The following is a 60,948-nucleotide window of genomic DNA, read 5'->3' on the forward strand; positions in this document are numbered from 1 at the left end:
GTGGTATTACAACTTGACCTTTACACAGGATGTATTTGCACGTTTCAGGTTTTTTGCTGGTGCTCTACAAGCTTGCAATGCTAGTTTTATTGCTTGCTAGTTTTATTGCTAGCCAATATAGGTATTTATTCTACAATACTTTTGTATTTGTTTGTTTTTTTTATTCATCTTAAATCAGCTGCTGCTGACATAGCTAAATTGGTTTGCAGAATAGATTCTCAAACCTACTTTTAGGCTTTACTAGCGCAGCATGTAAGTGGATAACTAAACAGCAACAGAGGTGAGTCTGTTAGACATACATTGGTTTATTTGATTTATATGTGCTTCTGTGTGGACATAAAGCAAAGAGGGCTGAAAAAGTGAAAATTAAAAAATCAGGATTTTGATCAATATAAAGGAAAGTGTTGGCCTATGAGTTTAGATGTGCGGAGGGGCACATTTCACAGATGGAAAACATGACGAAGACATAGCAGGGTTATAGCGTGTGTGTTCATTTTTTTAATACCTCAGATGATATGCGACATATTAATTTATATTGTTAATTAATATTGTTAATTAATTGTTAATTTTTCTTCTGACTCTTTCCAGCTTTCAAATGGGGGTCACCGACCCCATCTAAAAACAAATGCTTATAAGGCTATAAAATGTATGGTTTTTGCTACTTTTTATTACTCAGCTTTCTATTCAGGCCCTCTCCTATTCATATTCCAGTCTCTTATTTAAATCAATGCATGGTTGCTAGGATAAGTTGAACCCTAGTAACCCGATTGCTGAAACTGCAAACTGGAGAGCTGCTGAATGAAAAGCTAAACAATTCAAAAACCACAAATAATAAAATGTGAAAACCAATTGAAAATGGTCCCAGAATATCACTCTCTACATCATACTAAATGTTAATTCAAAGGTGAACAAACCCCTTTATCAGGCTGGCAGAATAAGAAAAAGATCCTTGGGTGGCTGTTTATCAGAGGTACAGATTCCAGCCAATCAGAAGGCAGGCTTTCAGTCCACAACACTGCCCTTGGTAAATCTATGTCATAATATGGCATCTACTCTCAGTGATACAATTGTCATCCCATCAAGACCTGGTACCACTACTACAGCACTGCCGTATGTCACACTGCCCTGACCATCACCCTCTCCCATTATGTGAGGCCTCTTTTAGTGACGATTCTACTTCGCCCAACCAACCCAGTTACTCACCTGCCTACTAGCAAGGTAGGCCTCCCATGTGTATACGATCCATGAAAACAATAGCACCGAGTAGAAAATCTGACTTTCTACGGACATCTCGGCCAGCATTTGTATCATGATGGCAGCAGGAAAATGACCAAGCACCGGCTTGACACAGAGACACCGAAAGCTTACCGCTCATAGGACAGCGACAAGTCCCGCCTGTGAAGGCCATGTTGATTGGCTAAAGCACGCGTCTGTCCTATTAATTGGCCAGTACTTCGGACCGCCTCCCTTTAGCGGAGTCTCTTTGAGCAGGATCGTAAGAAAGGGGCGGGTTGTTCAGTGAGCGAGTCTGTGGCTGGTGATTGGCTGGTTAGCTGCATTGGTCGTAATGACAATTATATTTACTGCAGAAAGCTCTTGGAATTGCTAAGGATTTGCCAGAATTTTACACCCGAGGCCGCATATGTTAGTGCTCTTGCGTCGCAGTATAAAGGGTGCATCAGCCATGTTTTTGGCAGAATAAGAATAATGGCGAGGATCCATGAAATATCCAGCTGAAAACGAACTGGCCATGTTACATGTATATTTTATGGGTGTCTAGTAACAGTAAAATAAGAAAAGCACAGCAAGTAGGTCATTTGTATCTTTAGTCTTAAAGGAGACATTTTGTGTAAAAAGATAAGATTGTACCAGTGGATTATACTCAATTGTGATTTAAAAAGTAGTGTTTCAAGCTGATTTATTGAATATTTCTGCAAATACTCTATTAATCCCTCCCTGAATTCACAGGCTGTGCAGCAGATCTGCTCTCAGCTCACTGCACTGTAGGACAGGAACGAATCAGCAGCTAGCAGGACCTGAGAGGGAACTGAAGCCTGTCTGTGCTTGTGTGACTGCAGGGCTGTGATTGGCTGTCCCCTCCTACTGTGCTTCTGGCAGGGACCATTAGGACACCCCACCCCTCCAGGCCCGGATTTGTGGCAAAGCCACAAAGGCCCGGGACTAGGGAGGCAAATTATTAGGGGCGGCATGCCGCCCAGCCACTTGCTGAGGAGCACCAGTGGTCCGGTATGTGCACCCACGGGGGGTGCGGGTAGCGGGCTCTAGAACTGTGCGGGCCTCGGGCGGGCGATAGGACCCCGTGGCCTAGGGGCAATAAAAATCAGGCCCTGCACCCCTCATTTGAAACACAGACAGGGACCAGAGAATATCTATAGGGAGCTCTAATAAAGGGGCAATTTTTAAAGATAATATTAATTTTTAGCACCATGTAAAAGCATCACCATATATTACTCATAATTGCCTACAAAATTAGGGTTTTTCATTTACCCTATATGTCTCCTTTAAATTAATAGAAAGTGTGGATTTTAGAAAGTATTACAGCTGATCAGTGATAAGCACTTTAATGGGTGGGGGAGTTATGCATTTTATTCTTAATAAATAAAGGAAAAACATCAGGTAGTAGTCTATCCTGTTTAACTTGCAGTTCAATTTAAAAACTAAATTGTAAACCTATTTTGGCTTAAGCAAGCTATAACCAACTAGTATGGTAGAGCATTGGTCATTAGACCTGTGAACATGTGAGCATGTTGTTCAACTGCCAAACATTTTAAATAATAAAAAATAGGGTGCCAGGGGTTCTTTTGCAAAAAAAAAATAACAAAAAGGCATTATTCAATATAAAGCACCAGAGGGTTAAGTGCTCACAGCTAGTGATGAGCGAAATTTTTCACCAGGTTTTGCTACAAAAAAGACCCCATAGACTCCAATGGGTGAAAAAATTGTTGTGAGTTAATTTGTTGCCATTTCACAAATTTTCAAAACGAACGCGTCAGATTCGCCCATCACTACTTACAGCACACAAGGTAGTTGAATAAATGTAAATGTAAAGGAACAGTCACAGGTGTTATTAATTATAGCACAGATGCACCATGGTATAAATATCTTTGAGAGTTGAAAGTTTCAACTCTATGTTGTCAATATCTCTGTGGTCTAGATCCCCTGCAATTGACATGGAAAGAATATAGCCTGTTGCCCTTGTCAGTACTGCGGTTCCTTCGCTACAAGCAAGCAGAGCCTGAGAGAGAGCTACTCCCTTACTGTATATCCTCCTTGGTGGAGCACAAAGCTCACTTTCTAACTTAAGCTCACTGACTCAATCTCATACAGAGTGCTATAACAGTTGCTATCATGTACACTAGCTAACCTTGTTTGCAGAATCCCAGCTCCCTGACTTCTGTAGGGGTTGTCCCTTTAGAGCCTAACATTTCTGGGACCACACATATCAACTGATGTAGGCCAAAGAGGAAGGACCACCCCTTGCCAAACACTATATTAAAGTGCAGCAGGAAATGGTCATCAACCTAAGGGCCAATTAAAGGTTTATTTAAAACAATACACAATTGATTTCTATGAAAGTCTTTACATGAAATCTCTTTATAGAGATTCCATGTTAAGATTGTCAGTTGTGCACACATATTAGGAATTATGAATATCCACTATGGTTCACAGCAAGCCATTGGCATCAAATGATTTACATGCTATATAACAAAATTAGAATTTCTCTATTACTTATGAATTTTGTCTATCCTTCCCATTTTTTAGCTTGCCATATTTTGTTTCTGTGCACTGATGATGGTGAAAGATTAACTTTTTTGTCTAGAAGGTAGAGTGGGAGAAGGAAGAATGTGCAATGCAGTTTAAATATAAATACGTTTTATTTAATCAAATATAAACACAATAAAAACTTAAAGGGGTTGTTCACCTTTTCCAGTTCAGTTGGTTTCAGATAGTTCACCAGAAATAATGACCTTTTCTAATTCCTCCCTATTTTCTATAATTTTTCACCATCTATAGCAGCTATGGGAGGGGGCGTTGCAGACGTTTTAACTGTTCTAGATTGATACATTAAGTTGATACATTTGTTATCTTTGGCCCTTGTTGAGCAGAATCCCTGAGTTTCATTAAAGGCAGCTGTTGGAATTGATACAATAGTTGCTAATATTCCACAGATAGGTTTTAGTCAAGGCCCCATAATGTTATGGGACAGCCTAAAATACAAAGTACCAGCATAATGTTCTCAATAGTGCGATAGCTTTGGTGGTAAAAATTTACTATAACTGAATTTTTACATATACTTGATAGAATAATAATTGTCTATAATTTGTGATACTGCAAATATCCTTGAGAAAAAAACTTACACCACTCCTATGTTTACTAAAGAGGGGTGCAACAACTGCGTTATTTCGTTATTTAGGCAAGCACACTGGTTCATTTCACAGTTATTTCTTGCAAAATAAAATAGTGATTTATGAATATATTATTTCATGTAATTTAAGAAATTATTTTCAAATGTATTGAAATTATCATAAATACTCTAATAATACATTTATAATATATAAACCATTTATAAGCTTAATTCTTTCCTCCCACTAAGCTTTTTTTCTGTATCTGACAAGTTTGTGCTGTAATCTGTATTTACACTGACTGCATGTTCTTTATCCACACCTAATACTGTGACATTTGTAGTAGTGACTTCATGAACATCTTTATAAGAACTACGGCAGATCTTACCAAAATGTCCTACTTTTTTGCATTTGCGGCACTGTACAGCTTTTGCAGGACATGTAACATGATTTGCAGTGTGTTGTGTTGAACCACTGCAGAAGCTGTATTTTTTATTTGTATTTGCTGCACGGTTTTGCAGTGAATCCCTTTCCTTAGCACTGTATTTTGCCTGTGACTGTGTATTATTAGGCCACATTGCTGGAATCACAGTCTGTACATTCCCAGCAGTTCCCTGACTGAGAGTTTTAGCCTCTGCCACTGCTGTAATAGCCTTTGCAAGGGTTAAATTCTGCTTTAGGAGCAGTCTCTCTCTAATGCGAGGTGATTTTGTTTTTTCCACTATTTGGTTTCTTAGCATTTCATCTGTTAGATTCCCAAACTCACAGGTAACAACCAGCTCTCTCAAAGCTGCTACAAATTGTTCTGTGGATTCCCCATTACGTTGTCCACTTTGGCGGAATTTATATCTTTCAGCAACCACATTTACTCTTGGCACAAAAAAAGTTCAAAGTGACAGTAACAAAAAAAACAATAAAAAGTGTTTTTAAGTAATTGAACTATGATGTACTGTGATGTACTGCCCTGCACCGGTAACTCAACTGTTTGTTTCAGAAACTCTACTGTAGTTTATATAAATAAGCTGCTGTGTAGCCATGGGGGCAGCCATTAAAGCTGGAAAAAAAGGAGAAAAGGCATAGGTTACAAAGCAGATAGTAGATAACAGAAGCCCTGTAGAATACAATGGTGTTTTATCTGTTATGTGGTATATAACTTGTGCCTTTTATGTATGTAGGCTCATTTTGCCTACATTTTTAAATTCAGTTCACATGTCTCGTAGCCATGGCAGAAGTCTTTGCTTCTATATTTATTTTTTTTAATGATAAAATACACAGTTCTTGGAACAAAGAATATTTTGTTTACCTGGAGGAATTCTGTGATGTTAAATGTGACATATACAATAGCAAGGTCTTGATGCATTGCTTCATTGATAGCAGTTGTCTCCAGGCATAGCACCAGTGTAATCATACTTTAAAGTGGACCTGTCACTCAGACACAAAAAGCTGTATAATTAAAATCCTTTTCAAATTAAACATTATTATTACATTTTTTATTAAAGCATTCATAGCTGTTGTAAGCTCATTTAAAAATCTCAGCTGTCAATCAAATGTCTGCCCCTCCTCTATGCCTTAGGCATAGAGATGGGGCAGACAATTACTTTCACTTTCCATTCAGCACTTCCTAGATGTCACTGCTCTCCCCATATTCCCCCTTTCTCTTCACCATTTAATTGTGTAGCCAGGACATGGGGATGGACATCAGGTCCCTCATTCTGGTGCACAAACAAGATTCTGAGATGATACAAGGTTTGCCTTAATAACAGTGTCCACAAAATGGCTGCTGCCTGCTTGCTATAATTATGAATTCCCAGACTGAAGGAAACAAGATTTAAATAATTTATACAGTGTAATTAAAGTTCATTTGGCTTGACCAATGTGATAAAATAGGATTTTGAATAATTTTTTTGGGTGACTGCAGAAATTCAATCCATACATAGTTACATAGTTACCTACGGTAGTTAAATTGGGTTGAAAAAAGACAAAAACTTGATAACTTTAGATAACTTCTGCCCTTTATTATCAGGCAAGCTGAAATCCCTCTGAGATCAAAAATGGCAAACAAGTAGCACATATTTGAACTAACATAATGAAACATATAATATGTAGTGGTTACTGAGGGATGGGATAGCAACATGTCTAAATTTAAGTTAATACCAACCTTGCAGGTTACAGAAATGGAAGCACTGGTACAGCTATCTTTTTAAATTAGTTATACAATCACTCTTAGCTCACTTTCCTTAAAAAGGCACAGGCTAATGAACTAACATTTTCATCAGTAACTTTAAAGTCTGGGTCAGAGGAGCATGAAAAAACGGTGGTCAGTAACAATAAGTGCATATTTACTCACCCAGGGAATACAGAAAAGTAACCAATTAATAAGCAACAGTGAAATAAAAGGAAAGTATGTTGCCTGAGTTCCGTTTCTCGCATTACCTTGGTTTCACTATGGAAGCCCTGTCCCCTCCTCGGCAGGCTCAGACAGGGAGCGTTTGATACTTTGTTTCAGCTGGGGCTTCTCATACATGTTAAAGATACAATTGGAGCTGGCAGTACTTCGTTCAATGCAAATCAATTTGCTGAAACCTGTTACAGCACTGTTTAATACAGGGGTGTCCAACCCGCGACCCGAGGGCCACATGCACCCCAGGATGGATATGAATGCGGCCCAGCTTGAACTTCCACCAATCCAGGAAACGTCATGTTGCAATGTCCCACACAGAGAGCATATGTATGCGGCTGCTAATTGTGTCTATTCAATTTTACATGGGGTGTGCGGTGTGTGGCTTCCTAGAGCAGAAAAAGCAGTTAACAAGTGAGCATTCGGTTACTTACAAAGGTAAGCATTCTTCAGCGGCATCGCTCGCTATGATAGTGATATTTGCAGCTCCTACATTTTTGAGCAACTTTTTTCAAGAATGAACACACTAAGAGTAAAATTAGAACCAAATTATCTGATGAGCACCTTGAGAATTCACTGAGAATTGCAACTACTTCCATTCAACCAGATATTGATACATTAATTTCTCAAACACAATGTCAAAAATCTCACTAGGTTTATGATACCCTCTTTTCTTTTACTTTTACAATAAAATAAATCAAAAGCTAGTGTTAGTGTTTGTGTGTATTTTCGAATGTGGCCCCAGAAAATGTTTCTTCTTCCAATGTGGCCCAGGGAAGCCAAAAGGATGGACACCCCTGGTTTAATAGATCATTTTCATGACCGAGCCTGCCACCCCCAAAAAAATGTTGCTTCCACCTGTATGCTGTGCTAGCACATGTGCCTTCCGATCCTTACTTGTACTGATTTCTTTGTTGCAGGGGCACCTCCAGAAAGTAATTTACATAATACAGTTCCCAGCGGCCCATTTACATTATAAAGAGAGCAACCCATTGGGCACTTGCCTGAACTCACAGATGGCCAGTCTGGGCCTGACCCTGAGAACATATCAACACAAACCAGGACATATTCATATGTACCAATTTTGGGCAACTGGATGTAGTCTATTTGTAATCACTGGAAGGGATATTCTGTTCTTGGAGAGCGCCATCTTGAAGTTTTGAGTACCTGGCCAGGATTATGATCTAAACAGGTAACACAAGATAAAACATATTGTGCAACAAATGCTGGAAATCCAGGTGCTATCTAGCCTTTTTTAACTGTGGCAGCGTAATTCCATGAGTGCGTAATTCCGTGAGTTAGATGTGCCATCATATCTTAAAATACCTTTGACAGTATAGTAGTCCATTCCACCTTTGCCATCTCTGGTAGCTCCCAGTTTTGGCCACTTACCCATCTCTGTCTGGAGAGCCTGATCCTGCATTGTAGCCAGGACCTTCAAATCTAACGGTCCTTTGTGGTCTTCCTGGTAGCAACTCACTGTCACGAGCAGAGTCGGACTGAGCCGGCAGGACACCAGGAAAAAACCCTGGCAGAATGAGCACACCGCAGTTTTTGCGCATCCGTGTGGTGTTTGCGCATGTCGCACTATTTTTTTTTACGCATGCGTGTGCAGGAATTTAGAGGTTGGGGGCCCCTGGGGGCTTCCAGGAGGGCCCTTTGTTGTGTAGCCCTGGTGGGCCCCCAAGGCTCCAATCCAACCCTGGCATGATAGGCAGGAGGGCAGCAGCTTTGGTACTTTCATCTGCTTTGACATTTCCTTTGGCCTCTGGAAGCTTTGTATGCGCTTGTATTTAAGAATGGCTACCTCAGTTTGAACCTATAATGCTAACAAGAGCTGATTTACTAAATTTGAATTCTTTGTTGGTTTTTCCAAATGGGCATATAATCATGCGCAACCCCATGACATTCTGTCATTCTGACAGGGTACAAGTTGAAATTAGAGCATGTAATTCAACTTCTTGAGCTGATATGTGTTGAGGTGCACTCTGTTGAACTAAAATAGTGATTCCCCAACCAGCAGCTCATGAGCAACATGTTGCTCACCAACACCTTGGTTGTTGCTCCCAGTGGTCTCAAAGCAGGTGCTTATTTTTCAATTCCTGGCTTAGAGGCAAGTGTTGGTTGTATAAAAACCAGATGTACTGCCAAACAAAGACTCCTGTAGGCTACCAGTCCATATAGGGGCTACCAAACAGCCAACCACAGCTCTTATTTGACATCCCCATAGACCTTTTCATGTTTGTGTTGCTCTCCAACCCTTTTTTTACATTTAAATGTGGCTCACGAGTAAAAAAAGGTTGGGGACCCCTGAACTAAAACATCAAATAATACTACTAGTAATAATACTAGTAATAATACTAGTAATAATACTAGTAAAATAATTTACTACAGCAAATCCTGCTTGATAGTTTCCATTAACTCATAGTAGTCATGGGTTTCAATATTGTTTGTGCCCCTTTTTGTGGTATCTTTATGATGGTGGGATTGAGGACATTACATCTTCCTTTAAAGTTCTAGCTCTGGCCTGGAAGTTATTAAAGTGTCATTATATTCCTTCCTTAGTCCAAGTGTGTAGCTCTTAATTGGATTTTATCCTTTTCATTGGTTTCTAGGTAACCAGCTTCAATAAATGCTGTCTTAAGTTTATGGAAGAACTCCACAGACCTCTCCTCACTTGTTTGTCTAAGGCTGGTGTCATGTGCCCAAGTTTTGTTTAATTTGTCCACCAACCAATGTGCTTCTAGGGCTTTAATTAAAGTTTCTCCTTCCTATCCCTTATCTTTGGTGATTCTCCTCCAATGTCTTCCTCTTTTACCATATGGGCTTTACAGTACTCTAAAATAGTGGAAAGGATTGATACCAAGTAATACTATATTTGGGTGTGGTATTATCCCCTTCAAATATAGCTTGTGTGCGTAATGGATAAGCACTTACCACGTCTTGTGGGAGAAGCAGAAATTGGTGTTCCCTCTCCCATGTAAGGTGAAGGGCTTTGAGTTAAAAGGGACATTGTATGTGCTTGTGTTGGACCAGATAGTGGCGAACTTGTTTATTTGCCCTTTGATTGTTTCAAACTCCTTAATCTGTTTCACCCCTTAAACCCCCTATCTGACATTCTTCTCAGGCTTTAACCTTTTAGGGCTAGTCCACACGGGGAGATAGCCACGCGTTTGCGGTCGCGGCGACAAAGCGCCGCGCCAGTCGCCGCGACCGGCGCAGGCGACAGTTTTGTATGGGCGCCTATGTAAAAACGCCTGTGCTAACCACACGAGGCGATGCGCTTTTCAACAGTCGCCTGAAAATGCCTCGCCAGGCTTTTTCAGGCGACTGTTGAAAAGCGCATCGCCTTGTGTGGTTAGCACAGGCGTTTTTACATAGGCGCCCATACAAAACTGTCGCCTGAGCCGGTCGCGGCGACTGGCGCGGCGCTTTGTCGCCGCGACCGCAAACGCGTGGCTATCTCCCCGTGTGGAATAGCCCTTAAGGTAGAGAACAAAGCAGCCCCATTATCAGGATAGTTTTGATGATCTAAAATTCTTCAGTCTGGCCAGGAGGCAGTAAGCTTATCTATATGTGCTGCAATAAAAACATTCTACAATTCTAGCTCGTTTCTTTTTACTCTCAGTTAACCATGTCCTTGCCTGACTTTCAAACCATTTTTCTTTTGCCACTTATCATGGGTGCTGATTAGAGTTTCCCATAGGTCTTTATCTATTTCAGGTAACCTCATTATTTTACATATTTGCTTAAAGGGCACTGTAACTCAACTCCCATGATTTTACTCCATCCACTCTATTACTGTTTGACCAGGGGAATCAGACAACCCTCCTTGGGGTTTTGCTTCAGAAGGAGCAACCTATTGCCCATCTTTTTGCTTGAACATTATCCTGAAGCATTTGTTGATATTGGGTTGAATTCAAATCAGTCCAAAGCATTTTGTTCCAATTATTATTCGACAAATAAGCTTTTGCATACAACAAGGGACTCTGTTTGTGGCGTGAGTGCAGAAAGGGCTTCTTTCTCATCACCCTGCCATACAGATGTTCTTTGTGCTAATTGGGCTGAATTGTAGAACGATGTACAGATACACCATCTGCAGCAAGATGTTCTTGCAGGTCTTTGGAGGTGACCATTGGGTTGTCTGTAACCATTCTCACAATCTTCCATATATGCCGCTCCTGTATTTTTCCTGGACTGCCAGACCTGGGTTTTACAGCAACTGTGCCTGTGGCCTTCCATTTGCTGATTACATTCCTTGCAGTTGAAACTGACAGTTTAAACCTCCGAGATAGCTTTTTGTAGCCTTCCCATAAACCATGATACTAAACACAGTTTGTTTTCAGATCTTTTGAGAGTTGCTTTGAGGATCCCATGCTGTCACTCTTCAGAAGAGAGTCAAACAGAAGCATAACTTGCAATTGGCCACCTTATATACCTTTTCTCATGATTGGACACACCTGCCTATGAAGTTCAAGGCTTAACGAGCTAATCCAACCAATTTGGTGTTGCCAGTAATCAGTATTGAGCAGTTACATGCATTCAAATTAGCAAAATTATAAGCCGGTTTTTCACATTTGATTTAATTTCATACAACTGAATACTGCTTCACTAAAAATCTTTGTTTAGAAAACACTCCAGTACACTGGGAAATGAAAGACATACCACTGTTTTTTTTGACAGTGGAGTAAATTATTGTAACTGTACATCTGCCTTTTTTCACGGCTCATTCCACAAGAGCTTAGTTTGTTTTGGTATTTTTTTTAATGCAGACACTCCTTAACAAAAATGCAAGGGTGCTACCTGGGTCTCGTTATCAAACTCCAGTCATTTTTTAGGCTACAGGTCACCCAAACTGCTCTTGCATCCTTTGGGAAAAAAAACTCCTGCAATCATATATTTATAAGGACATTTTGAATAAAACCCTCTTAATGTCGGGGCAGACTTTGTATGCACCCCTTTGACAGGATGGGGCTGTTAATGTAGGGAGATTCACCCTTCTTTTAAGTTAAGGCAGCAATAAATGGCCCACAGTTTGAACTAATTTGGAGTGCGTAAGGACGATAGGGTTCCTACTATTCTGTTTGTGAAAACTCCACAAATTACCGGAACAGCAGAGATTAAAGATTAGCTGCAGCTTTGTATTTCCCATCTGCTGATGCACCATGAACTGGCTGATTACCAGACCTATATCAATAGTACAGTTGTACATGCATTTCGGGCAGAGACATGGGTGGTATCACATATGTACCAATAGTATGGCCTACTTTAATTTAATAATAATATTGTACAGATATGCAGGTTGAGAGGGGTTCCCAAACTTTATGATATGACTGTATATAAACAAGCTGTTGTGTAGCAATGGTGGCAGTCATTTAAGCACAGGATACAAAGTAGATAACAGATACGTTCTGAATAATCCCAGAGTACTACAGAGCTTATCTGTTATCTGCTGTGTATCCTGTGCCTTTTCTACTTTTTCAGCTTTAAATGGCTGCCCCCATGGCTACACATCAACTTGTTTATATAAACTATAAACATTTCCAACATATGGACATAAGATCTTTTACTAGACAGGATAGGCTCCTTATTGCTTTTAGTTTCTAACTAGTTTGGGATTGTATTTTTAATTAGCAAGTGAACTATCCTACTCTTTCAACAAAATGTCCATTATAAGTGGGAAATGGGATAATTCTGGTGATAGATGTATAAATGTCCACAATATTTAGCCCACCACGGATTTTACCAATCTGAATTTGCTTCACTTCTTTATGCATTGCTCTGAATTCATAGTACATGCCTGGATCTACTGATTGCTTGCAATGAAAAATATAAAAAGGGAAGAAAACTAGACAATTGAAAACTAATTTTAATAAACAATTTTAATATTTAAAATAAAAACTCAATAAGACATTATGCTAATGGACACATGATTTATAAATCACTGTTACCGAAAAATCATATCCAAATACCCAAATAATGTTAACAATAAGGCCATTCGCATCCCCGTCACCCCTTTATATTGAAATACTTTGTATAAGTTCACTGCAAATGTATGCTTGGTAAATATCCACTTTTTGTCTCTTCAATGTTGTGTGTAGCCCAGCACTTTACCTAATGCAACCACTATTACGAGAATTCAGAAGAGGGGTTAAGGAAACAAGTGCAAACTGTGGAGTCCCCTTTTTAGATAATTGACAAAATATCTGTTTGCACAAGGCTTTACCACTGATTTTATTATAAGATAAAAAAAAAATGCTGACTAATACAGTCTAACATGGTTTCCATGTCGTAAGTATCCATTGTTTAAAAAATCAGCAGGGGGAAAAAAACGTAGAAAATAAGAAATCCGTTAATGCTTTTTGATGGTTGGAGAGATGTGTGTCCATATGTAATGAATCCGTCATGTTTTCAAGATCTAGTTGAGCTTTACGATATGGTTGGTGCTGGAACCCCAGGGGTAGCCTGACGAGGTAGGTTATACATGACTCCAAGGAACTGGTCAGCAATACGGCCAGCTTCCCTCAATCCACTCAGCAGAGCCCCGTGGACAGTTGCTGGATAATTTCTAATTGTGTGTTCACCCGCAAAGAAAAGGCGCGGTATAGGCTGATTGATAAGAAAAACAAAAATGTTTTTTTACAGACCAAAATATTAATAAAATAAAGAGCATTCTTATACAGTTGTAAATGTTTACTTATTTAAAAAAAACAAAAAAAACAATGTAAAGACTGACTTTTACTACAAGAACCAGTTTTCCATGTTAACACATTTTACCAATATTACAATTTCTTGTATAGCATTTTATACAGTGCAATAACAGTGCTGTTTACTTAATGGAAATACTGAGGAATACAGTAAGTATTTTCCTTTAGCCTTTTGCTCCTTCTACATCACTGGTTCCCCAACTGTGGGGCTAAAATAGTGCTGTATGAGATATTCCAAAAAAGTCAATTAGGGGTAGAACTGGGGTGAACATTTATTTTCTATCCCAGGTATTCTTGTAAAAGAGAGCTGTCAAACTGGCAGCGTGTGGGGGCTTCCTGCTGTGGCCTAAAACTTTCACTCTCATATAACCTTTTCGCTCAATAAATATTTCACCTGCAGCTAAAGTCTGTTCCCCCTTGCTGCCCTTCCTTCCACCTGCATAATAATGTCAAAAATTAAATATTTTTAAGGCTCATTTACAAGGGTAAAGGGTTAAGGGTAAAACAGGCAACTTTTTTTTTTTTAATTACCCCAAATGCACTATTTTTTTTCCATACAATTCCAATGTAATTGTGGGCATGAGGGGGTGTCTGGTCAAACTGCACGAGTTGAGTCAAGAAAATTTAGACTTTTCAGAGTCATGATGCATCATTTCCTGTGCTTGGCATCAAAAAGACATCTGTGTGCGATTCAGAAGGGTTGTGTCTTTGGTGCAAGTACATTTAACTAATGGTGTCAATGTACCTGCATCTTGCCTGTATGTAGATAAATATGGAAACAAAATCCCTGCTCTGCCTATATTAATATGACGAAGAAGGTAACTACTGTATTTTCAACGTGCCTAAATAAATATGGGGGCTGCTGTGTCTATTCATATATGTATTTATTTAAAAACAACACTGGCTTTAAGAAGTTGTAGGTTCCTTTGTTCTGGTCTGTATTCCAACATTTAAAGGGGTTGTTCGCCTTTAAATTAACTGTATATTGTTGAGAGTGATATTCTGAGAAAATTTGCAATTAGTTTTCATTCTTTATTATTTGTGGTTTTTGAGTTATTTAGCTTTTTATTCATAAGCTCTCCAGTTTGCAATTCTAGCAGTCTGGTTGCTAGGGTCCAAGTTACCCTAGCAACCACACTGATTTGAATAAGAGACTGAAATATGAATAGAAGAGGACCTAAATAGCAGGGATGCACCAAATCCAGGATTCAGTGCGGGATTCGGGCAGGATTCATCCTTTTTCAGCAGGATTCGGATTTATCTGAATTCTTTTGCCAGGCCGAACCGAATCATAATTTGCAAATGCAGATTAGGGGCGGGGAGGGAAATCGCAGGACTTTTTGTCACAAAACAATAAAGTAAAATATTTTTCCCCTTCCCACCACTAATTTGCATATGCAAATTAGGATTAGTTTCGGTATTCGGCCAAATCTTTCCCGACCGATTCCAGGGTTTGGCCGAATCCAAAAGTGGATTCGGTACATCCCTACTAAATAGACAGATGAGTTATAAAAAGTAGCAATAACAAAAATTTTGTAGCCTTACAGACCATTTGTTTTTAGATGGGGGTCAGTGACCCCCATTGTAAAGCTGGAAAGAGTCAGAAGAAAAAGGCAAATCTTTCCAAAATAAAACATGAAGGCCAATTGAAACAAAAATAACATGAAAGACAATTAAAAAAGTTGCTTAGAATCAGCCATTCTATAACATACTAAAAGTTAACTTGACGGTGAACCACCCCTTTAAAGGAGTATGAAAGGAGTATGAACATGACCATATAAAAACACGAGGCTAAAGGTCATGGAACTCCGAGGTAACTTCTAATATCCTCATATTTTGCAAGTGGGGGTACTTTATTTATTATAATACACACGTTTCAGTTAATCATGTGACAGAAATGACATCAGAACTCACCGTTTATAAGGATATAATTTACGATAAGATAAGATATTCATGGCTTTTGTGTATTGTATATAAATATTTGTCAGTACATGCCTAATCTTCTTAGATCCAAAGTCCAGAATTACAGAAAAAGTTATACTCCCATAAAAAAAAATATCTAAAAAAAGGCATGTTTTAATTTAAATGTAGTAAAAAGCAAACGTGCATTTGTTTAAAAGCATCTATTCATAGAAATAACACTAAGGGGCCGATTCACAAAGGGTCGAATATCGAGGGTTAATTAACCCTCGATATTCGACTGGGAATTAAAATCCTTCGACTTCGAATATCAAAGTATTTTAGCGCAAATAGTGCGATCGAACGATAAAATCCAACGATCGAAGGCATATCCTTCGATCAAAAAAACTTAGGAAAGCCTATGGGGACCTTCCCCATAGGCTAACATTGAGTTCAGTAGCTTTTAGATGGCGAACTAGGGGGTCGAAGTTTTTTCTTAAAGAGACAGTACTTCGATTATCGAATGGTCGAACGATTTTTAGTTCGAATAGTTCGATTCGAAGTCGTAGACGAAGGTCAAAGTACCCCAAAAAACACTTCGAAATTCGACGTTTTTTTACTTCGAATCCTTCACTCGAAGTTAGTGAATCAGCCCCTAAATATACTTGAAAATCCACAAGATCAGACAAAATTGCTCCATGCTAATTTGGAATAGTTTGTCTATTGATGAAATTTACTAACCTGTGGTGCACCAGGAATGGCAGGGCCAGGAGTAATTGGCTGAGCCATTAAGTCATAATCATTTCCTGAAGAACCAGCAGCTACGTATGAATAAGAACCTCTGGCCCACGGGTCAGCCCGCCAGCGGCTGACAACAGTTTCTTTTGGCTGCAGGAATAGAGGTTTAAATGTATGAAATAGCTATATAAAAAAAGGACTTTATTTCAATGTAGCAGTCACATCTGTTTCAAACCTAGGTTTTTCGGATGGTTGCAAAAATATTTGACACAACAATATCTCCTACCCTAAAGTAGCACTGTTATGTTTACTTTTTCCAAAACCTCCACGGACCCACAGGAAGATGGCATTGGCAAGATGGGTCGTGGCTTTCTGGTTGGCCCCCAAACTATCTTTACTATAATTATACCAGAGCCAAAACATGCATTACTTTACAGAGGAGATTAGAAGACATCCTGTATGCCCACTCAGAGATATGTGGTACCCTTGGGACACTTGCAAAATTACTACAGACACCCCTATGGACTGAAGTTATGCCAAATGAAATAATCCTACCTAAAATGCCTTTTGTCGATACGATTTAAAGGGGAACTCCACAAAAATATAACTTAAGCTTTTTGAAAAGTAAACATAATTTCAAGCAACTTTGCAATATATATCATTTAAAAAATATGCAGACTTTTCATGATTTTTAATGGTTTCTGACAGTCCCCTAAGACCAACCCCCTGCTCTTCTGCTGATCTTTCAGACTACTTTGTTGAGCTGGCTGACTACTGTTATCTTGTATCAACAGCCAGCTGTCCTTAGCCTGCATCCTCCAAACCCCACAATTCCCTGCACACATGATTTCAATAAGGAACAGAACATCATGGTGCAATGCATTGTGGGTTATGTAGTTCCTGCATGCTGTCTGTAAGCTGTGGAGAAGTTGTTACAATTTGTAACATCTGTGTTTTAGTCCCTCCTTCCCTGCCAGGATTTTAAATGATGCAGAAAGAGAAGAAATGTTAAACAGCTGAATTTCAGCATAGTAAATGGCATTTATTCATACTTTTTGAAACAGGTAACTGTGATGGGTATATTAGGGGTTTCTGTATTATGTGGGCCTCTTTATTAAATTTTGGTTTGGAACCTGGAGTTCCCCTTTAATTATTGCACTAGTACTTTCACATCAACACATTTTGAGGATGTAAAGTCCAAATGTTATTGTTTCTCCGTAACCTTTTTCTTTCCTTTCCTTTAACTCTCTCCATTTTTATTTCCTTTTTCTTTTGGAAAAACGTTAAAACTTGTAAATATATATATATATAAATAAAGAGCTCTAGCAAGGCAATCTTCAAAAACAATGTTATACTGACCTGAGGAACAGCACTGCTTCCAAATATCCCTTTGAGGATGGCCAAACAGCGTCCAACAATAACATCATCACTGATATTTTCCATAATCCCTGCAGCTTCTCCTGCTACCAAAGCCAGCAATATTGGTGCTGTTATCAAAAAATAAATAAATAATTATATATAACATATATAGCTACATCAAAAAAAAATGACATATATAGCTATATCAAAAGACAGATCCCCCTCTAATTGCCAACACGTTGAATAAACATTTGAAAAAAAACTTAAAGCCTTTTATTGGGTGCCAGTTTTATCAGAATGAATTCCTTTTTTTTTTTTTCCCAACTGGTTGAAAAAAAAAAAAAAAGGAATTCATTCTGATAAAACTGGCACCCAATAAAAGGCTTTACGTTCTTTTTTTTACTTTAGACCTAAACAGATGAGTATTTGCCCAAACTTCTTATTAAATGGACTGCAGAGCAGGATTATGCTAAAGTTACTGTAACCAAAAAAAATTAAATAGTTCATTAACCTTTGTAGAGATTCCAGAACAAGAAAAGCTCCCCCCTGCTGGCAGTGGTGCTCCCAACATGACCAAACAAGTTTACAGAGGGATCCCAAAATACTCTGTCAAAGCAAAGAACCACCTGAAAAAGAAACAGAGAAGGTAAATTTTAAATATTAATATTTTAGACTTGTTTACAAGAACATGAAAATCTTGCTGAATTCATCACAACATAAACAAAAAGAACATAGCAGAGGGCCACTATTTGTGGCATATTGAACAATAATGTTTAGCACAGGACTAAAACTATTAGGGGGTTATTAGTCCGAATTTATCTCAATGTTTTCTGCTACAAACTCTGACTATAACCACTCTGGTTTTTATGCTTATTTATTATTACATTTTCCCGAAAATTTGCTTTGTGGGAAAAAATCCAGTTTTCACGATTTTTTTTGGAATTTTCATCCAAAAACTTGAGTATTGCACGAAACCAAGCGCACATCAAAAAATCATTGGGACTTCTCCCATTGACTTATATGCAACCTCAACAGGTCTGAGATCCCGGACTTTCAGATTCAGACTTTTTTATTCTCGGGGGTTTAATAAATTCGGAAAAATGCTTTACATTTAGATTTGCCTATAATGACGTATAGGTATAGAATCTAAACAGCTATGTAGATTGGCCTGCACTCCTTTCAGTTAGCCAGGAGCAAGTCAGACCAGGGATCTCTGCCGAATTTCCTCACGCATATATCCAAAACACAACAATATACAGACGCACTCTGGACTTGTATCAAAAAGTTACACAAGTCTTACTTTATTGCTCTTCCTCAGGACAAAAGCCATAATAATGTAATGTAATTTTTGATACAATAAGTCCAGAATTTGTTAGTATATTGTTGTATTTCAGGCATAGGATTGATTATTCAGAATGCTTAAGACCTGGGGTTTCTGGATAAGTCATATTTCTGTAGTTTGGATCTCCATATGTTTCCTTAAAAAAAATAATTATATAACAATGAAATAAACCCAATTTGATTGTTTTGCCAATACAGGTTTCTGCAGTTTATTTCAGGTCAAGTACAGGCTATGTTTTATTATTATTAAATTAGAATTATTTGCTTAAAATTGACAGGAGATGGCCTTCCCGTAATTCGGGATAATGGGTTTCCAAATAAGGGATCCCCTACCAGTACTGCAAAGCTCGATGACCAACACTTGCATTACAAACTGACTTAAAGCCTGTTACTTACTTGCGTAACCTGTATATGTAAAGCCTACACTGGACAGTTATATTAATATGCACTATACTTAAAAAAAACAAGCTTACCACAGGAACTAAAGTGAAAGTAATGAAATTGTTAGTTTGACAATGAGTCTTGGTTATTCAAGGAGGGTATTTGTCAATGATATAATAGGAATAAAACAGAGAAATATCAGAGCAGTGTATGTTGACGAACACAAAGAGCAGGTATTTTCATTTCAAAGAGGAATGTAGGATACATCAATATGAAATAAAATTGGTAGATCACCTTGTTGAGGTTTCCAAATCCCATTCTTTGAACAGCTGATGTCTTCCACTCTGGGAGTGGGGGTACAAACTGTACCGCTGGTGGTTGTTGTTTAAGTACTCCCAGTGGAAGAGTACAAAGGACAGCATCACATTTATATATGAAAGTCTGGCTTGTAGACCGAGTGTTAACTGCTATAACTTCACACCCTGTAAGGGCAAAATACAGAATATGACTCAGTAAACAACACAAGTCAAAAAATAAATGTTCCAGGGGAAAGAAAAAATTTGAAAAATAGCTATCCCTCCATCTTCAGCCTTTTACTTCAGTTCACAATCTAAAGATTTTTTTTTTTCTTTTTTACATTGTAAGGCTATAGTAAATGGAGCGGCACTTTTACTCAAAACTATCAGCTTTACCAATACATTTGCTCCAGATCAGACCTATTACTCTCAGGTGTGAGCCCTTGCATTGGTGTGGAGGCAGGGTGTAGTTTAACTGTAATCTGTGATATTTCCAAAAAGAATGGGTTCTTATAATATTAACCAGAACTAATTTGGAACAATCCACAAAGTAGATGAAAAAGACAATACATGGCAGTGTACCTGAGTAGTAAATACATACTCACAAGCAGGACTATGAGTAGAGCATCCCATTCTATAGAGCACATAAACTGAATATATCCAGGCCACCCAGAGTTTCTCTTCTTCCTTGGGGGACTCCTCTTTAAGTGGAACCCAAGTGGAAAAATATCTAGTCCCTAAACCCTACACGCTGGTTCTTTACTAGGCAACAATGTCATCTTACAGGCACTTAATCATAGGTTATCCTATGATTAAGTGTCTGTAAGATAAGAAACGCGTAAGGCTGTATCCTTATGTACTTAATAAACTATTAATCATTTTACAAGTCTGTCTGGAAGATTGGTCTTTGAGGTATGACTTCTCGTACACAGACCGTTGCAGACCCAGAGATCAGAAGAAGATAAATACCATCATCACCTGTTATATTAACTGTAAAAAAATTTAAAATCTGTAACATAACGCATATTGAAAAGCTGCTAGGAATTACATTTTCTTTCAATACACAAATTTTTTTTTTAGAGTGGAGGCCCCTTTAAAATGAACATCAACTCATAGCATGTTGCCCCATGACATACAGTATCTGCACAGAAATTGTAACATACCTGATGCTGTGTATCGTACTTGTCGGACTGCAGTATTTAATTTAATGTCCAGCCCTTCTGCTAATGCCACAGGAACACAGGAATAACCATTTCGGACTGTTAGGTGGCTGCCTGTGAATTCAAAGTCATCATCCTGTTTAAAAAAAAAAAAAAAAAATTACAAAAAAGCATTAAACCATGACTAATTCACATAGCACAAAAAAAAAAAAAACTAGATCCTTTGAAGAAAAAGGTTAAAGACGTTGTCTTTACATCAATTAATATAGTGTTGATTTTTTTTTTTTTTACGATTTTGGAGGAGTCTGTACTCCTCCCACCCATATAGAATGGAGATTTTATGGGACCTGATGTATAGTTTGAGAATAACTGCTCGGTATTAGTATAAGCTGCATCAAAGATCACATCCGAATCATTTATTGTACAAGAAAATCTTCCTGTCTGACATTTTTTGCGCAATTATTGGAATAACCACATGTAAAGTATTTTTGTGAAGCTTTGTGGCCCATAGAAAAAATTCCCAGCAGGCGACATATGTCTTGACTCTAATAAAGACTTCTGTGTTATAGCTATACAGGAAGTAGAAACAGTAAGATGAATATCAGGAAAAATACCTAAGTCAAGTTTCCTACAAAAGTAAAACTTTTGTTATTTTTTTAAAACTGAGACTACACAAGTACCACTCTTTATACCTATAAGGAAAACTTGTTTTGTTCCATAACAATAAACCTTTAAAGAAAGACTATACCTCCAAAATGAATAGCTAAGCAACAGATTTATATTATATTAATTGGCATATTAAATAATGTTATCAAACTGGAATATATATTTAAATAAGCATTGCCCTTTTTACATCTTTTCCGTTGAGGGCCTGTTTTATAATATTCTCTGTGCTGCCTCAGAGATCACCTGACCAGAAATACTGCAGCTCTAACTGTAACAGAAAGAAGTGTGGGGGCAAGAGACAGCGCATCGTCCATTAATTGGCTCATGTGACCCTACATGTATGTTTTTACACAATATATTTTTATAGAGACCTACTTTGTTCATGGGGTTAGTTAAGCAATTATCTCATAATAAGGACTACACACAATTTCACTAAGCCATCACCCCTATTTTTGGGTTTATTTAACTATTTATCTCACCAGCCCTCAATCACTCAAGGTGGCGAGGCTTGAGAAAGGGCAGGAGCCCAAACGTTGCCTAGTCTTTGGCACAAAAAAATAGTTTTTTCACTATTTAGAAGTGCTGCAGAGCCATTTCATGGGTCACCTTCCAAAACTCTTTCAGTTGATTTCAGATAGTTTGCCAGAAATAAAGACTCTGGAATATTAGCAACTATTGTATCAATTCTAACATCTGCCTTTAATGAAAACCAGAGATTCTACTCAGCAGGGACAAAGATAAGAAATGTATCAACGAAATGTTTCAATTTAGCACAGTTTACAGGGTCGGCGACCCCCCCCCAGAGCTGCTTTAGTAGGTGAAAAATGAATCTTTAATATTAGAAAAACACCAACACATAGAAAATGATTGGAAATAGTCTTTATTTCTGGTGAACTATCTGAACCCAACTGAACTGGAAAAAGTGTTAGAAGGTGAACAACCCCTTTGAACAATAAAAAATGGAGAGAAACCAGAAAACACTTTTTTCATAGGGGGAAAAAACCTCAAATGTTTCGAGATTTATTAAACCCTGATGCTGCTAAAAGTCAGAGTAAAAAGTACTCCATCTCAAACCTTCCAAGGTCATGTAGAAGTCAATGGCAGATGTCTCTTTTACAAATGGAAAATATTATGATCTGCGCAGGTTTCATACAATAATCCAAAAAATGTGTTTGTGTGTTATTTTTTTAAAATTCGGATTTTTTAATGATTCTATTGACGCATCAGATTTTGAGAGTAAATTTATTGATAAATATGGTAAAAATGTGCATGAGAGTTTGGTCAATGTGGTTTTAAAGCAGAACTAAACTTTAACTAAAGAAATAAGCTAGAAATGTTGTAACATTATGTTTTGGGCTTCTGCACTAGCACAAGGCAACCACAGCCCTTTAGCAGTAAAGATATGTGTCTCCAAAGATGCTCCCCATCTTCCTTTCTGCCGATTCACTGCACATGTTCTGTGCTGCTGTCACTTACTGAGCTTAGGGACCAACTCACAATATACAGTACACATAGAATAGAAATGTCACAATATAAGGCTGATTAGTAATTAATACAAATAATTACTACATGGCAGCACAGAAACCAGTGCATTAGCATCAGAATGTAATATAAGGTGATGCTACAAGGCTAATTATTATAAACAAACCTCATTTTCTGCTTAATAATTTGAGACGACCCCTAAGCTTAGCTTCTAAACAGCTGCTCAGAGCCCACTGATCATGTGATTGTTGAAACTTTAGGCTGGTGCAATAAGTTTAGTATATACAATACAGCTTTTTTTTTTTTAGACATATTCACTTGTAGGGTTTAGTTTTCCTTTAAGAAAATAGGGAGAAATTTTGGGGTTTTAGTAAATAACTCCCTAGGTTTAATATTACCTGGTCCCAGTGCTTCAGAGAGAGGGTTGAGAGAGGGGTTGCGTTAGCAAACTCTAAGTTTGCAAAATGCCAATCCAATATCTGTCTGTCTCGAGATGACAGGTAAACATCACTAGGTAAAGAAAAATAATAAATATAATGTTAAAGGTTTAATAAACAATAAAGATCAATAGATTATAAATATAAAGAGGTTGCTTAACTGTTCAAGTGCAAAACTGCTATACATTTTTTTGTATTTGCCTAAAGAATCATTATAGTGGCCAAGCTTAAAGGAACAGTAACACCAAAAATTTTAAGTAAATGAAAATATAATGCAAAGTTGCCCTGCAGTGGTATAACTGTTGTGTTTGCTTCAGAAACTCTACTATAGTTTATATAAAGAAGCTGCTGTGTAGCCATGGGGGTAGCCGTTCAAAGCTAGAAAAGGCACAGGATACACAGTTACATAGTTAACTCGGGTTGAAAAAAGACGAAGTCCATCAAGTTCAAACCCTCCAAATGATAACCCTGCATCCATATACACACCCCTTCCTACTTTCATTATATATACCCATATTTATACTAACTATAGAGTTTAGTATCACAATAGCTATATCTATGTGGCACTGTATCAAATGCTTTACCAAAGTCTAAGCAAATCTCATCCACTGCTATCCCAGAATCAAGGTCCCTGCTCACCTTCTCATAAAAAGAAATTAAATTAGTCTGGCACAATCTCATAGTATTATGATTTGCTATGAAGTCCAGTATCTTATCCTTTATTAACCCTTAGAAAAGCTTTCCTACCACTGACGTCACCACTGACGTCAGACTAACTGGCCTATATGTTCGAGACTGAAGAATGGGATCCCTTTTTGAATAGTGGCACCACATTAGCAATTCGCCAGTCTCTCGGCACCATTCCAGACCTCAATGAATCCTGAAAAAATTAAGTAAAGAGCTTTGGCAATCACAGAGCTAAGCTCGCTAAGTACCCTGGGATGAATACCATCTGGCCCCAGACCTTTGTTTATCTTAACACGTTCTAGTCTCTTTTGAATTTCCTCATGTGTGAACCATGAATCATTAGTTGTATTACTGGAATTGGGACTATCATTAACTGGTTCCTCATTTGTGTAGGCAATTTGTTTTTTGTTTTCATCAACCAACTGACCCCCCTCTGATATTAAGGGTCCCACCCCTTCCTGCTTAATTTTTTTACTATTAAAATATTTAAAAGATAATTTTGGATTATTTTTACTGTTTGCTGCAATATACTTTTACATATCAATTTTAGCTTGCCTGATAGCTTTTTTGCATGATTTATTGGGGTCCTTGTACCTTAGAAATGATTCAGCTGTCGTAGCTCACTTGAAAGCCTTAAAGGCAAGTCTTTTCTTTCCCACCTCAACACCAACACTTCTACATAGCCGAAAACAGATAAGTTCTATAGTATACAATGTATGTATCTGTTATCTAGTGTGTATCCTCTGCTTGAATGGTTGTCCCCAGGTTTACACAGCAGCTTGTTTATATAAACTATAGTTGTGTTTCTATAGCAAACACACCAGTTCTACCAGTGCAGGCCAACAGTACATTATATTTTCATCCCTTAACACTTAAATTAAAGCACCTGCACCTGTTACACAAACAACTAATTTAATGAACATCATTCAGCCTTAGTCGTAAATTTAATGGAGCTGTCAAAAGTGTCGTTAGTCAGGTTTAACTGCTGCTTAAACCAGAAAATATGATGTTTTTAAAAGGGCATCCCTACTCAGTACAAAAAAAAAAATGGAGAGCAAACTGATGCTCTTGCAAGCTGTCAGAGAAGGAGCTGCCCCCCCCCCTCCCCAGTACAGAGGCTTGTATTTGCCCTACAGTTGTAACCTGTGCATACCTTATGGAGATCAGCATAGAAGCTGTAAAATGACCCTGCAAACTGAATCTCAGCATTTAATCTCTGCTACATTGCTACAGCACCAGAAATGACAGGGGCTTCCTTATCAGATCAGCCCATGTCTGCAAGCCAGAAAAGAAAATATAACACCAGCTGAAAAACAGCAAATATATCAGAAACCACTAATTAAAAAAATAATGTAAACTACAAGTGCTCAGAGGAGGGCTCAAAAATTCCATTCATTATCTAATTAGGTTTAGAACCCATTAACAGAAGAAGTTCAAATGTTAGCACTGGAAAGTGAGGTGATCCCTCTGCCCTTGTCGAAACTTTCAAAGGGAACAGTCTCCAACTATTATATCCCAACCCCCTCATCTCCATTGACTATTAAGATTTCATACATCCAGTTCATGATATATCTAGTACAGGTAATTCTAAAACAACTGGACTTTCTGAGTAATCATTGAAGACATTTCACTACTCATCCAAGCAGCTTCTTTAGTTCAACTGACTGGTATGGAAAGTCCTCGGCATATAAACTCTTCCACTAATCCAATCACAATGACATCTCAGATGCCGACATCAGGGACTCACCCCTTGTAGCTTACGCCTGGGTCCCACCGTAAAAGGTCACAGAGTCAACAAGATTTTACAAAAGGCCCAAAAATATCTACTTAATGAACGGGTCAGACAGATCAACTTCACCATCGAGGCCCTTAAGCCAGTCTGGCAAAACAACTACTTGATGTAATGCTGGAAAGGGTGGTTGTTTTTGTGGAACATGCACAGATGGCCCAATACATTAAGAGTTAGGAGAGACAAATGAGCAAATTTAACACCTTAGGGCTAGTCCACACGGGGAGATAGCGACGCGTTTGCGGTCGCGGCGACAAAGCGCCGCGACAGTCGCCGCGACCGGCGCAGGCGACAGTTTTGTATGGGCGCCTATGTAAAAACGCCTGTGCTAACCACACGAGGCGATGCGCTTTTCAACAGTCGCCTGAAAAAGCCTGGCGAGGCATTTTCAGGCGACTGTTGAAAAGCGCATCGCCTCGTGTGGTTAGCACAGGCGTTTTTACATAGGCGCCCATACAAAACTGTCGCCTGCGCCGGTCGCGGCGACTGTCGCCGCGACCGCAAACGCGTCGCTATCTCCCCGTGTGGAATAGCCCTTAATGTCATGAAGCAGTAGTTGGAAAAGGACAGAAGAACTAACCTGTAAGCAGATGAGACACCAAAGACACGTGGGCTAAGAACCAGACAGACAGAAAAGGATGTGCTAGCCAAGGGGTTAAACTATGTGGTCACACCACAACACATGCCAGCAGCTGTACTCATCACAGCCACCGAATCTGCCATCAATAATAATCACATACAAAAGAAGGAATCGGAACACCTCGGGCAAAAAGTGTCAGCTGCCTTGTCAAGTGCCAGAACACCTTCCTCGAACCTTACTACAGAAGAGAGGAGAGCTCTCAATTTGCTTAGTAAGGACCCAAACATCACTATCCTGTCAGCAGATAAAGGGCAAAGCACAGTTGTGCAAGATAACCATACTACTCGGTGATAGCAATACATATGAACCCTTAAGGAAAGACCCAACGAGTCGTTACAAGAAAAAGGTGATAGGTTGCCTACAACAACTTGAAAAGGAGAAAGACATCGATCAAGCTTTATACCGCCATCTGTACCCCGGGGAAGCCACACCATGCTTATACGGACTGCCCAAGATACACAAAGAAGGAGCCCCAATGAGGCCCATTGGCAGCAGCATCAATTCAGTGAGTTACAGCATCGTAAAAATCTTGGCTAACATCTTAGCCCGTTGGTAGGCAACACAGTGCATCATATCCAGAATGCCAAAGATTTTGTAACCAGGATTCATGGTGTTAAATTAGAGGCAGAAAAATCAATGCAATCATATGATTTTGATGGCTCAGAATAGGAGGGCGAACTCTACAGCTGCCTTTCTACACCTAAAAGACAAGGCACACTCATTTGAAGATAACAAGATGTCCAAATCTTGGATAAAGAAGACCGCTGGTTTGAAAGAGGTGATTTATGTCAAGGTGGAGAAACCAGCCCTGAACAGAGATGGGGGCCTCCGACAACACTACATACAGTGCTGTTCTAACATCTGTACCCCAGCGTTTTCAAAACACTTCACACATCCATTCATACAACTCTTAAGGTGGCCATAGACGTAACAATTACGATCTTTCTTCAAAAAGATCTTTCCAAGAAAGATCGTTCGTTTTAATACACACGTGTAGAGCTGAATCGTCAGATATACAGTTAGATATACGGGAAGAAACAATAGAATTCTACCTGTATCTGACGATTCAGCACTAACAATGGACGATGTTTGGGTCCCTTCAAAGGCACCCGATCAAAATTTTCCGTCCAGCCCGATCGACGAGCCGACCGATATCCAAGTCTTCTGCCGATATCGGTCGGCTCTTTTTCCACCATACACGCAACGAATATCGGACGAAAATTCGTTTCGTACGATATTATCTGTGCGTCTATGGCCACCTTTACAAATAACACCTGTTTCTAGGAGTTGCATGATACTTTGGTAATCCTATCACAGTAACTACAAAGTAATCCCAAACTCTCCAAGTTTTAGATGTCATCTCTCTGAAAAGTTACAATTGCCATTGTGATTGGATTAGTGGAAGAGTTTATATGCTGAGGACTTCCCATACCAGTCAGCTGAACTGAAGAAGCTCCTCATCTCCATTATTTCTGCAGTCTAAATAAGATGCTGCCCCTGTCTAAGTAAAGTGGTCTGTTAAGCCTATACATAGTAGAGACACATGTGACAAGCTACTCTTTGACTGCAGAAATAACAATACTTTACAAAAGACACAGATTCTACTTTGGTTTTGTAGTGTTTTTCCAAATAAGTCAGTAAGCAAGTGTAGAAATAAACACTGTGCCTGGTAGCACATTTCCCCCTCATGTCAGTCCATGAGTGTATTTATATTTTAATTGCACTAGGCTAGATTTTAGCTTATACACTGGGAGAATTTTCAAAGTCTATTGTACGCATGTTTTTACACAGTATGTGTATTACCAGATCTGAATCCAAAAATGTGCATACATAGAGGATACATACCTAGGAGGGTTGGCCTCAAGTTCTTGTAATTTTTCTTCAAGTTTACCCTGGGATTCTGCTAGCTGGTCATATTCCTATTGGAATAAACAAATGTGAATCTCCAATTGTGGTGAATACTTCTTCAGATGTATGAATTTCTACTAAATAACTAAAAACCTTGCAAAGTGCTGTTAGGTCTCGGTGTTTGCTCTTAACCAAGAATTCAGCGGTGATGTCACGTGGAGGCTTCACTTCAGATGCCTCCTTGTATTGCTGATGAAGTTCTTTGATCTTTTCTTTGACATTGACCATCTGTAAAATATATCAAAACTTTAGATACAATAAATTACAGCAGCTTGTTTATATGAACTATAGTAGTGTTTCTGAAGCAAACAGATCAGTTTTACCAGTGCAGGGCAACAGTACATGATATTCTTCTAACTTTAAAACACTTTCATTTTTTGGTGTTATTGTTTCTTTAAATAAAATAAAAGCTCAAACACATCTACACCTTATTGAGAAGTTCCTTCAATTCATCCTGCGTTTTTACAATTTTTTTCCAATGTTCTATTTGTTCATCTTTAACATGCTTTTCTTGCAACCTAAAATCAAATAAAGTAAATAATGTGTGAATGTTTACCTTTATTTATATAGCACTAGTTGTATACATGCTGTACATTTTTACTGCACAAACAAGGGAGAAAATATTGCAATAAATATAATTCTATAATATTAGTACATGCAGACAGGGAAAAATATAAATTTACATTCAACAGATTGTGATGCAATATGCTCTTTTTTTAAGTAAGTAACTTGAATTCCATAACAAGTAAGTTGCATAAACAACTAGAATATTAACCCTTTAAGTGCCATCGAACATGGTGCTGAAATGCCACAGAATGTAGACTTTCTGCAGCACATCCGGGCGGGGGAGCGGCTTTTAAAGCCGCTTGCTCCTTCCCTGATCATTTACAAGCCCTAGGCAAGGAGCAGAGCGGGCTGGAAAGTGGCTCCCGCAATCGCTCAGGGCCCCCAATGGCGCAGCAGACGTGTTTTTTTTTTTTTAAATTGCCCTCCCAGCCATTCACAACTGGGAGGGAACTCCTGGTGTGAGCAGCCATGTCAGTAAGAGCGCATGCGCTTCTGATGTCATGCTCTTGCTTAATAAGCAAGTTGCTGCATTCATTCTATGTGCGTGCGTGTGCCATAACATGGCTGCTCGCACCGGTAGTTCCCTCCCAGTTGTGAATGTCTGGGTGGGGCAATTTAAAAAAAAACACGCTTGCCCCCCACCAGCAGCCTAGTGCTGATGGGGGGGCAAATTTAAAAACAAACACCTTTGGTTGGGGACAACATATTTAGTCAAAAGGTGCCCTTTAAAGGCAGCTGTTACAATTTATACAATAGTTGCTAATATTCCACAGATACTGCGGAGAAATGTATCAACTAGTTTTATCAACTAAATGTAGCAAACTGGATCACTGAGCTGCCAGACAAACTACAGACAGGAACATTAAAATTTAAACTTGAAATTTTGGGAAAACGGGAAAAATAAAAGATGGAAAGCAATTGGAAAAAAGTCTGTTTATAGTGAACAATCTGAAAACAATTGAACGGAAAAAGGTTTTAGAAGGTGAACAACCCCAAGGCATTGGAATGAGTCCATGTGAATTCACCTTAAATAAACAGTAGAAAAAAAATAAATGAATAAATAAATACAAGTGATTTAAAATAACGAAAATAAAATGTCTTGTTGCCCTGCACTGGTAGAACTGGTGTTTTGCTTCGCAAATACTACTATAGCTTATATAAACAAGCTGCTGTGTAGCCATGGGGGCAGCCGTTCAAAACTGATAAAGGAGAAAAGGCACAGGATACACAGTTGATAACAGATAAGCCCTGTAGTATAGAATGGGATTCTTCAGAACATGTCTGTTATCTACTGTGTATGAATGGCTGCCCCATTGCTACACAGCAGCTTGTTTATATAAACTATAACTGTGTTTGAGAAGCAAACACCCATGTTTTACCAGTGCTGAGTAACAATACATTATATTGTCATTCCTGTAAAGCACTTTGATTTTTTTGTGTTACAGTTCCTTTAAAGTAAAAGCAGTGTCCCAAGTAAATAATTTTGGTAATTGCGCTATAAAAACACTTAATTTAACAATCACACCCTACAAACTTCTTAACAAAGGTTAAAAACCAACTTACTGTATCACAACTTCCAAAGCCTGCCCTAGTGACACAGGTTTATTGTTAAGAATATTGAAGTCCAGTTGATGGCTCAAATAGGATGTAGCTTCTAATAAACGATTGAACTCTTGTTCTACCATTTCATCCTTTTCTTTGGGGACCTAAATTGAAAATAAACAGGAATATAAAATGTAGAACATTAAAAAACAAACAAAACAAACAAATATAAATAACATAACAAATTAAAAGGTTTATACTTTTATTAAGCTTTTGCCTGCCCAGCATGTATCTCATACATGCTGGCATTAAATGGTTCTAACTGATGGCAATTAGATTCCACTGGTGTAGAGAGTCAGGAGGGGAACACTGTACACACTGCTTCATATAAAACACAAACTTTTGATATATGACAGAAAATAACTGTTGGACAAAAACTTAAACTTACACCTTGCCCATTAGCCTCATAAAGTGGACACTTTTGCTTGATTTTAGCGAGTTCCATGTTAACTTGCTTACTAATTACAGCCATTGGATTACCACCTTTGAAGGAAAAAAAAAATCAGTCTAGAAAATACATAGCATGTCTCTTAGCATGCTTGAGTTATAATTAATAATTCTGTTTCTGAAAATCTGACTCTATATTTATATATAAATGTATATATTGACTTAGAAAGTTTCAGTATAATTAAACTTATATTAAATTTTCATTTGTGTAACCACATAAGGGCAAATAAGCCATTATATATCACCTCCCTGCCATAAGAAAAGGATTTTCATTATTTAACAGAAGGGGTTAACCCAAATAAGCCATCTCCCTTAGACTCCATTGTAAGTAAATAATTGACATTTATTTTTAAAAGATATTTCTCTGTAATAATATAACACTACCTTGAACTTAATCCTAACGAATATATAATTAATCCTTATTGGAGGCAAAACATTATTTTTGCGTTTATTTAACATTTCAATTAATTGTTAGTATACCTGAGGTAAGGATATACAAATTACAGAAAGGAACTTTACCTGGAATACCCCAGGTCCCTAGCATTCTGGAAAAAAATTTCCCATACCTGTACAATCCAGTGTCCAAAAAAAATTAAGACACTGGGTAAAATATAAATAAAAAAAAAAGTATGGGATAGTCTGCAAATCATCTAAACCCTAAATTTAACTGCAAAAAAGACATAGCATTCAATTTGCATCATATATATGCAATAAACTCACCAAGTCCCGTGACCACCATTGCACCTAAATCAGCAACATAGTTTCCTTTACGAAATGTAGCAACTCTTCCACCAACTCGATCCTTTGTTTTTATTAAGGACAAATAAAAACAGGATGAATGAATGTTATCCATCAATATATGATTAAATGGGGAATATAACATTTAACCCAAAAAAAAAATGTATGCACTTGGAAGTGAATTAATGATTAATGAAACCTCAGCCATTCCATTCATGTTACAGTAGTATGCAGCAATTTTATTTTTATCCAAAATACTTTCATAATGCTTGTATTAGTCAACTTTACTCTGCAGAAATGCAAGATAAATGTATATGTACTTTGTAAGGGCTACAAGACGGGGACCACTTTCACTTTTGTTCTCAAAGATTTTATTTGGACCTTGTCATAAACAGTCCATCTTAGGGGAAGTGCCCTCTCTTCTCAACTATAAACAAGCCCTGCTATAAGCAAATCCCATTTTTTGAGTAAAGCCTGAGCTAGACTACATAGAATAAGTTACTTCTACAAATAATGGTTTGCTTACCCTGGCCTCCAACACTGTAACATCCATGCCAAAACTCTGCAGCTGTCTAGCCGCAGCCAGGCCTGCAACACCTGATCCAATGATGATGACCTTTCCTGTTTTCTTTGCTGAAAATACAGACAATTTATGCAGAACTCCAATTTTATATTAAAATGTAAATATTCAGTTTACAGAGGACAATGTTAACAGATTAAAGAGAACCATTCATATTTATATAAGCTCACACTGGGTAACACTGTCCACAGTTTGTCTGCCCAATGGGAAATAGCCATAGGAAAAGAACATGAAATCATAAATAAAAGTTGATATTTAGTAAAATGTCCCATAGCGATTTATGCACATAAGTAAATATTTGCTGCAATAAACTGCTATAATTAACAAGAAGCTTATCACAATGGTCTGGCAGCAGGGCAAGTAGAAGGAGGCACCTTTAACTAGTCACATAGTGTGGCAATAACCTTATGCATGTCTTTAAAGTTAAGGAAGCTTGCAGGGCTCCTCTAGCAGAGCATATTTGTTGCTCAAATAAGACTGTGGCCAGTTGTTATTCACTGCAGCACACACAATTATAGACAAAAAATGAAAAGTGTACAAAGCAGAATATCAGTAAACCTGTAAAGTAATATGAGCCTTGTTCTCTACTAATCTGAACCTTATTCTCTTAGAAGAAAAAAATAAAAATGACAGAATTATATTTGCCTAAACAGTGATATTATATTGTAGTACTTTGAAATAATTGGAATATCACATTAAAATAACATCTGTATTAACATTACAGTTATTGACACAGATTTATCTGACTGAATTCAGTCTAAATCTCAGCATAATAGCAACTTCAAGTGAGAGAGAAAAGCAGAATACAAACATAATTAAACAATACTCCAATATAACAGGATGCCCTACTTATGTTAGCCCCCAATCTAAGGTTAAATGCCTGTTTACTAAGAATTTGTGTGCTTGCTTACTTGGTAATGGCTTCAGTCTCTTGTAAACACCAAAGTTTATTAAACCATGCCTCTCAAGATAGCAGTGTATTCTATGTACCAGCACAGAATCACCTAGAAGAAAAATTGATTGATTGAAATGTGACAGAGTAATGACTTTATATTTCACATCTTTTATTCTTCTGATATTGAGGTACCTGTTGATGTGAAGCAGTTTACTCTTCAAATAAAAGATCTTTGACTTAGATATTCAGAGGCCCATTTATCAAAGGTCTAATTTCAAATTCATGCGAATTTTTTAATATTTGATCAAATGGTTCCGACCTGAAAATTCAAATCATATTAGATAAAAACTTGAATGTCAGAAAGGATATTGACATCTCCAAATGGCTCAACAGAACTCTGCCATTGACTTGTACATGAACTCTGCAGGTTTAGGTGGCGAATATTCGAATTAGAACTGTGTCCATGGTCGAAGTGTGAAAAATTTGAATGTGTTAATTTTGACACTCGAAAAATTCGAATTTACTATTCGACCCTTCATAAATCTGCCCCTTACAGACAATTTTTTTTTTAGAATTTATATATTGCAACATAAATAAACTTCCGTCAAGGTTGTAACATTTATATTTTTATAGTATATAGCGTTGAGCATGTACAGCATAGAGACCAAAACTGTTGGTATGTGCCGTAATATAACTACAATAACCTTACAATAAGTTTCATACTCATCAGGACTTAAATGTTAAATCCTCTGCAATGTAAAACCTCAGTTTTAGTGCAAATAAATGTTTTAAATATGCTAGCCATAAATCTCCAAAACTTCCTATCTGTGCCTCCCTACTAATGCAGCCTACAGACTCTTATTTGTGGATCATAACTACAGCTGCTTCCCTTTATACACATATAAAGCATAATAAATGTACCCATCCTGTCCCCCAACAGCCAATCTCTTGTGTTGTTCGGCCAGATTCTTTTTAGAGCTAGTCACATCAGATATGATAGTGTTGGGCATTCTTGATATATGCATGGTACTGGGTTTGCCCCATCTTTTCTTACATACCTTTAAAAATGCACAAGGCCCATTTGTTTATTTATTTTTTTAGGCATGTTACATCTGTCTTGCTTGTAAGTTAGTCAGGTGGGCTGGTATTCCCTCTCAATGCCTATCAATACATATATTCTGGTGTCTACAGACAGAGTATATTTTCACCACTTCATCAAAGCAAAGCTGATAAGACTGCATATTTCAAATAGAAGTGAGCAACGTACTATTGTAAGGAGCTTCCAATTGCTGAAGTGTATTCTCAAAGGTAAGCTGAACCTTTGGATTGTCCAACCACAACTGCAACTACAAAAAGAAAGTGAAAATGTTAAGATATCTGTAATTAGTAACTCTTCTGACTTTTAAGATGTACACCTCAAAGCACCGCCCTTATTTGAAAAACAGGAATTGGAAGCATTTTAACCATTGTTTTTTTCTCTTTATATTCCAAATTCTGGATTCAGCATAAAAATGCTAAAAATTGCCAGCTGCTGGCCCCTGCTGATGACAGACGGAATCTGGCAATGGCCAAATGCAGGTATGCATAACATTTGGGACAAAATCACCTGTGGCATAACCTTAATGCAATTTACATTAACACTAATGTCATTGGTGTTCTTCAACAAAATATTGGAACAGTTTTACACTATGATAATTGTCACACCAACAAACTCGCAATGGCATTTTCCCAGAGAAAATATAAACTGAAAAAAGTGATTCTAATAAACACAAGTTGTAATAAGGATACTTAACATCTCATATACTGCTGTAACATTCATTTTCAACTCAGCAAAGCAGAATTATACTTACTGTACGATTTCGAATATACAGAAACACTTTTTGGGTCTGTTGAGGACCACTGATGATATCTGGGAAACATGCTGCCTCTTGGGAAGTCATTCTGTCATGTGGAAGTCTACTCTGAAAAGCTGCACCCTCTACACCTAACAAAAGCATAATGCCATTTGATTAATCTTAATTGTAGCACAGAGTTCTTCATGCATGCTATTTGGTGAATAATCGTTCATTAGAATGTGTAAAAACAGTAGATATTTCATTTGTTTAAGATGTTTAATTTTAAGCCCCACCTTATGGTTTGATTGGGCCTCCTTAGTACACACATTGCCTTTAAAGGAACAGTAACACCAAAAATTTTAAGTGTTTTAATGGAATGACAATATAATGTATTATTCTGCACTGATACAACTGGTGTGTTTGCTTCAGAAAGCAAGTCGTTTATATAAACAAGCTGCTGTGTAGCCATGGGGGCAGCCATTTAAGCACAGAATACACAGTAGATAGATACATTCTGAAGAATCCCATTGTATACTACAGAGTTTATCTGTAGCAGCTTGTTTATATAAACGATAGTAGTCTTTTTAAAGCATATACACCAGGCGTATAAGTGCACCACAAAGTTACATTATATTCTCATTACTTCAAAACACATCTAGGTCAGCAGATAAAAGCTTAGGCTAACAGTCTGGGTGAAATCTGGGGGAAACGGATGTACAAGAGATATCTACATATGAACAGCACATTATCAAAAGATTTTTATTTATTTTTTTTCCCAAATAATCTGCTGTCAAATTATATAAATACAGCTGAATCTTCACATTGCAATCCCAAAAAAATTCTTTTGCTCCTTCACCTGGCTGCTGCAAATTAAGCTGGAAAGAAAGACATGCAACAGCAGAGCTCCATATCTGAACTTTAGTCTTCCTGATTAACGGCAAAGCCAAGAGGGATCATCAATCCTCTGCAGCTGCTTAAAGGACCAGTAACATCAAAAAATGAAATTGTTTTAAAGTAATAAAAATATAATGCAGTGTTGCCCTGCACTAGTAAAACTGCCGTGTTTGCTTCAGAAACATTACTGTTGTTTAGAAAAATAAGCTGCTGTGTAGCCATGGGAGCAGCTATTCAAAGGAGAAAAGGATCAAGTTACACAGCAGATAGCATTATGTTCTACAGAGCTTATCTGCTATTCATTATTTATCCTGTGCCATATAGCCGTTTTTCGATTTCCGCCATTTCTACTCAGTTCGGGGACAATAACCTGAAGCGAACCAAGCAACAAGTATCCTGCCCGTGACTGATGGAAGCCAGGGACCTGGCAGACTTCTCCTTTGCTCTAGTGAATGATGGCGGAGGGCAAGGCCTTGGGCGCTGCCGGCTGTTGTGAGGTGCCGGTGGGCTGTGTGGGGCATTGGTGTGCAATGTGCAGGAGGGGAAGACCGGGGCCTAGAGGCCTAAACGTCTTCACCATGAGCTTTAACCGTGGCCATGTCATGAGGGTTAAGTTGTAATTGAGCTGGAGGGGCTGTGGGTTGAATCTGTCAGGGGCAGACGCTAATGGGTAAGCATTGCAACAGTTGCAGTCAGTGGATACTACCCTGGAGAGTGTTTTACAATGCAGATTACATCACTGTCCTCATTGATTTTAAAAGGGATTGCTCACCTTTAAATGAACCTTTTATTATAACCATTTTATGGGCTTGGGATACTTGTTCTTGTGCCGTACTGTAGGCAGCCCACTATTTTTATCAAGGCATATCTCCTGATGGGGGCCAGGTGTTAAAAGAGTAGATCCCAGGGTAACAAATTCTGAGCACCCCTGATATAAATAATCCAGATGACCACACATGTCATAGAGCAGGAAGAACATCTGTAACTGATGCCTGTCCATTATTTTAAAAGTACAAAATAAAGCCCTTTTTTACTTTTAACTCCTATTTGCGGGATAATTTTCTCAGCCACTAAACCCTGTGAATGGGCATAAAACCTTCCAAACAAATTGTCAGATATCAATGCATGCATTGATGGTCAATATAGCAGAAGAGCATACAGTAGCTAGTTTTGAACTAAACAACACTTACCACTAGGCTCCTCAGGTTCACTGTCATTTTCTTCTTCTGGGGGGGCTTGTGGAGGAGGCGGTGGCACTTTCTTCTCTCGCTCTGCTTTTGCATTTCTTTCCTCTTCAGAATAATACTCATCTTCTGAGAGATTTGCCAAACTTTCATCCATTTCGCGATACTCCACCTTAAATAATACATTTGCAAGTGCAACAGCAATTTAATGGAAACAGCTACATTTTATGTCACTTTTTTGAATTGCACAACAGTGGTGTTTAGTTGTCTGAAACATAAAAGACACATTCTATAACCTTCTAACCTAAAGATCCCCCTTGTGCCCCTTAAGCGAATGCCACAAATGTCATTCTCCACCAACTAAAAAACATCAGATACACCCTGGGTTCAGAAAACAACAATATGCACAAATCTGTCTTTCCATGCTCACACAGCGGTTTTCGACCTAAAAAAATAGTATGTATATTTAGAATCGCCATAAAAATAAAAGACAAAGGTTTCTGCTGGCTACCAAAAAGGAAAAAGAAATAGCCATGATTAGCAGGAAACCTATTACTCCACCAAAGCATAAATACTGCAAATAACTCCCAGATCATGAAAACTGAATTTTGACAACAGTATACCTTCAACCAAAAAGTGAAATAATAAAAAAAAGAAAGTTTAACAGAAGGTCAAGTTCACCGTTAAGGGCACTTACACGGGCATTTTTTCTGCATTTAAAAGCAGGTTTGAGAGCAAATAAACACATTAGCTAACTGATTCCATTATGTTCTGCCTGGTTATACTCATGAGTGTTCTATGTTGCATTGTACTCCATTTGCATTTCAGTGCATGTTTAAGATGCAGCATGATGAGAACAGGAGACACATATTCTCTTGACTTCCACCTGTTCTAATCATTCTGGTTATCAGCCTGGAACAAGAGATAGGTGGCCATACCATATATGACCCTTGCATTGAATCCATTCGCTTGTCCAAAGTGCACGCCCTTCTTAAGGTTAGTGCTTCCACAAAAAATAAAAAAAGGATAAGCCAATTCATCTTGTTTTTGTGCAAACCAAGAACTTAGAGCAACATACTGCCAACTCAACAAGACTATCTTTTGGGCCTGCATTTTACAATGTAACAAAGTCAGGAAACAGGTTTACTGTTAGCAAAAATTATGCCTAGTCCCTGCTTATTTAAGACAACGTTAAGCAAGTCTTTTAAAGGGGAAGGAAAGCCGTTTAACACTTGGGGTGCCAAATGTTAGGCACCAACAAGTGAATGTATTTACTTACCTGAATCCCCGGGCTGGTGCGCCTATCAGCAGAAAACTGCACTGGCCCGGGGTTATTCCAGCGAGCATCGCGGAGTGCTCCTCTTCTGGGTTCTTCTTTCTCGCGGCTGTGCATTAGAGTGAAAAGGCAAACTTTACCTAAAAAGTCAGCTTTTTCATTCTACTGTGCATGCATTTGCCCCGGGAAATTTGAAGAAAAAAGAAGCCGGAAGAGAAGCGTGGTGCTCGCTGGAATAACTCCGGGCCGGAGCAGTTTTCTGCTGATAGGAGCACTGGCCCGGGGTTTCACGTAAGTAAATACATTCACTTGGGGGTGCCTAACATTTGGCATCCCCAAGTGGTAAACGACTTTCCTTCTCCTTTAAGACCTTAGTTACATAAAGTTATACATTTCCAAATGTTATTATAGGCTAAAGTAAAACAGTAAGTGTAAAGCAAACACCTTTGGGGGCTTCAGTATATATTCTATCTGGGGTTAGCCTCTTGCAGAAAACATAAGGGCATTTATTATATTTGCAACACCATAGGGCTGAATGGTATTACTTTGTAATTTTCAAGTAGCCAAGAGCAAGAAGAAAAAAAAAAATCATTTTACTTTCTGCAAGGCATATTGTATTGGGAACCAAGGCAATCACTGGCTTCAGCAATGACCCCGGCGTGGCTTGTTTTTTTTGCCTAGAAGGCGAGAGTCACCATTTGTTGTCAGGTTCACAGTGAAGTATTATAAGTAGACTGCAATACACATATGTCAGGAGAAACAGTGAGATAAAATATAAGCATCTATAAATTATTTGCAAGTACAAAAGGAAATTGAAATGTGCCAGTGTCATTAAGAATCACCTTATGTGCTCTTTGAGCTGTCAAAGTATTCGGGACCAAATGGTCATTATAGCTACAGTATTTAGATATTGTTAGAAATGGCATCTTTATCCTCTACAAGCAAGAGCTGGAGCCTTTGTTATATAATTTGGCCTTTTCTAACAGGACTCTTTGTTTGCAGTAGCAGATGGCTGACAATAACCCCTCTCCCTCTTTACTGCTGTTCACAACTGGAGTTACTTGCACAACAAAGAATTATAATGCAGGCTGCATGAATAAATCTGCAAAAATGGGTATTCAAGAATGTTGAAGCAGAAGTGCATCTAACTATAGGTTAAAAATACTATGATGATACTAACCAGATTAATGCCAGGGGAGGCTACATGTGAACCCCAGACCCCTAGAACAGTTTAACTTTCATCTTTAAATGACTTGCTTTTCCTATAAAAAGGCTATAATTATAGGCTGGGTTAGACCAAAATGATAGTGTTGTGCAAAGATGCCGAGAGCACATGTGCAAGACTGAATAAACCCCTTTGAAGGTACACATCTGCCACAGGGCCATCCAGTTTAAAAGCCCTGCCTCATCTCATTTAACAAATCCAAATGAAAAAATGAAATTGCTTAATTCCTTTGTTGTTGCTACAATTAGATGAATTTATCAAAATCAAATAAATGTTCTTGTTTATTTGCATGTTTACCATTACTCAGTTTTCTTGGTCAAAAGTTTATGTGGTCATCATAGGTGTCAACTGAATGGATTTACTAACCCAACAAAAGAATTCTCAAGAACATCCACTAATAAAATTATTTTAAAAAGAGTGTATCCAGGTGTATAGAACTGTTCTGGTCACCGGAGCATCTGAAATTCTGAAATCACAGAATAATTTGGATCTGTAGAAGAATACATTTTTGGGTAAGACTGCTATGGGAGACACGTGGGCTTTTGACAAACTTGTCCTGCATGCAAAGTAAAATGCATCTGACCAGTCTGTTCTCTAATGTGATACAAGTGTCCTACTATTATAGAATCCACAATCCAACCCAGCAACTGGCACAAAGTGAAGCACACATCAAAGTTTGGGGCAACTATCCTAACTGAATGCAAACCTGTAACTTACCTCAATATTACTCTACAGCTGGAGTCCCCAACCTTTTATAACTGGGATCAACATTCAATGTAAAAAGAGTTAGGGAGCAACACAAGCATGAAAAATGTTCTGAGTGGTGCAAAATAAGTTCTGTGATTGGCCATTTGTTAGCCCCTATGTGGACTGGTAGCCTACATGAGGTTCTGTTTGGCAGAACAACTACTTTTTATAAAAACATTGCTTGTCTCCAAACAAGGAATTAGAAAATAAATGCCTGCTTTGAGGAAACTGAAGGCAACATCCAGGGGTTGGTGAGCAACATGTTGCTCATGAGCCACTGGTAGGAGATCACTGATGTACAGTCTGTCTGCCCCAATACTAAACTGGTCTGTAGGGCTCACAGCACATTTATTTTTCTCACAGATGCATAAGCATAAAATGCTATGAAAATATACTGCTTTAACAATGAGCTAAGCACAATAGTGCCAGATCAGTGATGGACCAAAAAATAGTGCCAGATCAGTGATGGACCAAAAAACAAATATGCACAACAAATAAATACAACTTAGAATTGTTATTCACCCCAAACAGTCCTACAGAAAGAGGATGAAAATAATGCTGGACTGTATATGACAGTGATCCCCAACCAGTAGCTTGTGAGCTCTCCAACCCTTGATTGTTGCTCCCAGTGGCCTCAAAGCAGGTGCTTATTTTTCAATTCCTGGCTTGGAGGCAAGTTTTAGTTGTATTAAAATCAGGTGCACTGCCAAACAGAGCCTCGATGTAGGTTGACAATCCACATAGGGTTTACCAAATGGCCAATCACAGCATTAAATTTGCACCCCAAGAAATTTTTCATGCTAGTTTTGCTCCCCAACTCCTTTTACTTCTGAATGTTGCTCACGGGTTCAAAAGGTTGGGGATCCCTGGTATATGATATAAAATATCAATGTAGATAGATCAACCTGATCTGTAATGTTTGACACAACATAATCTATACACTTTTTTTTTTAAACTCGCCCTGCTTTACCATTTGCACATAATCTTTTACCTATGTCCTAAATATACAAAAGAAGGTCTGTCCCTGGGAATGAGCAATGAGGGAGTGTCAATCAAAGCCTTGGCCATCGGGAAGGGCTGGCAATGAGAAAAAAATACAAAAAAAATATGGCTGCACTAAAACCTGCTGATTTTAGTAGGCACACAAGATACATGAGACTTACACCTTCTGGTAGCAGCATAATAAGGTTATGTAATTGGATGTCGACAAGGTTGCCACCTGGCTGGTATTTTACCGGCCTGGCCAGTGAAAATGATGGTTGATTCCCAATGTTATTAATAGGGAAAAAAGATAAATATATAGGTATAGTTTTTTTAAAGAAAAGGTGGCAACTCTAATGTCGACACTGCATTGGTACACAAAGAACTGCACATGGCAGAGTCTAAAACTCTGAACGCATAGAGGCAGCACACTTGCCACTGGGTTCTCCTTTTAAGCCCCAGGAAAGCATTGCTGTGCCCCCATACACCAACTTACATAGCAGATACAGCAAAACTGAAATGGGGTAAGACAATGCCCCTTTATTCTCCTTCACACAGAGACCATTCCCTCTCAATGATAACAGGGAAGTCCTAAAAGAGAGTCGCCCAGCAGCATTGTGTGTCCCCCTCCCCCCAGCTATTGTTGAACTTTAAATGGCCCATCTCTGGCTTTCAGAGGATAAGCGGAGGCACAGCAGGGGGGGCGCAGGTTGGTGGCCAATGGCCTGCACTACTGAAGGATGAGTGTATCCATGGGAACTGGATAGGAGAATATGGCCAGTCTGGAAGTAACATTGTCAGTAGCCCACCAATATATACAACAAGCCCTGCCGCCTCTCACAAACCTTGGCCCTCTTTCTGCGGCTGGTCCTCCGGCCCTCAGGGGTCTCGGGCTGCCTCCCTTCCCCGCCCGCCATGATACCAGGAGCAGAGGAGGACCCATGCTCTGCCCCGGGGGAGGCCCTCTCCTTTTTCCTTGGGGTCCTCTCTAGGCCAGCTCCTGTATCCGGCGAAGCCATGATCCCCGAGGAAGACGAAGACGACGACGATGAGGAGGATGAAGAAGAGGAAGAGGCAGGGGGCTGCGGGTCGCTACCGTTGTCACCACCCCCAGTGGATTCGGACTTCTTAGTAGTGAGCATCGGGATAGAAGATATGGGGGCGTGGCCTCAAAGCAAAATAAAGAGGCGGGTAGAATATTCAGAAAGAGCAACAGGGGTAGTAGAGACGCGCTCCACGTACCGGCGGCCGAAGCTTTGTGTAGTGGCAGCAAGCACGAGCCCAGCGCCTCTACGCGCACTCCTGCTGTACAGAACGGGAACGCGCAGCAAGGTCAAACCCCGCCTCTCTTCATTGCTATTGGCGCTCGGCTATCTCTTGTCCATATAACTCCTCCCCCTCTGGATCACAGGCTTTTACGTGCCCTGTGTGTGCGGGTTTTGTGACTTGCTGTCCTATCGTATATTCTACTTCCCTTTCCCTTTACAGGTTTTTTTCGGCAGCGGCTAATTCCTATCCTAGGAAAGGACCTGACGTCACGGTCATGTGATCCTACCTTGTCACCGCTCCACTGCTGCTTACCTATTCGTGAGCGGCAAATTCAAACATGGGAAAGTGGTAATGGGTTCTAGTGGCGGCTGCGGACTCTTGACAGGACCTGCAACTTAATCCCCGGGTTTGCCAACTTGTATTGTAGGTTTAGTACAGGTTGTAACCTCTACCTCAGGTTTTGGGCCAGTTCATTGTGTCGCTGGATGTTTTTAGGCATTGAAGGGATCACTGCCTCTGAATTTCTGTGGGGTGAGGGGGGATAACAGTGAATTCATGTCAGCTAGCCTCTATTCAATATTTACACACCCAAATGCAGCTACAAGATTGTTGTTGGAGCTGGGCTTTTTTTTACCATCGCACAATTACGGTGCAACAATGGCAAGATAAAAATGAAAGGCAAGACATACTGACACAGCTATAATAATATTATATTCATTAACCATAAACAGCTTTGCTTTTCTGCCATGTGCTGAAAGTCTCCCTTAATGGACAATAATGTAATGGACAACTTGGGAGTAATAAATTGTATAGAAACTGTTGCCTTGGTGTTTCATGAGCTGATGGAAAATGTGGAACATTTCAGGTCAGGTAATAGAACATGGGATAAAGGTCATGAGAGGGACTTCTATTTAAAGGGGAAGGAAAACTAGTCGGCGCAAACCCCCCACCCCCACCCGTTTGTTGCAGGAGGGAGGGTGGGCAACAAACGGGTGGGGGGTTTGCACCGACTAGGTTTCCTTCCCCTTTAAGGAGAGGATCATTGCCACTAAACCTTTTTTTTTTATTTTAGTAAAGAAACAAGTTGCCATATACAGGAAAAAGCGGTTACTGGACATCCCAGTCCGCGATGCATATTCAGTTGTAAATAAACAGATATTCCTGAGTATAACATGAAATCCAGAAAATTTCTTTCCATTGTAGCAAAACACATTGACAGGCAACGTGAAGTGCTATGAGAGAAGTGAAAGCTGTGATACATATTACATAACAGAAAACAAGTAACAATAAAAAATAATAAAAAAAATAGAAATGCTGTCTGAATCAAAAAAACAGGGAATAAAGGAAATGCATGGGTGAGCTGTGCCCTCCAGGCAAATAATGACACTGGGAGATGCTCCCAAAAAAAAAAAATAGTCATTGCGGATACCTCTGTAGGCTAGCCAAGGATTCCAGATTTTATTGTCACGTTTCAGTTTACCAGTGCGACAGCCGGTTAAATGTTCAAGTACAAGAACAGAGTCCAGTTTTACTTTTACCATTTGAACGTCTAGGAAAGGGGATTTCCAAGATTTAACAATTATCTGTTTTGCGGCAGAGAATATATGTGTCACTAGAGTTCTGGTGTATTTATTTCCCCCCGCGATATATTTATTAAGAAGGGCTACCGCTGGATCTTTTCGTAATGGAAGACCAGTGACATTAGTGATCATAGCATAGATTCTTATCCAAAATCTTGAAACTTTCGGGCATTCCCACAAGATGTGCATAAAAGAGCCAACTTGTCCACAATTCCTGAAGCAGAGAGGCGATGAAGATAAGGTAAGGTGGTGGGAACTAGATACCACTGATGAAGCACTTTTTGGGAAGTCTCTTGAATCAGAACATTAATAGAACAATGTGTAGAGGCGAGATAATGTCAGACCATGTGTCATTGTCGTAGCAGACCCTCAGGTCTCTTTCCCAGCGACGGACAAATGGCAAATCTTTAATGACGGTTTGGTGAGCCATATAGTGTTGATATATTTGTACCTCTATGACCTCGTACGTAAGGCAAAACCACGAAATAGTGCAAGTTCAAATACAATGAGGTAGTTTATTGTGTCTAAAATATAAGACCATAGGTTTTGCCTGGGGAAGCGGTCGGAGTGTCACCTGGGTGGTACCCGAATGCTTTCCAAAGATACTCCCACATAACATAAGTTTATATACCCATCTTGATGTCATAGATGGGGGTGATAACAAATGGGGGTATGCCAATAACATACATTGTCTGACTCCTCCTTGTACAATTAATGTCTAGATGATTGAGTATCTATTTGTCTCCGGAGGGATATATTAGCAGGGCAAGCTTTATGTTGGGCCTCAAGTGATTGCAAAGTAGCCATTTGGTGTTTCAGTTTTCGTACCCTCTCTTTTGTCAGCTTAGTTTTCGGCCCCTAAACCTTTTTAAAGGACCAGTAACACCAATTTAGCTTAACACTTAATTCCCCCCAAACTTCTATATAAGTCGAGGAATGCAGGGTTCACTTTGTAGCTTAATGGTGCTCATGTATATGCAGCCATATTCCCTTCTATTTTAGTTCTCTCCACCGCAATTCCAAACACAGTGTCCCTTATTTCCCCAATTATTTTTACCATAATTCCACCAGCAGCCCCACACTTACACCTAAAATATGGTTCCATAGACAAGAGCACCCTCAAGCCACTTGGTAGACCCTGCATTCCTTTTCACCCCATCTCTCAGTCTGCAGAAGCCAGGTCTGCAGGCTGCCTGGGGTACAATGGAATGGAGAGGAATGCAGTGTTCACCTAGCAGCTTAAAGGCGCTCCCGTGTATATGTAGCCATGTTCCCCTCTGTTTCAATTCCCTCCACCGTAATTTCACCAGCGCTGCCCCCTTACACCTAAAATATGGTTTCATAGACAAAAGCACCCTTAAGCCACTCAGTAGACCCTGCATTCCTTTCCATTCCATCCCTCAAGACTGCTGAAGCTGGGTTCTGCAGGCTGCCTGGGGTCCAATGGAATGGAGAGGAATGCAGTGTTCAACTTGTAGCTTAAAGGTGCTTGTGTGTATGCTGCCATATTACCCTCTATTTCCATTCCCTCCATCGCATTTCCAACCACAGTGTCCCTTATTTCCCCAATTATTTTTACCATAATTCCACCAGCGGCCCCACACTTACACCTAAAATATGGTTCCATAGACAAGAGCACCCTCAAGCCACTCGGTAGACCCTGCATTCCTGTCCACTCCATCCCTCAGACTGCAGAAGTCCGGTCTACAGGCTGCCTGGCGTCCAATAGAATGGAATGTAGTGTTCACCTTGTAGCTTAAAGGTGCTCATGTGTATGCTGCCATATTCCCTTCTGTTTCCCTCAACCTGCTTCCCTTGATTTAATTTGGCGCATTGATCCTGGGAGCAAATCAGATCGCTGTTAAGGGTTCAGGAAGGAATTTTTCCTTCTAGTAAGCAGATTGTCCGAAGCTTGCAGTTTATCTAATAATTATCAATAAAACTGTGACTTACACAGATTTAACATCAAGTTGCTTTGTGTGTGTCTTTATTCTGGGTATTGGTCACATTTGGGAGGGGTAACATATAGATGGGGTGGGTGGGGTGAGAATGGAACAAATAAGAAACACTAAAAAGTTAAAGAAGAATGAAAGTGAAATCTACTCATGTTCTTGTTTTATAAGAAACCCAATCAGTGGAAACCAAGTGAGCTTCAAAGCAGGAAGTAGTTTTCTGTTCTGTTAAACATGCAGTCACTCCTGTCTTTATACATTACATTTTTGGTTAACTAACCATATTAGAAACATGTTTTTTTGCACAGCCTATCTATTTACCCAGTTTTTATTTTTATACTGAACCATTCCTTTAAGCTCAGCATAGCAGAGGAATTCAAGCTGCCGTCACCTTTCTGCTATGGAGCACTTTGGAAGTCAGATTCAAGCTCAAGATTTTAAAAAAAAAATAGAGTAAACCTGACCTAGTACTATAGCTATTTGAGGATGAATTAAGTGTTAAAAAATGTTGGTGTTACTGTTCCTTTAAAGATAAGTTCTGTCATCCCAGTGTCTTTACTATAGAGACTTGACAGGGCTGGTAAACACTTGTAGGCTGCAGCTACATTTATATGCAAAATGTATTTCAATAAGTGGGGAGAAGTTATTGTGGAAAGGGTTACTACACAGGACAGGATATGGTTAAAACTTAGCTGAAAGCAAATTATAGACTAAGAAAACTGAAGGAAAAGGATAAAGTGAATGTATGTGTGCACTTTGTGGAGAACGTGAGATAACATGATATATTTTCCCTCCTATAAGTATAATGGAACACCAAAGGTTCTGTTGAGCAAAATGTTTGTCAATTCATTCTTATGGGAACAGCTTGCAAGTGCTAGCTAATGCAATAATGTATTTACAGGCACAAGCAATTTCTACAGAAATGAATTGAGTGGGGGTGGCAATTTGGAGTGGTTTGGTGTATGTTCACAGCACTGAAAACACTCAAACGACAAAATGCTGGGTCCATAAAGACTGTTCCATTAAAAGAGGCTAGTATGTGTATAGGATATATTTCATTCTTTAGGCTAATCAAAAGGCTGAAGAATTTGTTGCAATTTCCCATTGACTTAAATTGGAAGCTTGTGGCCTAGGGCACTATCAGACATGTTCTTCACACTGCTGCTACTTCATCTACTTACCTAAGAGAGCTGTAAAAATTGGAAGTGGCTCATCTTTTAGTCCAAACTGCTTGGCAACTTCCTGCATTAGAAACTGATTGGTGGTCAAATTATTCCCATTCCAACTGAGTTTGAGGGCATGGGATCTGTAGTATGAAGGGATGTTACAGAGGGTTTACTCAGAGTCATGAGCAATTAGTCCATGAAAACTATTCTCATGAAAGAAGGATACTACCTCCAGGTGATGGTCCTCCAAGCTCTGAAATTCCTGGAATGCAGAAACTGAGTTTCAATAAACATATTCAATACATGTCATTAGGGATGTAGCGAACGTCGGAAAAAATGTTCGCGAACATGTTCGCGAACGTCCAGACAAAAATGCGAACGGTTCGCGAACGTTGCGAACCCCATAGACTTCAATGGGAAGGCGAATTTTAAAAGCTAGAAAAGACATTTCTGGCCAGAAAAATGATTTTAAAGTTGTTTAAAGGGTGCAACGACCTGGACAGTGGCATGCCAGAGGGGGATCAAGGGCAAATATGTTTCTAAAAAATCCATTGTTGACACAGCGCTGCGTTTTGTGCTGTAAAGGGCAGAAATCACACTACGTCACTCAGGTGGTGTTTCTGGAGACGGTATTATTATTGATATTTAGACAGAATGTGAAAAAGCTCATACAGCTAGGTGGCAGTGGTTTGAAGAACAGATGCAGATGAGAGATCAGCAGCAGGACAGACAGCTGCCCAGCCCACAGCAGCTACATACAGAGCACTGCAGTAGAAGGTAGATTACTAGCCAGCAAAGCTACCTAACCTAAAATGTCCCTCAAATCCCTGCAGAGTTCTGTCCCTACAATACAGAGCAGTATCAAGTAGATTACTAGCCAGCAAAGTTACTATCAACTGTCCCTCAAATCACTAACAGCTCTCTCCCTACACTAGCTCTTCCAAGCACACACAGGCAGAATGAAAAAACGCTGCAGGGCTTCAGTTTATATATGGAAGGGGAGTGGTCCAGGGGGTGTGGGGGTGGTCCAGGAGGGAGAGCTTCCTGATTGGCTGCCATGTATCTGCTGGTCTGGGGGAGAAATGGCAAAAAAAAGCGCCAGCTAAGGCGAACCCAAATTGCCGAACGTTGCGTTACGTTCGCGAACATTCGGCGGACGCGAACGGTCGATGTTCGCGCGAACAAGTTCGCCGGCGAACAGTCCGCGACATCCCTACATGTCATTATATTTTAAGACTAGAAAGTAGTCTCTGACCCTCTCCCCACTCAAGACATAAGCCTTCATGCACAAGATTGACACGTTTCCCAGAAAGCACCAGCGGCCCTGTACAAGTGGAGAATGTGGAGCTCGGTTGGCACCAAGGAACCAAGAAAAAGGCTGGTCAAGATAAGACCTATGGAGCTTCACAAGGAAACATGGGCCTTTACTGCATTAGGGCTGCTGTGTATCTGAACTAGTAACATCACCCCTAGCACGAGAAACATTTCTATTCCAACACTTTTTAATCCATAATACATCATTTAAAACCTGTTTACCAGGTGCAAGCTTTAAAATGTATCAGTACTGAGATTAACTGGCCACTGCACAGATTACACTTCAAATTCAGATTGTAAAATCCTGCATATTTCACACCTCTAATCCCCCCTCCACTGTACACACCTGTAACCCCTCTATTGTTCACACCCCTAAAGCCCTTTACTGTTCACATCTCAGATTGAAAGTGCCCACATTGTTCAAACCTAATGCAAACTGCTGGAGGGGCACCAGCATTGTGTCACTGTATGTAGCACAGTATGAACTGCAGGTGCCCCTAGGCCCCTGGGCCTACTGCCGCTTATCACCCCCATCCCCTCTCCTTCCTTTGTGTACATGCGGAAATTTTCAGCATCTGGAGTACTGGTGATTGATGCACATAGCATTTAAAAAACTATTGTATCTCCTGCAAATTCCCAGTGCTTCCGTACCAACACGGGCGTGGATGGGCGGCATGCCGCCCTAGGCCCAGGCCTTTCTGGCCTTTCCACAAATCCGGGCCTGTGAACTGCTCATATTAGAGTCGTCCTGATAGGTTTCCCTGTCTCCAACTGTAGTCTGCCTTCCCTATGCTCCCTGTATGTGCCATACTCTGCCTGCCCTATGCCTCCTGTGTGTGCAATTTTCTGCTTTCCCTATGCTCCCTGTGAGTGCCATACACTGTCTGCCCTATTCTCCCTGTATGTGCCATACTCTGCCTGCCTTATGCTCCTTGTGTGTGCCATACTCTGCCTTCTGTATGCTCCCTGTGTATGCCATACTCTGCCTGCTCTATGCCTCCTGTGTGTGCCATACTCTGCCTGCCCAATGCATGTCGGAGCTGTGTGTCATACTCTTCTTGTAATGTTCCCACCATAAAACCCAACTACAACTGCCACAGATATGGAGAAATGTTTTGTGCAACAAAGTATGCCCTTGTATTTCAAAGTCTTGCAATTCCAGTGATTGTGAATCTGACTTGGGGTTGTTTGCCTTAAAGGGGTTGTTCACCTATAAAGTTAACTTTTAGTATATTATAGAATGGCTTATTCTAAGCAACTTTTCAACTGGCCTTTATTTTTTATAGATTTTGAATTATTTGCCTTCTTCTTCTGACTCTTTACAGCTTTAAAATGTGGTCACTGACCCCACGTAAAAATAAATGCTCTGCAAGACTACACATTTATAGTTATTGACACTTTTTATTACTCATCTTTCTATTCAGGTCTGTCCTATGCATATTCCAGTCTCTTCTCTCCGGGACCTAGGGTTTTCCTGATAATTGATCTTTCTGTAATTTGGATCTTCATACCTTAAGTCTACTAGAAAATCATGTAAACATTGAATAAACCCAATAGGCTGTTTTTGCTTCAAATAAGGATTCATTATATCTTTGTTTGGATCAAGTACAATGTACTTTTTATTATTACATAAAAGGAAAAAGGAAATTATATTTAAAAATGTGGATTATTTGGATAAAATGGAGCCTATGGGAGAAACTAAATCCAAAATTTGGAACTTTCAGAATAATGGGTTCCCGGATAACGGATCCAATACCTGTGCAAGTTTCTGCTATAGGTTGTTTCCCATAACCCAGTATATTTACATCCAAATAGTAGTTAGCCAATCACAGCCCTGCAGTCACACAAGCAAAGACTGGCCTTAGTCCCCTACCACGTCAGCCCAGCTGCTGACCACCCAGTATCTGTCTATATTGCACTTGAGTACTTGTAATGTACATGTAAAGAAGAATTATATCCCCCTCGCAAGTGTCTTTCCCCCCCAAGATAAAACCGCCACCATAACAGTCTGGCCTTATAATTTAAATCTTCCACCAGTTTAGTTACACATCTTTGCATTTTCTCCAATTATTTATATCCTTCTTAAAGGAGAAGGAAAGTCTAAAAACAACATTATCTCAAAAACCTAGCCTTAATATAGTCAGAAACATGTTTCCCTAACTCACCGTCCTGTTGCTTAGTTTGCCTATGAAATGGCAAAGTCGTGTCACTGAATGCTGTACCTGTTCCAAGCCTGTGCAGCTTCCTTTTCTCCCTGAACATAGATTTCCCCGGGCAAAGACATGCGCACTTCACAGCAGAGAGCTCCATTCTTCATTTGCATATTGAGCTTGAACGTGCAGAAATGCTTGACGCCGTTAGCCCCACCCACTTAATCCACATTTGCATCGTAACTTTTTCCATTGAAGCTAACCTCCCCTCTATGTTTCAAGTGGTTTGCTGTGAAGTAAGCACAGACATGTGGGAGTTATTTAATAGCAGGAGCCTAAAATGAAAGGTAGATTTACGATCTCCACACTGTTAGTGTATACACAATGCGCAGCAGCTTTGATTGTGTGTCAACCGAAGTGAAAAAAAAAATGAACGCATACGCAATGTGGAGGAGCTGGGGGGGGGAAGTGACATCACCGATTTGAAAATGGCACCGGCAATCTCCTGCATAAAGAAGACACTTATAAGACGCGTAACTTCTAAATAGATCTGAACAGAGAAGCGCTAATACAGCGACTCAGGAGGCACATGTATGTTAAATCTTTTAGTGCCATTTTTGTTGAGAACCTTTCCTTCTCCTTTAAAGAGGTGGTTCATCTTTAACTTAACTTTTGGTGTGTTATAGAATGGCTAATTCTAAGCAACTTCTCAATGGGTTTTCATTGTTTTTTTGTTCTTTTTTAACTTATTTGCTTTCTCACAGCTTTCTTTTAGCCAACACTGAACTGACTGCAACAACTTACACTGATAACAATTCTTATGTTAACGCATTTTAATCAAAAGGATTGTAACTTAATATGTTGCAAAACCAATAAAAATACTGAAAAATATAGTAACGAGAATAACCCCTTGCTAGCCCATTAGTTGGCATCAGAGATCAGAGAAAATCTCGAAATAAGCCAGCAGAGAAAGTGCCTTCAAGCAAACCTTACGATATATTTTAAATTTCCATTATGCAGAGTGAAATGTATTCAGTTGTGGGATCCATTATCGGGAAACCCGTTATCCAGAAAGCGCTGAATTACAGCATGGGCATCTCCCATAGACTCCATTTTATTTAAATAATGCAAATTTTAAAAAATAATTTGCATTTCCTCTGTAGTAATAAAACAGTAGCTTGTACTTCATCCAAACTAAGATATAATTAATCCTTATTGGAAGCAGAACCAGCCTATTGGCTTTATTTAATGTTTACATGATTTTCTAGTAGACTTAAGATATGCAGATCCAAATTACGGAAAGATGTATTATCCAGAAAACCCCAGGTCCTGAGCATTTTGCATAACAATTCCCATACCTGTTCTGGTTAATAGGTACCAATCATTCTGGATAACAGGTCCCATACCCGTACTGGTTACCCAGCACAGCCTCCCTCTATAATGAAGGGCTAATGAATCATACTCCGGTAACATCCGGGGCTCATGGTTACCAGTAAAGGGACCTATGGGGAGGCTGGTGGTCGGTACTAGAGAGTGAGGGCCCTGTGTGAGGGCAGGTTTTGCGTCCTGTGTGAGGGCAGGTTTGGGGCCCTGTGTGAGTGGCGAGGTCACAAAGGCCCGGGCCTAGGGCAGCAGAATATTAGTGGCGGAATGGTGCCCAGCAGTTTACCGGGGAGCACAGCTCCCCATTGCTCCAGTGGGCTTGCATGTGTGCTCGCACCGAAGGGGGGTATGTGAGCGATAGGACTGCACGGCCAGGCACCAGGACCGCCCACCCACTAAATCCAGTGCTAGGGAACCCCTGGGCCCTGTGCTGTTGTCTGGCTATCGTCCTGGCCAACTTCAACAAGTCCACGGGCACCACAGCCCCTGGGCAACACTTCTCCAGGAACTCCTGGAAGCCCTGCACCCCCCATTATGCTGCTGGGCGGAACAGGGCTGAGGCGGTGGAGAGAAGCACTGAGACAGCTGGGGGGGGGGGCAAGAGGAAACCACTCCTCAAAGTGTCCCGGCTGTCAGATGCAGATAATGTACGGAAAAGGCGAGGTCCTGCTATGGACTCGGGGATCCTTCCTCACAGTAGTCTGACAGTGGGTGAGGGTCCATGCGCGTCATAGGCCACCATCTTAATCACTTTCTTCTTCGGTAGCGGCTAGTTCCTATCCTCGGAAAGGACCTGACGTCACGGTCATGTAATTCTACCATGTGACCGCTCCACTGCTGATTAACTATTAGTGAGCGGCAAATTCAAACATGGGAAAGCGGTAATGGGTAATGGGGATCATTGTACCTCTGAATTTCTGTAGGGTGAGGGAGATCACTGTGCCTCTGAATTTCTGTAGGATGAATGGGATCAGTGTGCGCTGAATTTCTGTGGGGTGAGGGGTGGGATCTCTGTGCCTATGAATTACTGTGGGGTGAGGGGTGGGATCACTGTGCCTCTAAATTTCTGTGGGGTGAGGGGGGATCACTGTGCCTATTAATTTCTGTACATCACGGGTGTTCAGTAACCAAGCCTCGGCAGAATAACTGCGCAAAGCAAAATTTACCACTTTGACACCTTTTCGGCACTTGACACTTACACATGGTTTGGCATTAGCCAACAGGTTTGTTCATTAATTTTTACTTGGGTGACGTTTTTTGACTTTCTTTGGTACAAACTGATTAGGGCTCCGCCCACTGGAGGGGTATAGCCAGTGGAGGAGGAGCTACTTATTCTTTTGATTGTGTCTTGCCTCCCAGTGATACAAGCTATACCCCATTGTTTCCTGTGTCCCCAAATCAACTGAAGAAAAAGAGATTTAATGGTGACAGGATGGGAATTAGCTTGTATGAATTGACTAGTTTCTATCCCTGGACCTCATATGAAATAGCAGTAAAACAGTCTAACACAGATGATGGATTTCACACTTCTTATATATGAATAACTAAGTACTATCTAGAAATATAAAAAATAAAAAGTAACAATACCAATGCAATGTAGCCTTACAGAGCATTTCTTTTTAGATGGGGTCAGTGACCCCTATTTTAAAGCTAGAAAGAGTCATAAGAAGGTGGCAAATAATTCAAAAACTATAAATATGAAATAATGAAGACCAATTGAAAAGTCTTAGAATTCGAATTAGCCATTCTATAACATACTAAAAATTCACCTGAAGGTGAACCACCCCTTTAAGGGTTTTGTTCTTGGACATTTGTGCTGATAAAGCGACTTTTACCTTAAAGGGGTGGTTCAACTTCTCAAGCTTCCATTTTTTTTCTTTTTTATGGTTTTTGAATTATTTTGCTTCTTCTTCTGACTTTTCAGCTTTTAAATGGGAGTCACTGAACCCATCTAAAAACACATATGTTCTGTTTTGCATTGCTACTTTTTATTACTCATCTTTCTATTCAGGCCCACTCCTATTCATATTCCAGTCTCTTATTTAAAGCAATGCATGGTTGCTAGGGTAATTTGGACCATAGCAACCAGAATGCTGAAATAAAAAGCTAAATAATAAAAATACAAATACAAAATAAAAAACTGGACATTTTCAGAATATCACTCTCTACATCATACTAAAAGTTAAGTTAAAGGTGTACAAACATATATGTTTAAGCAAGAACTTCTCCAGTAGAATAACTCACCAAATTGAGTGGGTGGCCCAGGTGCTCCTGCCCCAGGCCCTCAGCTCCGGGGTGCCTGTAAGAAAGCAAAAATGTTAGAGCAAGGAACTCAAAGGTCACGTAGGAATCAGACGAATGTGGAGTAAAATAGAAATCTTTATTGGTATAAACTACTCATGCCTGACGCGTTTCGTGTTGAGGACACTTAGTCATAGGCTACAACCCTTTTAAATACCTCTAACACAACACAAAATGACACTATTAAACCATTAGTAAATGGTATTATAGCAAGAAATGAAGTATATAATCCTGTGTGCTACCAAATAATGTTTTAACCACCTAGTTGCTATAATACAGGTGAGGGGGCAACAGGCCTAGATTGGCATAGGACACTGGCAGAGGGGCTGCTTTAGGCTGAGGTTTGGCCCAGTGGGTGTAAATTTATAGGAAATCAGGGGCCCAGTAGTTCACTGCAGACCAGCAGTAAAATATGTTTAGGGGGGACCCTTCAATGTTTTTCCAGTGGAGCCCAGTCACTTCTACTTATACTACTGCACAGACCAGTGCTTACTTAGGGCCTTGGTGGTTCTATTTTGAATCTCAGTCCAGATGTGGCCTCAGGGGACTGCAAATGCCCAGATTTGTGGAAAGGCCACAGAGGCCCAGGCCTAGGGCAGCAAAATTTCAGGGGCGGCATGCCACAAAGCCTCATCCAAATGCCTCTTCCTCATGCCTCCAGTGCAGTTCTACACATGCATGTGCGCACGCGCAGGAAGTGGACAGCCCAGAGGCTGTAAACAACTAAGCTAATGGTATGTGATGGCACTAACAAAGGCTGATCAGAAATATGGTGGGTACTTTAAATTATGTTCCTAGCTTTAAGGGGTGCTGTTGTACATAAAGGGGAACCAGGTTGGGATTATCTGCACACAGTTTTGAAGAAAGTATAGGGAAAGAACAGCTGCGTTTCAGGGGCTGCTTCAGCCTGAGGCAGCAGCCCCGATGCCACTCCCCTTCTCGTTCCACGCTTTCAACTTTTAGTGTCTGAGCAGATCCAGGGGGGTCAAATCGCTAGTGCAGTGAACGCTATTGTGCTATTGTGTGACCTAGTAGAGCCAAATTTCCATCTTAAAAAATAGAAATATGGCTCTTAAAGCTACCAGAGGCGGCTTTTTGCCGCCCCTGGTAACTGGCCGCTCCATGCCGCCTGAGGCAATGTTCTCACCTTGCCTCATGGCAGGATTGGCCCTGGGAAAGAAATCACTGCATATAGTGTTACTTGGCATAGGTGTGTGTATGTTTTCCCTACACTTGCGTGAGATTTCTCCAGGTACTCTGGTTTCCTCCCACACTCCAAAAATATACATTTTATTAGGAAACACTTGAACCTACTGTGTGTGTGTAAATTTGTGTGCACTTATAAATAACTGGGAAGAAATGTCATATTAAGTACTATGTTTTTAGGAGTGTTGGAAGACCCCAGAGTACCCAGAAGAATCCCGTGAGATGAACATACAAACTCCTTGCAGCCCTGGCTGGAGTTACACTTCGTACCCCATTCCTGGAAGGCAGAAATCTCAGGTCTAACCATCTACATTTGTTTCCTGTGATATCACCACTTTGAAAAGCTGTCATTTATTAGGTTGTAATAAAAAAAATATGATTAAGATAAAAGTGTATGGTACAAGATCAATTTCAAGGACTTTTCAGATCAATCTTTCAACAGAAATCTGGAAAATGACAATCTTCCTGTGGGATGTAATGGTTTATGTCAACCTCCTCTCCCAAATGATTGTCATTTACATTTACACAATATACATGGAAACTGAAAGATGTGTAGTACATGCAAACAACCATTAGAGGCCACTATGTACAAAATGTTCAACATTCAAACATACCATATATGTATTGTCATTTTGTGATAAGCAGACTAAAATTACTATTTTGAAACTGTATCACAACAGAGTACAGTGCCTGAAGGAGGTCACTGAATGGTAAAATAGAGAATTTTAAATGTGTATTGATTTGTCACTTTCTGAGTGTTTACAGAAATTTTGGCTACATAAGTAAGAATTCCACTATACAGTACTTTAATTATATTCATTAGCCCCCACATTAATTACACATCCAGGCAGAGATGATATAGTGTCAGTGCTTTAACGGGGACCCTTCACCCAAAAATAATATTCAAAATCCTATTTTATCAAATTAGTCAAGCAAAATGAACTTTAATTACACTATATAAATTATTTGAATCTTGTTTCCTTCAGTCTTGGAATTCATAATTATAGCAAACAGACAGGAGCCATTTTGTGGACACTGTTATTAAGACAAGCCTTGATTCATCTCAGAATCTTGTTTGTGCACCAGAATGAGGAACCTGATGTCCATCCCCATGCCCTGGCTACACAATTAAATGGTGAAGAGAACGGGGGAATGTGGGGAGAGCAGTGACATCCAGGAAGTGCTAAATGGAAAGTGAAAGTAATTGTTTGCCCTGCCTCTATGCCTACGGCATAGAGGAGGGGCAGACAATATTTGATTGACAGCTGAGATTTTTAAATGAGCTTACAACAGCTATGAACGTTTTAATAAAAAATAGAAATTGGATTTGGAATCTTTTATTATACAGATTTTTGTGTCTGGGTGACCGGTCCACTTTAAGGTTAATGACAAGCTAGGTGGTCTTTGGCAATTCTACCTAATACTACCCTGTGTGTTGGGTAGGGCCGTTTCTGTGGCAGGAGCTACCTGATGCAGCTCCTGCAATGCCACCCCCACTCACTCGTCTACCTTTCCTGAGTGAGGGTCCGGGGGAGGTGTAATTGTGCTCTTTCGCACTAGTAAATCCGAATTTCTGCCCCTGGTGTTGGGATTGCCCAATACTTAACCAGCCTAGCCTGTAAATCACCAGCTAAGGCCTAGGCCAGTATATTGCCAATTAACTTGTAATTTGCCATAATTCTCCCCTCTGCCTGCACAGCTAACCACTATGGGGCACATTTAGTAACGCTAATATGGGCTATCCAGACCACAAGTTACGTGTCCAGCTAGTGATAGGAGCATGGGTTACATTGCGACTCACACTTCAGTATCAGGGCCTTCGCTAAGTGGAAGAATCCCTACTGATGTAGTGGAACTACAACACTCAGGCTATTGTATAATAAAATAGGAATGATTGAATGCCAGGAGGTTCTTATAGTAAAACAAAAAGGATGGTTTTTAGTCCAAGACAATGACCACAGGTTTTACTCACATATAAGGAGGTGTACATCACATACGGCAGAACAGGCAGATGACACAGCATAGAGAATGTGACTCCCATAAGGCATTGCAGTCAAAGAGTACATCAATCCATCAGTAGAGATGTCGCGAACTGTTCGCCGGCGAACTTGTTCGCGCGAACATCGGGTGTTCGCGCTCGCCGGAAGTTCGCGAACGTCGTGCGACGTTCGCCATTTTGGGTTCGCCATTGTTGGCGCTTTTTTTTGCCCTCTCACCCCAGACCAGCAGGTACATGGCAGCCAATCAGGAAGCTCTCCCCTGGACCACTCCCCTTCCCTATAAAAACCGAAGCCCTGCAGCGTTTTTTCACTCTGCCTGTGTGTGCTGAAGAGATAGTGTAGGGAGAGAGCTGCTGCCTGTTAGTGATTTCAGGGACAGTTGAAAGTTTGCTGGCTAGTAATCGTTTTGATACTGCTCTGTTATTGGAGGGACAGAAGTCTGCAGGGGTTTGAGGGACATTTAAGCTTAGGTAGCTTTGCTGGCTAGTAATCTACCTTCTACTGCAGTGCTCTGTATGTAGCTGCAGTGGGCAGCTGTCCTGCTTCTGATCTCATCTGCTGACTGCTGCAATAACAGTAGTCCTTGTAAGGACTGCTTTTATTTATTTTTTTGTTGTTTTACTACTACTACTACTACTACTACTATAAGAGCCCAGTGCTATTAGTCTAGCAGTGTTGGGGAGTGGGACTGGTGTGCTAATCTGCTGCTCCTAGTAGTTCAGCAGCACCAACTTTAATTTTTTTTTTTAATATTCATTTTTTTTTTATTTTACTTTTTTTTATTTTACTACCGCTGTAGTAGTGTATAAGTTGACCTTTTAGGCATTATTTGCCCTGTAGGCATTATTTGCACAGTGTTTTCTTCAACCCGCCATCGAGCTGTGTGACCTTGTTCACATTCTGTCTAAATATCCATAATATTACCGTCTCCAGAAAAAACACCGGAGTGACTTTTTTCAAGCAGCCATAATATATTTTACGTAATCCGTATCCACCGCTGTAGTAGTGTATACGTTGACCTTGTAGGCATTATTTGCACACTGTTTTCTTCAACCCGCCATCGAGCTGTGTGACCTTGTTCACATTCTGTCTAAATATCCATAATATTACCGTCTCCAGAAAAAACACCGGAGTGACTTTTTTCAAGCAGCCATAATATATTTTACGTAATCCGTATACACCGCTGTAGTAGTGTATACGTTGACCTTGTAGGCATTATTTGCCCAGTTTTTTTGGCCGCAGCCACTGAAGCACAGAGGCCAGAAAAAATATGCCATATAAATGCTGAAAATAGTCATTTTTTGCCATACGTTGACTCAACGTATATGGCAAAAAATGACTATTTTCAGCATTTATGTGGCATATTTTTTCTGGCAACTGTGCTTCAGTGGCTGCAACCAAAAAAACTGGGCAAACAATGTCTACAAGGTCAACGTATGGCGAAAAATTACTATTTTCAGCATTTATATGGCATATTTTTTCTGGCAACTGTGCTTCAGTGGCTGCGTCCAAAAAAACTGGGCAAACAATGTCTACAAGGTCAACGTATGGCGAAAAATGACTATTTTCAGCATTTATATGGCATATTTTTTCTGGCAACTGTGCTTCAGTGGCTGCGTCCAAAAAAACTGGGCAAACAATGCCTACAAGGTCAACGTATGGCAGTTGTTTAAAGAGAACAGTAGATTACTAGCCAGCAAAGCAACCTAAGCTAAAATGTCCCTCAAATCCCTGCAGACTTCTGTCCCTCCAATACAGAGCAGTATCAAGCAGATTACTAGCCAGCAAACTTACTATCATCTGTCCCTGAAATCACTAACAGCTCTCCCCCTACACTATCTCTTCCAAGCACACACAGGCAGATTTTTCAGATACATTTTTGCCCTTGATCCCCCTCTGGCATGCCACTGTCCAGGTCGTTGCACCCTTTAAACAACTTTAAAATCATTTTTCTGGCCAGAAATGTCTTTTCTAGATGTTAAAGTTCGCCTTCCCATTGAAGTCTATGGGGTTCGCGAACCGTTCGCGAACCGCTCGCGTTTTTGCGCAAGTTCGCGAATATGTTCGCGAACTTTTTTTCCGACGTTCGCTACATCCCTATCCATCAGGCAGATATACCTCAAAGTGGTCCGGATCCCACCCAGTGGAGTGGTCAGGGAGAAGGAGTCTAAGCTTGACGCCCTATGTGCTGTGGTCCCTTCACTAAAGGCAATCTAGGAGCTACTCCCTGCTACAGATCCTTGATGGAGCACACAGCTGCTCTTGCTAGTTAAGCTTTCTATCTTACTCTCCTCTAGAGTCTATAACAGAACTATCCTGTTCTAGCTAAACCTCGTTCACAGGGTTCCCTGGTCCCCAACTTGATCACTAAAGGTATAGGTCCCTTTAGGGCAGTGGCTTTACTGGACCTTGGTGTACCTAGACTCAATGAGCACAACCAAGGTAAGGACACCAGCAGCCAAAGAGGAAGATCCACCCCTTTCCACACACTATTTTGAAGTGTGGTAGGAAGTGGTCATTACACCCTTTGACTAATAATATGATAGGTGAATGCTTAAACTATATACATTGGCTTTTGTCCAGCAACTAGGGGAAAGGAGCAAGGGATTTAAAGCTATTAGGAGCATAGCAAATCCTGTAGGTCCCTACATTCAGGCCCGGACTGGCAATCTGTGGGTTCTGGCAAATGCCAGAGGGACTGCTATAAGGTGCCATAGAAAGTCAGTATTTAGTGGGCTGGTGGAGGCTGTTTGGGCCTCTGTGTACCAGGGCCTATTTTCATTCTCAGTCCAGACCTGCCTACATTTACCAAATTTTGCTTCAGAAAGCTTTGCCATACTTTACGCAACTACATCAGACGTTAATTTGCTGCAACTACACGTATTCATCAAAATGCGAAAATTCGAAATTAACTCTGGCATAGCTTTGCTAATGAAAATTCATCAGCATGAAAGTTTCTTAGAGTTCCTTTCTTCCTAGTGAAACTTCATTAAAATACTTACTATTACTTCAATTTAAATATGGCGGTTACATAGAGGTCATATGTATGAATTTATTAGAGATGTTGGTGAAATTGCTGGAAGTGACCACTTATTATTAAAAATGTCCAAGGAAGCAAAATAAACACAAAAGAGATCCTATATTGTCCTAAAAATGAGCCCACCCTAAAACAAATGTGGCATGAGCTTCAAATGGTTAAAAAAAAGTGTAAATACCATATATTTACAACTTTTAAACATCATACCACATTAAAATATTAAAATTCCAGCATTTTTTCTTTTTCGACTTAAACAGGATATGATGTCAACGCCATAGTAATGTTGAGGATGTAGCGCCATCTTATCTGTTAGCCAGGTAGCACCAAACGAAATAGACTTTGGCGAAAAGAGTAACGTATTGGAAAG

The 60,948-nt window shown here is 39.7% G+C and overlaps 2 protein-coding genes across 3 annotated transcripts in view; both read right to left on the minus strand.

Annotated features, from left to right (window-relative positions):
• zmpste24.S (zinc metallopeptidase STE24 S homeolog) overlaps nucleotides 1-1,379 on the minus strand; it is a 15,650-nt gene extending 14,271 nt beyond the window's left edge. The window contains exon 1 of one of the 2 annotated variants that reach the window (XM_041584030.1): nucleotides 1,204-1,379. In XM_041584030.1, the coding sequence (XP_041439964.1) occupies nucleotides 1,204-1,311 (108 nt within the window). In that variant the 5' untranslated portion in view covers nucleotides 1,312-1,379. The remainder of the gene's footprint in view (nucleotides 1-1,203) is intronic. The other variant, XM_041584031.1, reaches the window with a different exon arrangement.
• An 11,247-nt stretch (nucleotides 1,380-12,626) lies between these two features.
• On the minus strand, nucleotides 12,627-42,567 carry kdm1a.S (lysine (K)-specific demethylase 1A S homeolog). Its single transcript, XM_018249584.2, has 19 exons — nucleotides 42,069-42,567; nucleotides 37,001-37,166; nucleotides 34,932-35,065; nucleotides 34,349-34,427; nucleotides 33,098-33,190; nucleotides 32,133-32,239; nucleotides 31,589-31,670; nucleotides 30,810-30,904; nucleotides 30,383-30,525; nucleotides 28,680-28,770; nucleotides 28,346-28,480; nucleotides 28,190-28,263; nucleotides 23,190-23,301; nucleotides 20,647-20,779; nucleotides 19,482-19,669; nucleotides 17,977-18,091; nucleotides 17,466-17,593; nucleotides 16,110-16,256; nucleotides 12,627-13,371 (listed from the first exon to the last, which is right to left on the minus strand). Exons 1-19 carry the CDS (start codon nucleotides 42,363-42,365, stop codon nucleotides 13,192-13,194), a joined length of 2,499 nt encoding a protein of 832 aa, XP_018105073.1. The 5' UTR covers nucleotides 42,366-42,567; the 3' UTR covers nucleotides 12,627-13,191.
• Nucleotides 42,568-60,948: the final 18,381 nt, after the last annotated feature.

The sequence above is a fragment of the Xenopus laevis genome, chromosome 2S (assembly GCF_017654675.1).
Source record: "Xenopus laevis strain J_2021 chromosome 2S, Xenopus_laevis_v10.1, whole genome shotgun sequence".
NCBI classification, from domain to species: domain Eukaryota; kingdom Metazoa; phylum Chordata; class Amphibia; order Anura; family Pipidae; genus Xenopus; species Xenopus laevis.

What these genes read in the sequence shown, in the direction of transcription:
- kdm1a.S (XM_018249584.2), bottom strand. Translation starts at nt 42,365, where the DNA reads ATGCTCACTACTAAGAAGTCCGAATCCACTGGGGGTGGTGACAACGGT. An exon ending in CTCTGAAGCACTGGGACCAG is followed by an intron (nt 20,780 to 23,189) that starts GTAATATTAAAC and finishes TTTTTTAAACAG; the next exon opens with GATGATGACTTTGAATTCAC. An exon ending in GTTCTGGAATCTCTACAAAG is followed by an intron (nt 17,594 to 17,976) that starts GTTAATGAACTA and finishes TTTTGATAACAG; the next exon opens with CACCAATATTGCTGGCTTTG.